This window comes from Ptychodera flava, chromosome 8, assembly GCF_041260155.1.
Source record: "Ptychodera flava strain L36383 chromosome 8, AS_Pfla_20210202, whole genome shotgun sequence".
NCBI classification, from domain to species: Eukaryota; Metazoa; Hemichordata; class Enteropneusta; family Ptychoderidae; genus Ptychodera; species Ptychodera flava.
Window position 1 is genome coordinate 33,942,070 of NC_091935.1, and position 72,089 is coordinate 34,014,158.

The following is a 72,089-nucleotide window of genomic DNA, read 5'->3' on the forward strand; positions in this document are numbered from 1 at the left end:
TTAATGAAGGAAGAATTCTTGTGTGTATCTAGCCATTAGACAAAGTGTTACCACACAATACAAAAGCCCTTTAGGCTTCAACACGAATATTTCAGTCTTTATGAGAAAGTCTAGGTAGTTGTGACCGTCCCAGTGTACATGCTTATTGGTTGGGCATCTAAGTTTACGCAAAGTCTCGACATTGAGAGAATTTTATTTACATTGTGTTAAGATATATCAGTGCCCTTGATGTAGTAGTGGGAACTCTTTTTCTTTTCTGGTGTTATTGTGCGGATTAAAAGTTGTGTACCCACAACACTTAATATCTCACCGATGACTGTTTTTGATACTTTCGTGCAAGTATGATATGTAAGGATTTACATGTTCTCGTTGTTTGTTTGGTCGGTTGTTTTGTTGCAGGTAGTACATCCTCCAACACTCCCGCTCTAACAAGATCAGATGGAGGTGAATATGTCCCCTCAGATAACCAGAAAAGATGGCTGGTGTTCGGCATACATGCGGAAGAACTGACTCTTGTGATCGCGAAGAAACTGAATGACCTTTTTGAAAGATATTACGCTTATTTAAATCAAAATCACTCAATTCATGACCAACGTTATTCATATTTTCAGAGTGACCGATTGAATTACAGAAATATCAATGACAACAAAAATTCAAACGGTAAATACAATAACGATGTCAATAATCATATCGACCTGGCTAAATTGTACTTCCGTAAGTTGAATTCAGATTTTAGTAACTTATCTGAAGTTGATCTACTTAACCTTTGCCGAGTATTGACCGACCTGTGTAATGAGGAACTCGTACAAGAACATATCTGTTCTACTTCAGTAGAAATACAAAGAGTGGTAAGTGAGGCACTTGTGTCCATAGAAAAATGGATCGACTGTGACTTCAAGGACTGGGAGGAAACAACATACATAAAGGATACGGATAACCTTATCCATGTTGTTGAGTCATTAGACGGGAATGGAACGAAAGATGCACTGCTGTCGAGACTCGAGCAGGGAAAATCAAAAGGTACGTAATTAGTAGAAATGCCATAAGTTAAAAAAGTTATCGATCACACTGTCTAGCTTTGAACAATCAAACACTTTTTGTTAGACTAATATTGGGTTGTTTGTTACATTGTCATGCTGTTGAACCGATCGATAGTGACGGACGGGAGTAGTTTATAGAAGTATAATATGACAGATACGACATTCAATGTGTTTGGAGTTTGAAAGCTATGAGAAAGGAAACGGATTATATCGTAGACGTTTCGAGTGACGAGGGGAGTAATAGCTGCAAGCAGCAATGCTAAGACTCAAACACGTTCGAAAGAAAAGTCAATTTATCCTAAAGTGTGAGCAAATGAGTAAGAACAAATCTTTATTTCATATTGCATTCTTTTAGTTAATGAAAAAATGTCATAGAAGAAACAGTGCCCAAAAGATATCAGTTTTCCTTAAACCTATATTTGCCTCTTATAGGTTAAAGTGAGATACCAAACATTATGTCAAAGGCAATCCAAAACAATTAAAATTTAGGATCAGACTTTGCTCGACCTTGTCAGTGCCCTAAAATCTAGTCTTCTACCCCTAACGGTTAACCTAGAATTAGATTTGTGTATATTTAGTCATGGTCATTTTAGAGACCACATCGACGATGCCTAAAGTGCTTCTTAATGTCACTGAGAGCTGTACTCATCGTGGGTGGGATATACGTAAAATTAAGTCGGAGGTCATCGAAGGTCATCCCAAAAACTGGTACGACCTTTGGTTTCATATTGATCGCGGTACCTCAGAAAAACAGTTATCTAGGCTTGTTGGTCAATCGATAACTATATGTGCACATAATAAATTAGGTTTGTAGATGTGGTATTGTCATTGACACGTGCTCTAATACTCTTGCGATATTAAATGCTTATCTTGTTTCTATTGGCGTGATTTGTTGCTATATTCCGGTTCATTTTTGTTGTGATATGATCTTGCAGAGCCCAGGGCCGCAAAGCATCCAATTCTTTTTTTTTATATTTAGTGCCATCACCACATCATTTCTGGTACACAGACATAACCCCATGTTATACACATTCATAATGGTTTCTCGTGATATCTAAACACGACCACCAGTAGGCAATTTTTGTTTTGTTACAATCCGTCCATGTAGAGTACCAATTCCTTTAAAAATAGTTGCCAGGACAGTACCTTATTACTGTGCCATACATGTGCATGTAAAGCATTTTCATGACAACTGAATATGGCCAGATTCATTATTGGAGATAAAGTGCCCTGTAATCATTAGGCGTCGTGGGTTACAAGAAGTACATGTAAATTGTTATGGCATTGTTTTGCTGGTAACAATCGGCTATGATAGGCAATAAATAGGGGCTATAGCCTGGAATAAACAAGGTATTTTACCAGGCAGATGGTAAAACATAGAATGGAATGGAACATTTCCATATTGGAATGTTCCAAAACGGAATGGAATGGTTCCAAAACGGAGTGGAATGGTTCCAATTTGGAATTATTCAAAATTGGAATTTGCAAATGGGAAATTCCAAATTGGAGTTTCCAGTACAGGTGTCACAATTGAAAAAGGGGGCTTCTCTAAAATTTGTAAAATTTTGAAAAGAAGTTGTTGTTGCTTCAAAGTTATTGCTCGATCGACATATAAATTTAATTCATGTTGACAAGTTTCTAAGAGACAGAGGGTCATTCGTACTGTTTAGGTGAGAACGATTTGATTTTGGGGTAGGGACTAATTGTACGTGCAATATTTTTCCTTCGTATCTGTTGGCAATCTCTTTTATTTTTCTGTCAAATTTCTGCAGGAATTTTTTTAAAGGCAACCTCTCGGTATAAGATTTCCGAAATCTTCCAAGCCCTTCCCCAGCATATCAAATGGTCTACCCCTAACAAAGATACCACACGCACAAACGGAACTTTTCAAAGGGGAGAAATATGTGATTTGCGGAAGTGGTGGTTATTGTGTGAACAAGTTTTTTCCTATCATGGTAGGATTGTGTTTCAAAAGTCTGAGCCAGCCTGTTTTCTTTATGTAAAATTCAACTGCTGAAACTTTCAGTTTGAGAAAAAGCAAAATTAACAAATCTTTGCTCTTTGAGCGATAAACAAATTTTCATTCTCCGAATCCCTACCCCCATTAAATGGTTCTTACCTAAACAGTACGAAAGACCCCTCTGGCCCTTAGAAAACCTGTCAACATGAATTAAATGTATATGCCGATTGAGGAATAACTTTGCAACAACAACATCTACTTTTCAAAATTCTACAAATTTTGGAGAAGCCCCCTTTTTCAATTGTGACACCTGTACTAGAAATTCCAATTTGGAATTTCCAATTTGCAAATTTCAATTTTGAATCTTTCCAATTTGGAACGATTCTATTCCAATTTGGAACCATTGCAAAATGTGATGGTTCCATTCCATGGTTTATCACATGCCGTTATACAACACTCATACTCACACATACATACTCATGTTTATTTAGTGCTGATATGTTTAATAACGCACTGCAACAAGACAACGTGCCATGTGTACATGGCGAGTTCTCCACGGCGGTCGTAGTATTAGCAGTTTCGCACAAAATATGAAGCGTAACATTATCTTTTATAAAAATGTCATCAATAGTTGCACTTGAATAATCGCAATATCTAATTGCGATAATATAATATTGAATCTTTGTTATTAATTAATTTTCTAAATATCTGTGCAGTTTGAATGACAAATACTTTTTTATATCAAAGGCTTACCATTATGACAACACTGTATTGTTCATAGCTGACGATACTGAGCATGATAACACGACAAGGTAATTTTTCCACTAGCTGTTCCTCCAGGCAAAAAGTCCTAAAATACATTTCAAGCCAGTGGGCACTATGCTTATTATATATATATATATATATATATATATATATATATATATATTATATATATATATATATATATATATATATATATAATATATATATATATATATAATTATATATATATATATATTATATATATATATATATATATATATATATATATATATATATATATATATATATATATATATAAGTATATTCATTGACAAAAGCGTAATATTTCTCATCCGCTTTTCAGAACAAGTCAAGTGCTTGAAGAATGCAACTCCCGATGCTTTAACAACATTGTCAAGCTTTTTAGCTAAAGTTTCAACGACTCGCAAGAGGGGTTCAGAAATTGGGACACAAAATGAAGAAACAGTACAGGCAAGACTGGACTCTGCTTATTCCTTAATCCGTACGTTAACGAGCCACATCGAGAGCAGTGAGTCAAAATCGTCATCGAATTTTGACAAAGTCAATGTTTATTTCTTTCTATGTGCTATCCTTATAGCCCCACTTTTGATACACGTCAACCTTGTTGTCGTTTGGTTGCTACTCTTAGTAATTGTCGACAAAGCTTGTTCTCGAAAGGAAACTGCAACTTGTATTGGCAGAAAACAAGAATTACAAAACCTTAGTAAAATCTTCGATGACGTCTGCAATAATGTAAAGGTTGCGGTTGTAAGTGGCAATGAAGGTATGGGGAAGACCACGTTAGTGAATGAATATGTTAGGGAACATGAAAATAAATATGCTGATGGCGTCTTCCGTATTTCAGCTCGAAATGAGAATACAGTTTACAACTCTCTTATCATGATATCGATCGACAAAAACCTTGGGGGTGTAGATACCAGGGATTGTCTTCGAAAATTGCAGGAATACCTAGAGAGAAGGTCAGCCTGGCTGATTATAGTAGACGACGTGGATACATCTGAGTTGTCTGACAATGTGAACGACATCATTAATGGCCCATGGAAAAAAATGGCTGTAGGTCATATGATCGTGGTGACAAGATGTAGCATGAGGCAAAGTACAGAATTTGTCAAGAATATCGGGCTTTCAAACTGTGTAGAGATTTCTAAAATAGATCCCCAAAATGCTGCAAAGTTTTTCACCAGTGTAAATTCCGCAGATGATGCAGGAAAATTAGCAAATGAGTTCGAACCTATCCCTATTGTCCTGAGCGAAGCAAACAATACTGTGTCACTTTACGAAGGCAAAGTTCAGACGTTCATACAAGACGTTCGACACCGTAAAGAATTAAATAAAAAGGGTATTGAAACTATGAGTGATACCAGAGTGAACTTAGATGCCCTGATGCATGTACAATTTCATGCCATTGACAGCATGTGTACAGGAAAGAAACGACAGGAACTTTTGCTCGCACGTAGATTATTGAAGGATTTTGCAGTAATGGGTGAAGCCAGTGTATCATTTGATCAAATATCTGACGGAATGTCTCTTATTGACGAATACTTACTTCTGCAAAAAAACAGAGAAGATGTTTGGGGGCAGTTGCTGAAAATGACACTTTCACGTAATGAATTAAGCATTCCTCCACATCTAAAGGAGTCAGTCAGAGGTTCCCTATCAGCAGAAGAAAAAATCAATTCATTGATTGACGCCTGCAAAATATTGAAGCCTTGTCTAGATCAAATATTAAAAACCAGCCAAGACGATGTTATCGCAGTTGGTGACCAAAAATTTATGGGAACATGGCAAAATATTTGTGCCATGCAATAGAGGTCTCCAAGTGCACAGTCAATTTCTAAATGAGGAAACTGAGACAAGTTCAGAGCAACGCGAAGTCATGGCAGTGTTTATGTACCTTACTTACATCATCTGTCGCATATCTGAAAAGCATAACGAGGGATTGATATTTAAACGAAACGCAACGAGATTAATGGCAACGATCGATGATCAGCAAAGGGACTCATGTATGACTAAAACCTTGAGAAATGTTGAATACAATAGATGTATGGTTAGTTGTGCATGGAGTGACAGATTTGGCATCGACTGTACAATGCAGGGAATGTATGCAGTTGTAGAAAAGAGTACAAAACCGTCATCCTCAGCTGTGGAAAGTCATGAAAAAACGTTGCATATATCAGTATTTAATTTACTCCGGAATGTTTTGGTTCTTACCATGCGAAAGTTCTCGTTGCAACGGAATGTTGGGAAAGACAACGTGTACAATCGAGCTGGCTCTACAAATCTTTGGGGAAAATTACAAAGTGTAAAAGTTGCAAACTCGACAAGTGTAGGGTCCGGCGAATGTGTGAGTCCATTGAGAATCCGTTAGATGATGACATTACTTTTTATATTCCTGAAGGCTCTATTGATCTGAAAAACCTAAGCATGTCAGTTAATAATAGGTACGTTGCCGAAAATAGAGGAAGGACCAAAATACTTGTATCAGAGGAAAACTCAGAATTGTGCGAGGAAGGCATAATATATCTTGAGGGCTTGACGATTGAAATCAGCCACACCATTGTTATTGGTGGGAAGTGTACACTAATACTCAAAGATTGTGACCTACAATGCTATGCAGAAGCATCATCTCAACAGTCACCAAGTATTGCAGCTTTTCGTAATTTTGTGAGTCACGACATTGCAAAGTGTCCAATCGCAAGACATATTCGTTATGGTATCGGGGATTTCCAAATAAGATCACAAGAATTTATGTCCGGGAAGTGTGTGTGTCCTTGCGAAGGTATTAATCAAACGGAATTATCTTATAATGCTGCCCTGATCCTGAGAGATGATTCAAAATTGCTGATTAAGAACAGTATCTTACATGGTGTTTCAAAGATATCAAACGGTATCTTAGCTACGGAAAACTCAACGTGCATAATTGAAAACTGTGAATTCTCAACACTGGACTCTGCTCTAACAGTTCTCGGGGGCGAAGCGCTTATCGAAAATAGTCGATTGTATAACAACAAGACTGCCATTAAACACTTCCCTTTAACACTTCAAACCAGATTATTATGTATTTCAAACCACGTTTTCAGAAATGAAAACGCAGGGTTTGAAATCAAGTCAAGGTTTTCGATGTTGATGCTGAATGCGAGTTAAATTCAAACTACATTTATCACAATGGAGATGGCTTATACCTCGCGAGTGACGGGAGGACAATCGTAGAAAATAACTCATTTTATGATAATTACAGAGGCGTCGTCATTTCCTGTTGCGAAACCATAAATGTCAAGAACAACAACATATATGACAATAAAAGTGTAGGGATACGACTTACAAATGTCAACGACGAGGTTTACAATTCAGTCGTCGATAAAAGCAACACATTTCGTCAAATGACACCTACGACATTAAGCGTTCAATAGTAGAAGAACAGCAAAGAGATGGTACGCTTCATTACAAATCATTGAAACGTAAAAAATTCAACAAGAAAGAACCTTCTGTTGAGAAACACGACCTGCAACGTTGTTCAATCTGCTTCCAAACTATTCCAAAATCCTCAACAATACTTTCGTGCGCAAACTGCCTTGCTTTGAAATTTTGCTCAGAAAGTTGTCAAACTAAGCACATGAGCGGGCAAGCTAAGTACTGTACAGAGCTTAAAGAAAACTATACAGTACAATTTGAATAAAAGTGCTCAATGAATGCGAATCTCCTACAAAAAGTTTGCGACACTTTTGGGAGTACATGCCTTTTCGAGAATATCTTGGAAACCTTCTACGATAATGTTGGAAATTATGAGCGGACTCACCGAAGTTGCCCACAAAGAAAAAGTACAAGATGTAAAGTTGCTCTTTAGTAAAGTTTACAGCAATCGGGAAAATTAAAAATCATAACTGACCAAAAAGTAGGTAATATGAACATTGGAAGTTATGCCAAAAGTATATACAGTGTTGCGACCATGATCGATACCTCTCAGATTAGGATATCGCTCTTAAATGCCTACAGTTCCGCAGAGGAATTAACATGGAATTTTCAATCGTCGTTTAGAAATATCAAAAGGAAAGTTTAGTTACTCCTCGCCTGCGTTGTGACATCGACATGAAGCTGCTCCTGACCTAATTAAAAAGAAATACAGTCCTATCATTAGCAAATATCTTTAAAGGATCGTTTTAGTAAAGTATCCTTCCTCTTTTAGAGTCACATGACACATCTAGGCCGTACATGAAATACTGTAACAATTGACTCTTTTATCAACTCGAAATGTGTATTCAGTGTTAGTTTAACGATCAGCTATTAATTTATGATTAAAGAATATCAAAATCTATTTCCTAGTGATCGAAACACGATAGCTTTAATATTCCACATTTATTTTAAAGATCGGACGTATCAGTTAGAAATAGGTTAATGTTTTTGTCGCACAATTGCAGTATTGGAGCTGTGCTTAAATGTATGACTTTAGACTGCCGTACTAATAAATATAAGTTTTACTTTTATTTTGCTGATTTATGACCAAAATTTTCTCACTTTATTCATGTATGTTGTTGGAATACTTAATCGATAAAAACAGTGCATTTGATACTTCAAATATAGCCGTCAATTCAAATGCCGTACTACGATATGAATGAAAGTTTCGTTTAATCAAATTCTGAGAAGTTCATTTCACGATTGAAGTTCGCCATGAAGTATTCCTGTCATCATATCTAACGTTATTAGATCTAGATGTGTATTCATAAATGATTGCGCTCGCCACAGGTGTGAATTCAGAAGTTGTAACCACGTGAAGAGTATTTGAGTGATCATCATGATGATAGATCAACCCAGCCAAAACTTAAAATTAAATATATCTAAATTAAAAGTTATCGTTAGAGTTATAGTTATTATTTTTCATGAACTATGTCAAAGTCAATTTCTCAGCACCCTCCTTGCCACTTACAAGTATATTTTTTCGTTAATAATCACGAGGAGAAACTGCAGAGTTTGTAGTCTGTTAACTCTTTGTTTTCAATCATGGGGAAACATTTTAGTTTGCATTTTATTGGTCGTTAAGAAGTTGATCCTTTTGCAACGGGGTTAAAATTCTACTCAGAAAAACCCCTCAATCGACAGTGTTCAGTATATGGTATCATCCTACGTACATGTACCCTCAGTCAGTGCACGGACGAATAAGCATGGGATGAATTCGAAACCATTGTGATTGTTTTAAATAATGAGTTATATCGCAGGCAAGGAATGTCATTTCCATGTGAACCATTTGCGATAAATGGTTGTCTCCTATTGCCAGTGAGTAAGAATAAGGAAGAAAATATCAAGTAGTTGGCATTTCTTTGTAAAGCCAAGTTTGTTTATTTTTAACATCATATTTTTATATTTGTTAGCAATTTGTATATTGTAGTCTTGTGCCAACAAATTCACCTGACCACATCAGAGTCTCAACTCCCTATCTGGTTTTTCAGTCATTGATGAAAAGTTGGCACAGTACTTATGATTTTAGGACTACCTGGCCGATGTTTATCTGGTCTATTGAAATGAGAGTGTCGAAAAGTATGTATCAACCGTGTTTTTTGAGTTTTGTTTTATTGCTGTGATTTGTGATAACAGTTTTTACACGTTACTTATGTAACTTGTTGCAAGGTTAATAAGTTAAAATGATCCTTTTTATCGAATCATGCAGCCTTCGATTAACTGCGATAACCATATATTCTCTGAAAACAAATTTTGAGGTACATATTGTCATTTTGTATGCGGTAAATTGGTGGTCCTTTCAAGAATAGTTGCGCTCTAAAACGTGCCGAATTCTTTCCACCACGAAACTTGTGCCCAATGGAGAGATTGTTGATGTTATTATCGTAGAATCAACGGTACCAAAATGCTTCATATGAATATATCTGTCGCTTCATTGAGTGTTATCTTAGGAATATTCAGTAACTATATGTTGTTGACAATGTTCAAGCTATTTCTATGTGCCCGTATTGTCACTGGCAAGAAACGGCTATATCTTTATATCAATGGTGACGACGTAATCCCTGAGGGATTGCGATCTTTCTGACATGACATAATATTTCACATTGTAATTTCATTGGCTGTATACCTGATATTCCTATTCGGACGAGCTTAGATTTTACTTGGAAAATCCTAAACTTACTGTTAAAAATACATGAGATCATATTCTGAACATATGTACGCATTGAATAATTGTCGATATATGTTATGATCGTTTTGTATGTTTGTTATACATTAAGTCAGGGGACTTAATTTCATCTCTATCATTCGATATAAGTGGTTGTGCTACAATTCACATTTAGTGTGAATTTCGTAAACGGAAGCATAGCTTATTCAAATTGTGGATATTATACCCATTTGTAATTCTGACATATGTAAAATTAGATAACCATTGTACTCAGAGACTATATTGTTAGATCTACATGTATTTGCAATAGGAGTGTTACAGTCTTATACCAAAACCACATGACCAGTTACACCTGTCTCCAGTTGGGTAGATTGTTAGATAAAATGGCTGATGTTTCACATTACGATTGCACTTTTGAAGAATGTTGGAGGTATACTTATGGTTTATGACTGGAAGGCTGATATTCATCCTACCTATTGAAATAAATTTGTAAGCAGCGTAGTGAGAGTTTAAGTAGGCTTTTTTCAGCATTTATTCTTACAGCTTTGATTTGTGATGATAATTTTTACAATTTATTCATCTATGTTGTTACAAGATGTAATCAGTAAGATTTACAGCCTGTTATATTTCAAATACAGACAACGATTCACATTCAAATCCCTATGTACATTACGTTATACTTTTGAACATATTTTAACTCATTTGTCAAATTCGACGAATCAATTTCAGCACGAATTGTTCTTGTCAATATTGTAAACGTCAGTTTCGTTAACAACATTTTCAAGAATAATATTTACATTTGTCTTAATGAACGAATAGTGGCGCTCTACAAAAAAGAACTCCCTGTGATGTCAAATGTGTAACTACGAAAGAATTGTTTGAGTAACTGATCTTATCGTTTAATCATCTAAACAAATGCTGTACATGAATATGCTTAACGATTTTGATTGTCGTTTGGTTTTTATCGTCCTTCGATTAGTAATTATCAGAAATGCTTCAATTTCTCTTCAAACCCTTGCCACATACAAGCACAATTATTTCATTGTGGTTAATACTGATATATCGTATTGTTTTTGTGATTTGTAGGCTTTTGTGATTTGTAGGTTTCTCATTCCCTTTGTATGAGCCCCGATGGAAATTACTGTATAGAAACTCTACCGCTCAATAAAAGTGTAGTAAAATAAAATAAGTAGTACGTCATTTTATTGTCAATGATGTCGGAATTCTCACAGAGTTTTTTATACTTTTGAGTATTTTTCTGCCGTCATGACAAACAATTAGTGTGCAATGGTCGTGAAAATTATTCCTAGCGCGAGTGGATGAGATTCTACTCGTATGTTTCAGCATAGACCCTCGAGAGTTTTGCTCGAGGGTCTATGGTTTCAGTAAACGTCTTGCCCAGATCTCTGCAAGCATTATTAGATCCTATTTTGTAGAAGGAAAGTGAAATATAGACACAAATTAATACTTTGATAGTACACATGATTATCCTCAATATCAAGCGTCACATTAATTTCAAATAAGTGTAGCAAACTAAAAATGAACAAAAAATGTTTCGAAAAGGAAAGTGAAAATAACATTATGTCAATGGTTAATTTTACGGTCAAAATGAGTGCTAGGTGCCTGCTACGTGTTTACCAATAAGTCTCGTCAGATCCGAAAGTTTACCCATAAAATCAACTTTGTCCATCGTCTTCTGAAAGATACACAAAATCTTCATCAGTGAAGACAAGCATATGAACGCAGTATTTCAATTGCTTTATGGTTTTAATCTTCTTTACTCCAGGCTTATTACAAATCCTATTAGGTTCTCTTTTACCCTCTCTTACTTAAGATATGTCGCCCTCAAGCGGCAAACTGAAAATGTTGACAAGGAAGGAGATCTGGCAGTGCGTTTCCTTCGCTCTCTGCAATGCAAAGCTGCGACGAGGATGTCCTTCCTTATAGATTGATAGCAATCGAGTCTATCGTCTTCCTGAACGATTTACTCGCATATTTTGAGGAACAGTGTGAAGATGAATCGAACAAATGCACAGCTTGTGAAGACGGTAAGGTCACAACTGGCTGTATTGAATGACGATTTTATATTTGTAATAATTATATAGCCCATGCACAACGAAATCGCATCGCCTGTTAGAGCTAGATGAATATCACTGGCACACAACAGTTGACTCGGCCTCAGTTCAACCCGTAATCTACTGCAACGCACATCCGGAGAATCAGCTCGAATTTTACTGTAAAGCGTGCGATATGGCAGTCTGTCTGAAGTGTACGCTATTAGATCACCCTCCTACGAAACACCAGACTGAATACAAACATATCAAAGACACAGGGAAGGATTTCGCCGAAAACTTGTCTACCGCCATAAGGAAAATGAAGTGAAAGGGATCGAAGCAAACAACGGCAAAACCACAGCGCAAGGAGTATTACAATCACTCGACAAGTGTTATCGAAGAGAAAAAGAAAACTTCATCAAAGCACACCCGACTAACGATCGGAAAAGTAACACGTTTGAGTTAATAAAATGCAAACAAACTGCTGAGGGAATTGAAGGTGAATATGATAAAAAGCAAAGCTAACATGACTGCACAAAGAAAGGAACTTGTGAAAGTTTGGGAAGTACGGTTCAGTGGTTGGGGACGGTAATCATGAGAAACGACGGTGTTATTTTGTTCTGCGATTATCATAATTCAAGATCACAATCATTTAGTGTTGACGGAAGACAAAAGAGATATTCAACTTTTCAAATATCAATAATGTCCTTCCCTATGACACAGCTATATCAGTGAATGGAAATGTCTTTTGTAACCTAAATAAATTTACTGATTTCCATAAATGTAACATCAACGCGCTACTTTTTCGATTGTTAGTCGGGTTTGTCATACCGTCCATAAATGTAACAAATATTACCATACATTTAATAAAAAAAATGGTAATAAAACAGTAAAAGGTAACAATAAATGTAATAAAAAATACCAATGAGGGCAAAAACGAATAAATAAAATGTTTCTCTTCCTGGGAGGACTCAAAAAAATTCGCTCTTAAGTGTTGCAGAACCCCTCCTGTAAAGTGGAATGGCCCAACAGCGGAATAATATCAACAAGTGATACGGTTGCCAGTATAGCGAGGAGCAAGTAAGGTCGATTTTATCGCTGAAGTCGTAACGTCGATAGGAAAACAGTCACACCCGAAGTATGCATGCATAATAAAGAGATAATTGCACAAAATATTTAGTCAATATCGCGTCGTATTCTCACGATGTGTCCGTATTTTGACGAGTTAACTCGAATATGACACCAACTTTGTTAAGCGTTTTGCAATCCCTTTTGTTGTGTTCTGTATGTTAAGAACGGTCACAAAGGCTGTAATAAATAAATGAACAAATAAATACATAAATAAATCTGGAATCGTCTATTTTGATTTTTTTTGTCCCTGTTTGTGCAATTTGATGAAAGAATCGTCTTCTTTTCAACCACTTTCCCGATAACTTCGAAACTTGAATTTGAAGTAGGCATGTCAAATTTTGTTCAAATCATGGCAAAACCACCCAAAATATATTTGAGAATATTTAAGTCATTTCAAATTTTCATAATCTCTTTGTCCGATTGACTTGCAAGGTCCTTCTCGGAAACCATTGAGCCGATCGGAACACAGAAGTTAGTTGATATTTAACTATGGTATCGAACAAACAATGTTTTACAAAAATTGTACTATAGAAGTATCATACGCTGTGTCTACAAGACGTTTCTGAGGCAAATTTCACGTAAATAACCAGTTGTTCATCATTTATAGGTATATAAGATTACTTAAAAACATTGTATATTCACACAAAGCAAAAACATCATCTCTTAATACAGAAAACTTGCCTCCTTAATCAAGTTGGATCAGGCAACTTGAATGGATTACCAAATCTTTCATTTGAGTTGGTGCAGATATGTCAATTTTGTTTACAAAGAAATTGCTCAGATTGATTTGAAATCAGCTGTAAATTGCAGAGTCTTTGTTATTTTTCGTCATGATAATTGAGTCAATATTGAATGGTATGTCATTGTAGGTGAAATAACATAAGGTTATTCCCAAAATACCGGGATTTATGCCCGAGTACATCGTGCAGCGGAGGTATTGTCCTTGACATTACGCGTCTCGGACAATACCGAAGCGTACGATGTACGAGGATATAAATCCCGGTATTTTGGGAATAACCTCATAAGTATACACCTTTTTAGTTCAACTTTACAAGAAAAAAAGTCTAAATTAAGGCGTCTTTTGGATTCTCGTCGCGCACTGTACAAAGCGATCGCGAGCAGGGACGCGTTGAGCGCGTCCGCTAGGAGTGCAAAACGAGATTTGAACCAGCGCTGCGGCAGTGCACATGGCAGAAATTGTACGTTAGAAGCATAATTTCGCTCGAATTCACAGTTTTGGACTGACCATAATTTGATTTGGGAAGTACTGAATGCTTAGAAGTATATCTCCTTGTAAAAAATGTCAAATTTTTATTCTTTTTCTCCGTGTTGACGTAAAGGTGTTTTGAGGTCAAAGGTCAAATAGCGTCCAATAACACCGAAAGTTTGTACTTCGTGTCAAAGTTATTGGACTCCTCGTCTTCTGATACCAAAACTTACTGTACGACGAAAATCGATAGGTTATAGACGTAGAGTAATGTCCTGTATAATACATATCCCTGGTTTGATTTTGAAGTCTGATTTGCAGGGTCTTCAATACACGTTTACATCTGTTGCTCGAGGATCCTTGGTAGATGTAGGTTTGTGTTGGACATTTGCTGATTTGGGTATGTCACTGTCATCCTTCTATAAAAAGCATGGAGACACTTTGCGCAAAGCATTGTCATGTCGGTGCTGCAGCATAGTTGGTTTCCACAACAACAGCATTACAAGGCTGAACCTGGTCGATCGGTATGAAAGCCCATAAGGGACATGTTTGAAAGCAAAAAATTAAAAAATTATCTTGTGCTCACGAGAAACTATCTCGTGATCACAAGATCTTTTCTTGTGAGCACGAGATCTTTTCTTGTGATCACAAGATCTTTTCTTGTGCTCTCAAGATCTTTTCTTGTGATCACAAGATCTTTTCTTGTGCGCACGAGATCTTTTCTTGTGATCACAAGATCTTTTCTTGTGCGCACAAGATCTTTTCTTGTGATCTCAAGATCTTTTCTTGTGATCACAAGATCTTTCTTGTGATCACAAGATAGTTTCTCGTGATCACAAGATCTTTTCTTGTGCGCACGAGATCTTTCTCGTGAGCACGAGAAACTATCTCGTGAGCACAAGAAAAGATCTTGTGAGCACGAGATAGTTTCTCGTGAGCACAAGATAGTATCTTGCGATCTCGAGAAACTTATCTCGTGAGCACAAGATAGTTTCTTGTGAGCACAAGATAATTATCGTGCTTTTGTGGTTGGCCTAGGGAGTAAAATTCAAGGCCTTGCATTTTGCGGCCATACAGTTTAAAATTTATGTATTGAAGCTCAGAGGCAGTATATGACACTACAATTTCAAATCTCATGCCAACTATATAATAAACGGAATCAGGGATGCTTTAATGATCTAATTTATACTCTCACTTGTCCAAAATTAGGTTTGAATGGCTTCTAAATTCGACTGCAGAGGTCAACTATAATGGTTTATCAATCACACAGTGAAGTACACTGACTGTTATAAGTTAACAGTACTCTATTCTGTAATATAATGTGCTACCAGTATTTGTATATTACTTTTACTTTGATCAATGTCAACTTTAAATTGTATATGTTCATTTTTACACAATGTTAACTGATCTTATCGTATAGTGAACATTGAAAGTGTGATCAAATTTAGCATTTATTTGTAATCCATAACTTTCAGGAAATGAATAATTCAATATTCAAGTTTATAAATGTCAACATTTTCATGGCCTAAGTTTTAACTTATCCAAGATCCATCAACTAAGTGACTAGCTATTTCTTTAAAAGCCAATTTTCATTCTGTAAAATATTACAATAGATTGATACTACAAGATCTTTTCTTGTGCGCACAAGATCTTTTCTTGTGCTCTCAAGATCTTTTCTTGTGCTCTTAAGATCTTTTCTTGTGCGCACAAGATCTTTTCTTGTGATCACAAGATCTTTTCTTGTGCTCTCAAGATCTTTTCTTGTGCTCTCAAGATCTTTTCTTGTGATCACAAGATATTTTCTTGTGCTCTCAAGATCTTTTCTTGTGCTCTCAAGATCTTTTCTTGTGATCACAAGATCTTTTCTTGTGCTCTCAAGATCTTTTCTTGTGCTCTCAAGATCTTTTCTTGTGATCACAAGATCTTTTCTTGTGCTCTCAAGATCTTTTCTTGTGCTCTCAAGATCTTTTCTTGTGCGCACGAGATCTTTTCTTGTGATCACAAGATCTTTTCTTGTGCTCTCAAGATCTTTTCTTGTGCGCACAAGATCTTTTCTTGTGCGCACGAGATCTTTTCTTGTGATCACGAGATATTTTCTTGTGATCACGAGATATTTTCTTGTGCTCTCAAGATCTTTTCTTGTGCTCTCAAGATCTTTTCTTGTGATCACAAGATCTTTTCTTGTGCTCTCAAGATCTTTTCTTGTGCTCTCAAGATCTTTTCTTGTGATCACAAGATCTTTTCTTGTGATCACGAGATCTTTTCTTGTGCTCTCAAGATCTTTTCTTGTGCGCACAAGATCTTTTCTTGTGATCACAAGATCTTTTCTTGTGCTCTCAAGATCTTTTCTTGTGATCACAAGATCTTTTCTTGTGCTCTCAAGTTCTTGTGCTCTCAAGATCTTTTCTTGTGATCACAAGATCTTTTCTTGTGCTCTCAAGATCTTTTCTTGTGATCACAAGATCTTTTCTTGTGCGCACAAGATCTTTTCTTGTGATCACGAGATATTTTCTTGTGCTCTCAAGATCTTTTCTTGTGCTCTCAAGATCTTTTCTTGTGATCACAAGATCTTTTCTTGTGCTCTCAAGATCTTTTCTTGTGATCACAAGATCTTTTCTTGTGCGCACGAGATCTTTTCTTGTGCTCTCAAGATCTTTTCTTGTGATCACAAGATCTTTTCTTGTGCGCACAAGATCTTTTCTTGTGATCACGAGATCTTTTCTTGTGCTCTCAAGATCTTTTCTTGTGCTCTCAAGATCTTTTCTTGTGATCACAAGATCTTTTCTTGTGCTCTCAAGTTCTTGTGCTCTCAAGATCTTTTCTTGTGATCACAAGATCTTTTCTTGTGCTCTCAAGATCTTTTCTTGTGCTCTCAAGATCTTTTCTTGTGATCACAAGATCTTTTCTTGTGATCACGAGATATTTTCTTGTGCTCTCAAGATCTTTTCTTGTGCGCACAAGATCTTTTCTTGTGATCACAAGATCTTTTCTTGTGCTCTCAAGATCTTTTCTTGTGATCACAAGATCTTTTCTTGTGCTCTCAAGTTCTTGTGCTCTCAAGATCTTTTCTTGTGATCACAAGATCTTTTCTTGTGCTCTCAAGATCTTTTCTTGTGCTCTCAAGATCTTTTCTTGTGCGCACGAGATCTTTTCTTGTGATCACAAGATCTTTTCTTGTGCTCTCAAGATCTTTTCTTGTGCGCACAAGATCTTTTCTTGTGCGCACGAGATCTTTTCTTGTGATCACGAGATATTTTCTTGTGCTCTCAAGATCTTTTCTTGTGCTCTCAAGATCTTTTCTTGTGATCACAAGATCTTTTCTTGTGCTCTCAAGATCTTTTCTTGTGCTCTCAAGATCTTTTCTTGTGCGCACGAGATCTTTTCTTGTGATCACAAGATCTTTTCTTGTGCGCACGAGATCTTTTCTTGTGCTCTCAAGATCTTTTCTTGTGCTCTCGAGATCTTTTCTTGTGCTCTCAAGATCTTTTCTTGTGATCACAAGATCTTTTCTTGTGCTCTCAAGATCTTTTCTTGTGCTCTCAAGATCTTTTCTTGTGCGCACGAGATCTTTTCTTGTGATCACAAGATCTTTTCTTGTGCTCTCAAGATCTTTTCTTGTGCTCTCAAGATCTTTTCTTGTGCGCACGAGATCTTTTCTTGTGATCACAAGATCTTTTCTTGTGCTCACGAGAAAACGAAGGTTGTTTCTAACACGTTTTTACTGCTATGATCACGTGTGAACTTGTCTACCGCCATTTTGAGTGACTGCTTTGAGGTGTTCTCCGCCATCCATTCCCTTCTTTAATGTAAGTATGCGTATTTAATGTCACTAAGCAGTTTATTTAGCCATTATATGCTCTGACATATGTAAACTGGATGTTTTGTCATGTAAATTTTCGCCAAGCATCACAGAAACTTGTCTTGGTGCATGTTAGTGTGCGTTAGTAAAGTGACCCTTTTAAATACGACAACAGATTTTATTATTTTTTTCTTAAATAGCATTCTAATATGAGTCATAAAACAGCATTGTGTTAGGTTTTAGCCAGTAAGAAAAGCACCACGACCCGGGGTGATAAATCAGCCTTTGAACGGGAATTTTGTATGTAGGTTTTTTTCAAGTCTCATATGTTCATAGATCGGAAGCCAGAAACCAATCCGGAAAGGCGTTTTTACATTTGGAATTTACGCTTACTCGACAACTTGAAGTATATATTTTCAAGATTTTCAATGTATGCAACCGTAAACACATCTCTGGTGATAGAGCTACAGTATTGCAGCTGGGTAAGCAAAACACCTAAAGACCAGCCGGCTAATTTTAGCATGTACAGTGAATGATTTTGAATATGACACCAGTGACTTGAAACATTAAGGGTACAATAAACTAATCAGTGGCTCAAATTTCATGTATGTTTTTCTCCTTTGGATAAAGTTAACTCCTTTTCTTTTCAGACGTGTAAGTTACTGAACGAGCATCATGGATGACAAATTGATGGAATTTTTGAAATCGCGATGTATTTCCTCAGAAGTCGTGGAAAAGTTGCAAACAGAGAAGGTATGAACTGTTTTTGTGAAAAGTCATGTTACCTCGAAATAGAGTTTCGATTTCATTTTCAAGGACGAAACTGAAATAAGATAAGATATGCAAACTGGCGTGTCTTGAGACCATGTTGAAATAAGGACCAATATTTATAATCAGCAGCTATAATTGGCAATGGATACTGTTACGCTAATTCCAGGTCGGTTTGTTGGGAGTCTGCGAGTATTTTTCGACACCTGCCTAAAGCCATGCATGCAGATTTAAGGATGAGTATCCATGAATTCAAGAACTTTTAGAAATCACATTTAAGGGGGAACACATGAAGGCTGGGTTTGTCATATGTGTTTCCTTCACGTTCGGTTTGCAGTAATAAGTCATTTACCTCCCAAAAAGGGAGGAAGCTTGACAAAATTGCATTTGAGGAGCTTCATCCATAAGGTACTGTTATTTAAAGGGACACTGGACAGGAAATTTCTGCAGTAGGAATCACGTTAGCGTAGGAACAGGCACTGTTTAATCAGTTAACCTTTGAAAGCCGTCTGCATTTGCTTTTATTGCCATTTGTCCAACTAAACTTATGAAATTAAATTTAAAAATACAATTGTTGTTTTGATGATCTGTGTTTTATTTTTGCTGAGTACAACTCAGTATTTTTGACAATTTTAGAATTTTACATCTTATAATTTGACCTAAGGGTCACCATTTTGAGGTGAACTAAACCATTATTATTATTATTACTATTATTATTATTATTATTATTATTATTATTAATACACGGCAATTGTGCATACCCATTCCTAATTGGTGTCTGCCAAATCACATAACCACAACGCGCCAATGTTGGCACTTTTCTAATGATCCAAATTAAAAGTGCCTTTTATATCAAGCCCAAAAGTAAACTTTCTTTGCCAAACAGGTCGGTAAAACGAATTTTCCTGTCTATCTTGTCATAAAGAAATACATGTGACAAAGTCAGCTTTGCTGTGATCAGTGCCCTTTAATGACTTTAAAATGACCAAGTAAGTGTGATATCTCAAATACCATGCGGTTCGTCCGAGAAATTTCGGCTGGGAAAGTTCATGTGAGGTGTAAGTTTGAAAGCAAAAATCCCATTCAATCCCATTCATTTAACAGTTATGTTGTATTTTTGAAAATTACTGGGATACAATGATAACAAGCTTTCTGTATACATAACGAGATTGTTGATCATTACGTTGACAATCTGATGAACAATGAACATAAAGCGGCAATAAAATAATAATTTTCTGCGTGGAGATCATCATGAAAGTGTTAAAGAACAGCAGTATGAAGAATAATGTGGGCGAAGTGGAACTCGCTTGTCGTTTGTGAAAAGTGGTAGCATCACACGAAAAATGAAAGTTGTAAAGTTTTCGTGTTTTTTTTAAATCAAGTCAGAGTGTTTTATATCGAAAATTCCAGCCCAGGCTAAGGTCACATTTTCCTGTTTAGCATACCCCTTATAATAAATAAAATCCCGAGAATGGACTGCTTATTCCTTTGATGTGCTGTTCACATGTGTAAAATATGAATAATGTCCTTCGCCGACATTTGTACCATGTGTTATTTATTTTCTTTCAGATTGACCCTTTGGTAGTGGTATCCATGGATGACATGGCGTTATCCCGATACTTTTCTTCACCTGGTGACCGACTTGCTGTATTTGAATTTTGTCGACGATTGTTGACGCAAGTAGACGCACCGAATAAAGAAAAACAACCAGTACTGGTACAAAAATTTAAGAAAAAAGTGAGACGACTTAATCGAGTAGAACCTCAAGAGTCAGAAATGCCGGACGGTGTTACATCATCTGAAAGAAACAAGCAAAGTCTGATCGATAAAAACACGCACAAAAGGGTTGAGTTTAGATGGTTCAACTATGAATATGACACCAATGCATTCAAGCAAATTCACGCCAAGACGGGCAATAGTGCTGCCATTATGTTTGTAAATAAGTCAATTCAGAAATCAGACCTGTTACACTTAGCAACAGAGTACTTTTTTCCGAACGGTATATCAGCTAAGGGAAAGATTGACGATTTCGATTTTGATATTAGAGACAAGTATGACAATGATATCGATGAAAATGCTACGGTGGGTGAGATGGGTGATAAAAGCCGTTTCAGGGTGCAGCGATTTCGTATGGTAACTACAAAGAAAAAACTTTCGTCTAGTGAGCTGTCTTTAAACAATGAATATGGTATAGTGACTGTACAGTCCAACAACACTGACGAAGCAAACGGAGGATTATCTGCAAATCTTCAAGAAGATCTGATGGAGACACCCATGGAACAGTCACCAATGGAGCAGTCTGGGGAAGGACAAGACATATCTATGGAGCCGTTTATCTGTTCTGATGGCAATGAAGGTCCACCTGGCCAGTCTGATAAAACCGTTAACCCAATCGAAAACGACAGCTATGATTCCAATTCTGCACAGAGAAATTGTTCAACCATGCCTCCACAAGCCTGTAATGATGTTTCAAATATTGAGGAAATTGGTAGCGGGCAAGAGGGTTTTCAAGATGGGTCTGACCCCCGCAGTTTATCTAGTGATCCTTACCAATCGACCCAATGTCAAGATCATAGTGACCTGGATAAAACTCGAAGATTACTGATACATCGAAGCAATATAGTAGATGACATGCTCAATGCATTCTCCGATCCAGACATCATACATGATTATCCTAATTTTAAGTTCATGTTACCGAATGGAGATTTGGAGGAAACAACCGGAATTGGTGTCACACGAGATTGCTACACAGGATTTTGGGAAGAGTTCTACGAAAGATGGACAGTTGGAAACATCTACCGGGTACCGCACTGTAAACTCAACTATTCCAGCTGTATGTGGAAAAGTGTAGGAAGAATATTAGTCAAAGGCTGGGAGCAAGTAAAGTACTTTCCCATTGCGTTCGCTCCGCCTCTTATGCAGGAAGTGCTTTTCGGAACCCAAGACGACTTACTGGAGTCTTTTTTACTGTTTGTGCCAGAAATCGAGCGAGAATTGTTATGCGAAGCTTTGCGAGATTTCCAGTCTGTTGACAAGGAAGAACTGTTAGAAGTTCTCGATGGTCATCAGTGCAAGAAAGATCCGAGCACCGCTAACATTCGTGACATCGTCATTGAAATTGCCCATAAAGAATTAATACAAGAGCCGATGTTCGTGATCGAGTCGTGGAGGGCCATACTTCGACCTGTTGCAAATACCATTGGCAACATGAGTTTACTAGACTTGTACGAGGAGAAAAAACCAACGACAAGAAAGTTGTCAAGATGTTGAGTTTTCCTGATCCTATTAGTGTGGAGGCCACTGCCGTGGCCAACAATCTTCGCAGATACATTCGAGAAGTTGATGGTCCGACCTTGAAACGCTTCCTACGATTTTGTACTGGGTCTGACATCATGCCTGATGATCCTATTAAGATTTTATTTGTAAATCTTGAAGGCATTCAGCGTCGACCAGTTGCATACACTTGTTCAAACTTACTGGAACTACCATTGCATTACGAAAGCTATCCTGACTTTCGCGCCGACTTTAATGCTGAATTGAACAATAGTGAATGGCGGATGGACATAATTTAGAGCGATTTCATAAGTGCTCTGAACAAACGTTACAAAACTTTATAGATGGATTATCCATTTTATTCTGTTGAGACATTGTCATGGATGTTTGGCATATGCTATAACTGCAATCAAAACTCCAAGCTTCGTTATTTGTTGTCCTTCTACTTTACTAGATTTACACCATTTGATGACGATTTCTAGTTGTTACTAATGTTAGATTTTCAGCTTAGTTATTTTGTTAATGTTTAATATTGAAGTATGTTTGAATTTGAAAAATCAGTCATAACAAATTAATCTGAGCATTTTCTAAAATTTGTCATCGTACACACAAAAGATTTACTAGTGATAGTGTTTGCTAGTCTTGTTTGCTTATTTGTTATGCTATCCAAAGAAGTTTGTTTTTGATCACAGTTACCTTTCAAAGGTAAGTATTTAAAAAACGATGACATTTGTTACAGCACATTAGCTTAACTAAGTATATAACTCCAACAATGAAGCCAATAATTTCTCTTTGTTTACCTTCGATTTTACCAGATTTACAGTATTCAGTGACAATGTTCTGGTTGTTGGACTTTGCGATATGATGTTATTGTCCTTAGTATAACATTTAAGTATGTGTGGCATTTTCCCAAAACAAGAAATTAACGCATTTGCTAGAGTGTTTTACTCTTTCGTATCTTACCATGGTGAACAATGTCTAGTGGTTCCCAATGTGAAAGGTTCCAATTTTGACAATGTAATTACGTTTAACATGTGTTTTCCATAAAATAAAGAACGAGTTTTATGTGTTTACGTAGTGGCTCGGAACTAATTTATTTACAATAATTATTGAGAGGATACAGTCTATCAACCGTAAAGAAACCCATGCATTTATTTTTGGTTTGCTCTAAATGGAGGCGACCATAGTAGAAACCTTACTACTGAATTTATTATCATGGCCACGGATTGCTGTAGATTAAAATGGCGGAATATTTGAACAAAAAATCTTGGAAAATTTGGCGATTACTGTTAATGCACGAAATCAAAAATTAAACTGACATCTGCAACAAAATCGGAACTCTAAATTTGTACACTTTTGCCAGTACAGTGTAACGCAAGGTGTGAAACAAAAGCAATTATTGACCGAAATCCCAACAGACATCGCACATTGGAAGCTGTCACTTCTTTTAGAGTTTTCCGCAGTGCTCCGTCCCTTTTGCTTCTCTCTATGACATAATCAACTTAATATAGAAATTAAGGCTGGGCTCATCCACAAGATTTTACACTTGTGTTGGCAAAGATAATAAGCTAACGAGACACTATCTTGAGAGCACACAAAAAAGTCTCCAGCACACATGACAAGATCTCGTGCACACAAGAAAAGATCTTGTGATCATGAGATAGTTTCTTGTGCTAACGAGATCTTTTTTGTGATCACAAGATCTTTTCATGTGCTCAAATGATCTTTTCTTGTGATCACAAGATCTTTTCTTGTGCTCACGAGATCTTTTCTTGTGCTCTCAAGATCTTTTCTTGTGTTCTCAAGATCTTTTCTTGTGCGCACGAGATCTTTTCTTGTGCGCACGAGATCTTTTCTTGTGATCACGAGATATTTTCATGTGATCACGAGATATTTTCTTGTGCTCTCAAGATCTTTTCTTGTGCTCTCAAGATCTTTTCTTGTGATCACGAGATCTTTTCTTGTGCGCACGAGATCTTTTCTTGTGATCACAAGATCTTTTCTCGTGATCTCAAGATCTTTTCTTGTGCTCTCAAGAAACTATCTCGTGAGCACAAGATCTTTTCTTGTGCTCTCAAGATCTTTTCTTGTGCTCTCAAGATCTTTTCTTGTGCTCACAAGAAACTATCTCGTGAGCACAAGATCTTTTCTCGTGATCTCAAGATCTTTTCTTGTGCTCTCAAGATCTTTTCTTGTGCTCTCAGGAAACTATCTCGTGAGCACAAGATCTTTTCTTGTGCTCTCAAGATCTTTTCTTGTGCTCACGAGAAACTATCTCGTGAGCACAAGATCTTTTCTCGTGATCTCAAGATCTTTTCTTGTGCTCTCAAGAAACTATCTCGTGAGCACAAGATCTTTTCTTGTGCTCTCAAGAAACTATCTCGTGAGCACAAGATCTTTTCTTGTGCTCTCAAGATCTTTTCTTGTGCTCTCAAGATCTTTTCTTGTGCTCACGAGAAACTATCTCGTGAGCACAAGATCTTTTCTCGTGATCTCAAGATCTTTTCTTGTGCTCTCAAGAAACTATCTCGTGAGCACAAGATCTTTTCTCGTGAGCACAAGATCTTTTCTTGTGCTCTCAAGAAACTATCTCGTGAGCACAAGATTTTTCTTGTGCTCTCAAGATCTTTTCTTGTGCTCACGAGAAACTATCTCGTGAGCACAAGATCTTTTCTCGTGATCTCAAGATCTTTTCTTGTGCTCTCAAGAAACTATCTCGTGAGCACAAGATCTTTTCTTGTGCTCTCAAGAAACTATCTCGTGAGCACAAGATCTTTTCTTGTGCTCTCAAGATCTTTTCTTGTGCTCTCAAGATCTTTTCTTGTGCTCACGAGAAACTATCTCGTGAGCACAAGATCTTTTCTCGTGATCTCAAGATCTTTTCTTGTGCTCTCAAGAAACTATCTCGTGAGCACAAGATCTTTTCTTGTGCTCTCAAGATCTTTTCTTGTGCTCTCAAGAAACTATCTCGTGAGCACAAGATCTTTTCTTGTGCTCTCAAGATCTTTTCTTGTGCTCTCAAGAAACTATCTCGTGAGCACAAGATCTTTTCTTGTGCTCTCAAGATCTTTTCTTGTGCTCTCAAGAAACTATCTCGTGAGCACAAGATTTTTTCTTGTGAGCACAAGATAATATCATGAGGACAAAGATAGTTCACAACCTTGAAAGCTTTGCTACAATGGATCGACTTGACGCTATTCGTTTGTACTTTTACATGGGGCTAAACTACATTGAAATCTTAGCTTTATTGTCTTCCAACCATGGCATCGTCATAAGCAGTCGTCATTTGAAGCGAATACTGAAGGAGAACCATTTGTTCAGGCGTAAACACTACTCCAACATTGGAGATATCATCTTGTTCTTGACTGATCAAATCGACAGGTCAGGTAGGCTTCACGGATATAGATGGATGCATTTGAAGTGCCTGCAACATGGCCTAAACATAGACAGAGAGACCGTTCGACTGCTTTTACATGTTATTGACCCTCAAGGTGTGGAATCGAGAACACGAGGCCGTCTTCGACGTCGGAAGTATTCGACGCCAGGTCCAAATTTTATGTGGCACCTAGATTCGTACGACAAACTTACTCCTTATGGAATAGCAATAAATGGCTGCATTGATGGTTACTCGCGAAATGTTTTGTGGGCAGAAGCTTATCACAGTAATAGTGATCCGAGAATTATTGCTGGATATTTCATGGATGCTGTGCAAAACTTAGGCCGTTGTCCTAGTAAAGTTCGCGCCGACTTTGGTACTGAAAATGGACATGTTGAACAGATGCAGCGATTTATGAGAAACGATGAAAATTGTTTCTATTATGGAACAAGCCAATTGAACCAACGCATCGAAAGATGGTGGGGCATTTTTCGCTCTCACTGTGGTCAGTATTGGCTTGACATTTTCGAAGGTCTCAAACGTGATGGCCATTTTAGTGGTGATGCACTGGATAAAATTTAGTTCGTTTCTGCTTCATGAAAACAATTCAGGTAATGTCCTCGTACATTTTCTTCAAACCAAATAAATATAATTACATTACCCCAGTAGATTGATATGTAAATACATGCACTGTGCTCAGATTACTCACGACAAAAACATTACAATGCTATTTCGGTTAGAGAGCACACTTTGCATGTCGCCAATTGTTATGGCTGTCATGCTGTCATGAAATTACAAAGTTTTAACAATTCCTTTTTCTCTTCTCTGTACATTTGGAGATTGATGGATTCCTGGACAATGAAATCACAAACGCGAATTAATTAGGCAAAACAGTGGCAAACTCTCTCTTAACTCTCGCTTAATTGTATTTCATGACAGTTGCGATTTTGTAGAGTATAAAAAACGATGCAAGTGTGGAGACAACAATGCCTATAAATCAATCAATCAATCAATCAATCAATCAATCAATCAATCAATCAATCAACCAACCAACCAACCACTCGATGTATCAATCAATATATTGACATTACACGTGTTCCACTGAAGAAAAGGCAACTGACAAAATGAGTTTGAGTAAGTGCATTTTAATGATCATAGCAAGCGTTAGCAATTTGTTTTCGCTGATAATTAGAAAAAAAAGTCATATCAATCTTCCCCATAGAAGACGTTAAAATATTGTAACCATTAAATTGTAAAATATTAATATGGAAATAGCAGTCTATATAGAATGGTAGACGGTGTTTGCTGAAAGAAAAATATTTTTGAGAGCATAACTGTTTTCTTAAGTTCATTGGACGCTCGGGTAGTACGATGTGTGGTCTATTGCTGATAGCTTTAGAAGCTGGAATGTAATGAAATGAAAAGTATGATTTTCCCGACAATTCAACATTTCTATTAATTGTGCAACAATTGCATTTTTTCTTTTTGCGTTTATCTTCCTATTTTAGGAGGATATCGATTCGTCCCTAAATATCATGGCAATAGTAATACTTTTCTGTGTTTTAATATTTCGCACAAACTGTGTGAAGAAACCTTATCATTACGTTTTCTTTTAAATTCGGTTATACGTTTGTAAACCTTATCAAAACATAATAAATCTATCAATCTTTTATTTCTTGAAATGAAAATTTGTAAAAGAAAATCCTGACAGACAAAATATTAGTCCATGTGCCAATAGAAAATATGCGGACACAACAAGAAAACTGCTGTGATAACAAAATAGACAAAGAAATAAGAGTGCCACTTCAATTTTTTTCAGGAAGAACTTGACGATGCCGTGATTGAGTGGAATTGTCACAGAATCAGCAGGTCACGTAATGCTGTTTCGCCAATCGGCAGACCCCATGTAATGTTCACAGTACCACAGATATACGGCAGTCGAGATTGCTCCGTAATTGTCACTCAAGAGGAAATTGATGTTTGCAACGAAGAATGCGTTAAGAAAGGTCAATATCCATGTGATAGGGAAGTCTTTGATTTTTGCTGCATGCATATTCAAGATAATGACATACGTGTACCGACAGAACCTTATGCAGCAGCTGACTTGTATGTCTTGTTAAGAAATACTATCCGGAATGCACCACCCTCGTCCGATAGCGATAGTGAACAATGAAAACAAATCTATGAACTGAAAGGTACAACGTCGCTACAGTATTTTTTTAAATCAACGAATCATTGTTTCATGTTGGAAGGTATATAGAGGCTAACTTACAAAAACAACACATAGAAAGCAGCTCGATTGGGTAAATTCATAGTCTCGTATTTGACCATACCATCAAATCCAATATTGCACTAAATATGTAGACTCCGCGAATAAACACTATTTTCCCGCCTGTCCAATTTTGGAAAGACAAATATAGCTATGTTATGTTTTAACATATAATCTTCTCTTAGAGAAACAGTCTGTTTTTTAACAATGAACATCCCTCAATCACACATGATTTGCAGGGGGGTGACGTGTAACACGTTCATGCATTTTATATGTCAAAGCATATTTTACGAGGCATTTCACAATGCAGTGAAACGTAACAGTTCATATTTTTACAGGAACTCTCCATGCATTATATTGAGCTTTTAATATCAGATGATTTCTGTCTATCGCAATTGGTACCAATACATTCAGATTGTCGTTGTTATGATTTACAGCTAGAGCTTTGTATAGCAGTACTGTATCAAAATAGGTATCACTTTGATTCGTCCATTCACGATTTTTCAAACAATTTAACAGTGCAGCAGATGTCTCACTTGTGTATTTTGTCTCATATTATCGAGACAGAAAGTACAGTTGGACATGTATATGTATGTATGTATGTATGTATGTATGTATGTATGTATGTATGTATGTATGTAAGGGCGCTAGGCAATATGTATGTATGAAGGAAGGTAGGATGTAAGAATGTTAAGAATGTAATTTCACCGTTTCATCGGTACTGACAGGGCATGTTACATCTAAAATTCACCCATTTTTGCCAGATTTCGACCGTTTACAGTGTTTTCATCGAAATTAAACCACACATGGGTTAGAATCATTGCTTGGTCTATCTTATCTTGGTGATTCATTGACTGATTATATCGTTTATAGCCGTTCAAAATGAAAAAGAATGGTCGATTTACAAAACAAGCGTTTTTCTCGCCTAGGCATTTTTCCATCAAATTTTCACATATGCTCGTCAAACATGTGGTCTATAAAACTTTATCTTATTTTTTCATAACTTTTCTCACGCACAAGTTATCGCCAATTAAATTGACGAAGTTGTAAGAATAATGGGGTGCCAAACTTTGATGAATGATTGTGTGAAAACGAAGACATTTTAAAAAAATCTGAGATACGTTTTGTAGACGGCATAGTGAGGTGTAATTACCGTCAATATTTTGACGTTTTTCCCAAGTCTGGCTTGAATTATACTTTTTTAAAGTCACACATTTTGACGTAAAGCGTGAATACTATTCATCGACCACACTTTTGATTGCAATAGCCGTAAACTTTATAAAATACCTTTTAGGTGATATATAATACATGGGTACAACGGTCTGTTTAAGTGCTCAAATTCGCGTCTAAAAATAGGTCATCGCGAACATATAAAGCTACCTTAAGGAAAACAAACAAACTACCCTGGAGGGATTTCCATCATTGACACCATACAGTCGCAAAACCAAGCCATGACTTTAAATTGCGGCAAGTAATATGACGTCATATTACAACCAATTTGAACCATGTGCTGATGTAATATGGCACACTCTGCATACGTTTACTGAGTTTTTTATTGTGTGTTAAATTTTCTGTGTTTTACAATTACTTACCCGCACACTCTTTAGAATGTTGAATGGACACAAAACACAGAATTCCAAAACTTTGGCCTTATCAATTTAACAACTGAGTACAGACAGTATCACACTTTTGATAGGCATCATTATATGATATAAGTTGACCTAACAATAATTTTCATTAACTTCGAAAGTAAGTATTATTTATGCTGTTTGCAATTGTTGCAATTTCGTTGCGACTGTCTGCTATGTCGACTGTTTTCTCATAACATCTTACCACTTAGACACCCGTTTCTTCAATTTTCGTTTTCGCGCGCATTAACAGTAATCGCCAAACTTTCCAAGATTTATAGTTCAAGCCTTCCGCCATTTTAATCTACAGCATACCGTGACTATGATAATAAATTCAGTACAAAGGTTTCTACTATGGTCGGCTAAAATTATAGCAAGCCAAAAATAAATGCACGGGTTTCTTCCCGATCAGTTGATAAACTGTATCCTCTCAATAATTATTGCAAATGAATTAGTTCTGAGCCACTACGTAAATAAAAAACTCGTTCTTTATTTTAAAGCAAACACAATGTTAAACGTAAGATTACATCATCAGATATGGAACCTTTCACGTGGGAACCACTAAACATTGTTCACCTTGGTAAGATAGGAAAGAGTAAAAACGTTCACTCTAGCAAATGCGTTAATTTCTTGTTTTGGGAAAATGCAACAACAAACTCAAATGTTATACTGAGGAAAATAACATCAAATCGCAAAGTCCAACAACAATAACATTGTCACTAAATACTGTAAAGCTGGTTAAACAAAGAGAAATTATTGGCTTCATTGTTGGAGTTATCGACTAAGAAAAAGCTAATGTGCTGAACATATGTCATCGTTTTTAAATACTAACCTTTGAAAGGTAACTGTGATCAAAAACAAACTTCTTTGGCTAGCATAACAAATAAGCAAACAAGACTAGCAAACACTATCACTAGTACTCTTTTGTGTGTAAAATGACAAATTTTAGAAAATGCTCAGATTAATTTGTTATGACTGATTTTTCAAATTCAAACATACTTCAATATTAAACATTAACAAAATAACTAAGCTGAAAATCTAACATCAGTAACAACTAGAAATCGTCATCAAATGGTGTAAATCTAGTAAAGTAAAAGGACAACAAAGAACGAAGCTTGGAGTTTTGATTGCAGTTATAGCATATGCCAAACATCAATGACAATGTCTCAACAGTATAAAATGGATTGTCCATCTATAAAATTTTGTAACGTTTGTTCAGAGCTCTTATGAAATCGCTCTAAACTATGTCCATCAGCCATACACCACTGTTCAATACAGCATTAAAGTCGGCGCGAAAGTCAGGATAGCTTTCGTAGTGTAATGGTAATTCCAGTAAGTTTGAACAAGTGTGTGCAACTGGTCGACGCTGAATGCCTTCAAGATTTACAAATAAAATCTTAATAGGATCATCAGGCATGATGTCAGACCCAGTACAAAATCGTAGGAAGCGTTTCAAGGTCGGACCATCAACTTCTCGAATGTATCTGCGAAGATTGTTGGCCATGGTAGTGGCCTCCACACTAATAGGATCAGAAAACTCAACATCTTGACAACTTTTCTTGTCGTTGGTTTCTTCTCCTCGTACAGGTCTAGTAAACTCATGTTGCCAATGGTATTTGCAACAGATCGAAGTATGGCCCTCCACGACTCGATCACGAACATCGGCTCTTGAATTAATTCTTTATGGGCAATTTCAATGACGATGTCACGAATGTTAGCGGTGCTCGGATCTTTCTTGCACTGATGACCATCGAGAACTTCTAACAGTTCTTCCTTGTCAACAGACTGGAATCTCGCAAAGCTTCGCGAAACAAGTCCCCTTCGGTTTCAGACACGAATAAAAGATAGGACTCCAGTAAGTTGTCTTGCATTCCAAACAATACCTCCTGCATAAAGGGCGGAGCTAATCCAATAGGAAGGTAATTGCCCTGCTCCCAGCCTTTGGAGATGATTCTTCCTACAGCCTCCCATTTAGCTCGTGTGAAGTCGTGTCGTAAATACGGTACCCGGTAAGTATTTCCGATCGTGCACCTTTCGTAGAAATCTGCCCAAAACCCTGTAAAACAATCTCGAAACACACCAGTACCGCTTGCTGCTTCCGCGTCTCCGTTTGGCAACACTAACTTGACCTCAATGTAATCATTCAGCACACCTGGATCGGAGAATGCATTCAGCATGTCCTCCAGCATTTTGGATCGGTGTATCACTAGCACCCGAGTGCCGCATTGTAGACTAATAGCAGGAAATTCCATCGGTGAGTACAAGTCGACAGGTAGCGATAAAGTGTCATCTAATCTAAATCTTCGAAACTATTTCCAATGCTACCCAACTCGACAATACCAGAACCACTATCATGTTCCTGGGTATTTGCGGTTAACATTGTTACATCATCTGAATCTGAATCTCTGGTCAAATCTTCAACATCATCTGTCTCCGCTGGAGCATCAATGGTTACTTGCTCATCCGTCAATAATGGGACTTCCGCGACAATGTGTGTGTCATCTAAGGTTACTTCGCTGTTGCAGGAGATTCATTAAGGGGCTGCTGTGAAGAACCATTATTGTCATTTGTGGAAGCTCCTGGATCAGCGATGTCTGCCACATCTGCATCGCCAAGAACATGTCGTCTGGTAGTTGCCATGTAAAATCTTAAAATTCGAAACCCAGTTCTGTCATATATTTGGCCCACTGTGCTCTCATCATCGAGTGAGTTTTCTGAAATATCTTTGATATCAAAGACGAAATCTTCGACCTTTCCTTTGGGAGAAATACCATTAGGGAAAAAATATCGTTTTCCAAACTCTATTAGGTCGCTCTTTCGACTTGTCTTTTTCACAGTTATGCTTCTTGTTCCGCCACCCTTTCTACTGCGGACTTGCTTGAAAGACTTAAGTGCGAAGTCATAGTCCAGCCATCCGATTTCAACTTTTCTCTCCACTTTAGCCGCGTATTTATTTCCAAATGGCCTTGGGCGGCAACGTCGGCCTTGACTGCCTGATTCATCTGATTTAGTTTCATCGTCAGATGACTCTGAGTCTGCCTTGTTACGATTTCGGAGACCAAATTTTTTCCGAATCTTATTCAAGAGTGCTGATTTTTTTTTTCGTTTCGTGGAGCACCTTGCAAAAATCTTCGGCAAAAATCAACTGTTGCGAGGCGATCACCATATAATGGAAGGTACTTGGCCAACATCTCATCGTCCATCACTACAATAACTGATGCGTCGATCTGAAATGTAAGGATAACTTAAAGTCACAGCGTTTTTTAATACTAACCGTAATAAAATAACACACACACACACACACACACACACACACACACACACACACACACACACTTTACTTTATCTGAGCCTTCAGTTAAAATAAAGTTCGTTGTAATCCATTTGTGAGTGGCTAGTCTGTCTGCTAGTCTGAGGTTTGCATTGTAAAACAAATTAAGAAAAATACCGTCAATGACAAGGTGTCAGCTCACATTTATCCAAGGGTTTGAATACAATATCTGTAACTTTGAAACTTCTTGGAGACACAAAATCCAGATGTTTCTAAATGACAAATTTGATCACTACTTTAAAAGATGTACACATACAATATTCCTAAGTTGCAGTCAATTTTGCTTGGTGTCAACTGACCTGTGTCAGCTAATGACTGCATATTGCACCAAACTTACATAAACTCCGTGTACTTTTCAAGTAAAGAAATCACAAAATCTTGCAAGATTTTCTTCAGCGAAAATAAATCTTTAATCTATGTTTGCATTTTCTCCCAGGCCACTGTGGAGGAATTTTGTGTAAACAAAGTTCACAGCTGGCCACCCGGATAAATAGTAACTATTTTTAACTGCATTAACATTACCAAAATTATGTAAGTTCATCCCATAAATACATTTTTGATGTTTTCAAAGGTAATCAGATCAGTATATGTTGTAAAACAAAATTTTGGACAAAGAATGACGAAAATTGCCCCTAAAATACATTATTAGTATTTTCAACATAATATTAGTATGATACAATGGCAATATCTATAAGATCCAAAAATCAAATTTCAAAGCATTTTGACCATCGACAGTAGAAAATAAATTTTTGACCAAAAATTACCTCCAAAATGTAATTACTAATTTTGTCATAATTTAAACAAATTAGAAAGATAACACCTTTGCAAACATACAACCCAAATCTGAAAGCAACTGGGCGAGCGGTTTCAGAGAAGAACACTTTTGACCAAAAATGAAGAAATCACCAAAAAATTCAGTAAAAATAGAAAATTCAAGATATCTTCAAGATGTGCAGACAACTGTATGAGGTCTATCTAAGGTACTTGCATGCTATAATTCAAGGCAATCCGAACTGCGGTTCTTGAGTTATTATGATTTTTTACCATTTTCTTATTTTAACCTCATTTGCATAATTTGGGCGAGGTCATCTTCATTTGAACTAAATCCCAGGATGCACCTACACACCAAATGCCAAGCTGAAATATGCAGCGGTTTTCAAGTTTTGCAGTGGACGGACTGACGGACGGACGTATACATACGTACGTACGAACATACCTATAAACCGTTTTAGATATTTACAGTGTTGTTTGTTTTATTGATGTTTACCTGACTGGAGGCAGTGGGAAATGTGAGGACAGCAAAAAATAATAATAAAGGTGCACTGCCCCATTCTTTCACATATTCCTTCTTGAGTGCTATCACCATGTTTTGAGTAGTCTTAAGCTTGCAAATACAAGAAAAATGAATAAAATCTTGCCGTATTCTTTTACTTACACTACACGTATTGCTCACATACATTTTTTCCAAAAGTAATTAAGTAAATACGTTTAAAAGTGTGCAGAAAGTAATTATTTACGTCTGTCTGTGCTGATATGTATCAAAATAATGAGGGCAATGCGTTACAAAAAACGAAAATTTCTCGGACTGAAAGGTCACTGAAGAATTATAAGAAGTATGGTTCCGATATCATCGCTTTGTAACCACAATAATAATAACCAGACATCATAAATAGCATTGCAACTTGATTTTCACTGCAGTTGATAAAAATAGACGAATAAATTAATAAACCAATTTAATAAATAAAAATACTGAGCATGCCCCTTGCACTGTTTCACACACAAAAAAAATAAAGTCCAAGATTTTTGCTTTGGCCTTACACACAGCTACATTGTTTTGCTTTTAGTATATTAAAAGGTTTAGGAACTACCTTTCTTTTTCTAACGTGTCAATGACATGTGATGGTACCCGTCTGCGCTCAAGAAAGTCATATAACTGTTCAGCCATATCGACGTAAATGTTGCATTCGTGTCTGAAATACAGAAGAACGATAATAGTGAATGATAGTGAATGACACAGGCACAGTTTCTTATCTGTACACTGACTAATATGTTATGTTTACTTCAGATTCTTGTTCAACTCTCTAAAACACATTGAAATGTCGAGCATTCAGCTTATCGACGATTTGCATATGCATAATGAACAGTATAATGTTTGATAAATAAATTTTAGCCCGGACTAAAATTCAAATGTAAACAGTAACAGTACGCTTTACCCACATACACTCTGAATTCATGAAGTGATTACTATGCATTTCAATATGATGATTTAGGTGTTGATAATGAAGTAAATACTGAGCAAAAAATTGTAAAGCAACAATGACGTTCCCGAACAAAAATTAAAGCAACGCAAAGTAGCAGTTTGTGAACCGTCCTGAAAGTTGCAGTTTTTGGGGATCAGTTTACCAGTACTCGTGACAGCCAATACAATCTTCTAGATATATTGCGCCTACTTCTCGGCAATTCATTCGCCAATCTGCATTAAAATCAGATGTAGAGAACGGCGACGTCTTTACTTAGGCGGTAGGCGGTATTCTGCTGCTCAGGTGACGGCATCAGAATAAGGCCTAATTACAGACGTCGCCTTACTCTACATCTGATTTTAATCAGATTGTTCATTCGCTAAATGCAAATGAAGGAATCAAGGTCACTCGATCGCTAAATGCGAGTGTCTTCATATTTCCACTCGCATCAATGTCGTTGACAATAATTGAAATCTGCTAATGTACGGGCTGCGAGTTTCAGAAATATGGCCAGATGTTTAATATAGAAGCGAATTTTTTATTATTATTATTATTGTACTTGGGCCTCAGCCCAAGTACATTTGTTTTCATTCCGTGGGAAAAAACTCTGTAAGGTATAACCATTCCTGGCTGAGACCAGGGAGGGCAAAATGTCTTGGCTTCATCTTTCTTGGCATAATAAATGGCGTAATGATGTTAACTGAATGGAAGTGCTGCTCTCAGCCAGTCATGAATAAGTGAGATGTGAATATTAATGCTTCTCTATCTGAGTTTTTGCCACAAAATCTTCTGAATATAATCAAAATGTGCATCGAAATGCAACAATTAATGCACCCTCCGTTTCCTAGGCGATGGCACGACCCTTGCTACACCCACTGGACGAGCCAAAGTGGGAGGGGTAATTTCAGTTTGGTCGAACAAGAGGGCTCGAGACCAGAATTTAACATTTAAACTTGAAACATGTTTAATCGCTGACAAGATGTGGACTAGTGTTAACCGAAGTAAAATTGTGAAAAGGAAAGGTTTTATATCCCGGACACAATGAAAAACATTACGACTGGAAACTGTACCCCCAGTTGAGAATAGTAATGCCCACAGCGATGGAGAACACTTATCCTTGAGCTGAGAAAACCAGACCATCATTTCGAAATAGAGCTGCAGATTCGAGAAGCTCGTTCAAAATAGCTAGGTACACCCCAAAGGGGTGGTTTCGAGTTTTGAGGGCAAATTTCGCCTCCTTCATATAGAAATCGTACGTTTGTTTTTCCAGGAGAACACACCATTTGACACAAAATTTGCATGTAAAGGGGTCGCCAGTAAGCACGTGGTCAAATCTGGCATAAGAAACAATATGAAATGTTGGGTAAAGCCAGTCCAAGATAAACTGATTTGAACTTTTGTGTTTTGTAATTTATACCACTGCAGTAACATTACCTTTTTATGACAACATCACACAATGTAATACGTTTTGAAACTGAATACTCCGACGTATTCTGTGTCTCCTTTGCTAAAAATACGGTATGCCGATTACCATGTAAGGAGATGATGACGTCAAGACAGATTTGTAGTGTGTTTGGTCCTGGATGGTGCACGAAGTTTTGTCAAGGTAGCTTGTGTATTTATTTCCTAAATGGGAGAGATTAGGGTCGATCTAAACGAAGGCCGAAGAATGTTATGATCCTCTAAGCGAGCTGAACTCTAACGCGAATGGTTGGATAATTTGGAGGATGTCTAGAATGATTAGTCTCATTAAGATTATTTGGCGGTCAGTATTGAATTTCAACTGCGTCACAAGTTTGCGAAATGAGTATTCCGTCGAACGGTCAACGAACGATATTTTAGAAATCTGGAGACATGGCACATCGCATTTTTATATTAATATTTTATATTTTACAAAAGATGTAAGAAGCAATGATTTTGTCGAAAATTCTGAAAAAAATATAGGAAGATTTGATCGCGAACACATTTTCACTTGGGGTCAACTAGCTCTGCGTACGATGCTGTGTGTTCCGCTACAGCTAATCGCCCCGCTCACCACAGCCCTGCAAAGACCCGTACGCGTACGTAGGGTCGGTGACTTCAAATCCATTTTGGGACTTGACGTAAAAAGCCAAATTACTGCCGAAATTCAGCGTTCTTGGGCCCAAGTCGTATCCCAGCCTACCTCAGCTACTCGATCGCTTCCAAAAATGACAGTCTTTTATTCACTTCTCGTAAATAACCGTCGATGTCGGCAACTCTCTCGCCAGCCCTGCGTACGATGCTGTGTGTTAGCTGTACCACATAGCATCGTACGCAGGGCTAGGGGTCAACGGTATCTGCTAAAGTGCGGGCTGCGGGTTGCGGGCTGCGGGCTTTTAGAATTATGGCTAGATTTCTAATATATGTAATATGGCATTTAGTATATACGAAATAAAACCTTTAGAAGGTGTCTATTATCAATAATCATGATCAGGTCTATCGTACAGTATCCCTTTTCCTGCCAAGTCCATATTTCACCATCAGGTCAAGATGGTTAAAATTAATGAAACACAACATATTCCATATGATGTATTTTAACATAATACTGTACATTTGAAGGCTGTTGAAAACATAAATGCTGTAAACTTGATTTTTGGACTAAATATGCTATAACAGACCAAACCAAGTGGGTGAAAATACGTCAAGTTTCTGAAAAAAAAATCAAAATCTGCTAAATTAAAAGCGGCGATTCCGAGGACCACTTTATTTATTCCGACCTGCCTGGCCATTACAAATAATTTCGGATCTGAATCACTTTTCTTTCTTGCCATGGATGTCAGTGAGAAATAATACCAGACTGACAAAAAAAAATTCGCGCCTCGGAAATGTCGCCACTTATCGCGGAATGAAAATTGTTACATTTCTAGTATAAGGCCATAGGAAGTAAATTCTTTGTAATGCATCCATTCACAATTCGGTTCCAGGGCAACACATACAGACAATTAAACAATGCCTACTTAAATGCAATGTGTAAGTTATAGAAAGATTTGACTTCAAAAAACGTAGAAGTGATGTGTATTTAAATGCCTTGTATTTTCATGAAATCTTTAAAAGAAAAAGACGTACAACAAAGGACTTAGTTTACTTTGCCGTTTCGGTTCAACCGAGGTCGCGACCGCAGAGAACGACATTCCGCTAACATTTACGCGAGAATTTCAGCGGGAAAAACACACCGGTGCGTTGACTTATTTTCAGGAATCGATCTAATAGGAATATTTTTGAATGAGTTTGTGTTCTGTAGCTCTCAATAATTGTGTATCTCTTAATATCATGAACGTGGTATGACTTGCACCTGCAGTATGATAGTCGCTCCATGCATTTGATCTAGCGTGACTATGAAAAGTTTCCTAGGACTATTATCGTGTTCACCACAATAGAATAATTTTAAACGGCATTGAAAACGATTTTGAATATTGTGCTTTTATCGGCGGTTGAACTAATCTGAAGTGTGAGAAGGGCATGGCATTCTATGAAAAAGTAACAAATTATTAGGCGTGTCCAGTTTCAACGAACTGAAGTTCATCTCCCAGTTCATCTGTGCTGTCAACGATCCGAAACTTACTTTTAAACTATCCATCCTAATCATAACATAAAAAGTTAATATAGCGAGTTGTTGTGAAATCTGTCTTGTGCTCATATTGTTACTCATCCGTGTTCAGTCATATCATTTCGAAAGCTTCGATCGGCAGTGCGCTGTGCAACGGCGAATGTTGGATGGGAAATGGACTGTTCTGACGTTGGTGGCGCTTTACCAGATGTAAGCTGAAATAACGGCATTATTCAAGAAGTTCACGGCTTTTATTCCATAAACAAATACATCTAGATACTATTTTGGCATTTATTCTAACTACTAGCGAAAATGATACCGAAAATCACGCATTTTTTTATGCCCGCAACCCGCAACCCGCAAAATAGCGCATCCAGGGTCAACATGGGGTCGCAGCCATGTTGCCTCAAAACTTATTTCTGTCTGCACTCAAAACTCAAAATGTCGGATATGAACCTGAAAAATCGATGCAATTTTGTCAAACTTCGGCGAAATTTCAGCATATAGACAAAATTTCATCTAGGTAAGGTAAATTTACTGAAATTTGATCGACAAATAATCCTGAGCTTGAACGTGACAGCTCGCCTTCTCCGGGAAGTCAAGTATCCAGCTGCTCACACACAGTTGCCCATATGGCCAGGTTTATGAGATTGTTTTCAAGCGACGGCGGCAGACCGTACGGGGCTCTGGATATGAACCTACCGCCGGTGTAGCTGTAATAACTGTTGCGTTGTTTTTAGTGCCCACGGACGAAGTCCTGGGGGAGTTATAGGTTTGGTCATGTCAGTCCGTCCGTCCGTCCGTTCACGCAGATATCTCAGACATGCCCTGGTCAATTTCTTTCAAACTTTGCACAAGAATAGTACCCAACCCCATACAGATGCACGTCGATTTGTTTCACAATGCGATCGAATTTGGCCGTGTTAGAGGACTTTTTAGTTTACACCTCCATAGACTCCCATGTATAAGGCAGTTCTCCATAGACTTTCATTTATAAGGCCAAGAAAAATAAAATTTAGTTTCTCATCGTATTCATATTGCCTAAAGGATGCAGTGACACAGTTTTTTGTCCCCACGGATAAAGTCCAGGGGGCTTATAGATTGGGTCATATCCGTCCGTGAGTCCATCAGTGAGTCCATCGGTTCACGCAGATATCTCAGACATTTTGACAAAATATCATGTGACCTTGGTGACCTTTGACCTGAAATATACATTATTGTCCATAACTCAGTAACCACAAGTGCTAAACCTTTCATATTTGGTATGATGGGACACCTTATGACGCCACATATTGTACCTCATTAATTATGCGCATATCTAATTTTGAGCGAGCCAATAGAGCTAGAGGTCTGATTTTTGGTATATAGGGATAAGTTAACAATATAATTTGTTTGACAAAACGTCACGTGACCTCAATGACCTTTGACATCAAATATATATTTGTCCACAACTCAGTAACCACAAGTGCTACACCCTTCATATTTGGTATGATAGGACACCTTATGACAGCATATATTGTACCTCATTAATTATGCGCATATCTTTTGTGAGCGAGCCAATAGAGCTAGAGGTCTGATTTTTGGTATATAGGAATAACTTAGCAATACAATTATTATGACAAAATGTGACGTGACCTCAATGACCTTTGACATCAAATATATATATTTGTCCACAACTCAGTAACCACAAGTGCTACATCCTTCATATTTGGTATGATAAGACACCTAACGACACCACATATTGTACCTTATTAATTATGCACATATCTAATTTTGAGCGAGCCAATAGAGCTAGAGGTCTGATTTTTGGTATATAGGAATAACTTAGCAATACAATTATTTTGACAAAATGTCACGTGACCTCAATGACCTTTGACATCAAATATATATATTTGTCCACAACTCAGTAACCACAAGTGCTACACCCTTCATATTTGGTATGATGGGACACCTTATGACACCACATATTTTACCTCATTAATTATTCGCATATCTAATTCTGAGCAAGCCAATAGAGCTGGATGTCCGATTTTTGGTATATAGGGATAACTATAGGGTAGAAATCTAAATATGCCCATCTAAATATTAGACATCTACCATCGAGAACAAAAGAAATTTGCTGTAATTTGAATATTTAAGGAGTTTAAGCAATTTTCACTATAAATAAAGAACCCCTGCCTCAAACTCCACAAAAGTTGCTAGACATATTTTGCCGTTGTCATGCCATTGCTTCGTTTAATAACCAGTTAATCAAATGCCTAATTGACAGGAGGAAATTCAAGACCATATTTGAATAGTAGTATATATTGTCCTCAAAATTACTCTATCACGGCCCAAGTACTCATTGCCTTCAGCAATACTGCCTTGTTATTATTATTATTATTATTATTATTATTTCACAATCCAGTAAAACTGGGGTACATGTATTAACTGCTGAAAAGTCGACGGACGTTGTAAACGTGTCCATACTATCGGTAGTGGTAGTCGTCAGAGCCAACCAGCGGTAAAAAAATTGTCATTCAAAGTCCCGCAGGCGTGAAAACCTGAGAAACTTTTTAGCGCCATCACAAAACATTCCAAAAAATGCAATGCGGGAGTAGTTCTTGCCGCATTGCCGAAAAAATAAAAATCGGCTAGACTAGTAGCGGCGATTCCGAAGACCGATTTTTTTTCGACCTGCCTGGCCTTATTCAGTATTACAACTAATTGGGGAATCTGAAGTCACTTTTCTTTTTTCTTGCCATGGATATGAGTGGGCAATAATACCGGATCGACAAAACGATTTGCGCCTCGGAAACACTCTTTGAAATGTCGCCAGATATCGCGGAATGAAAATTCTGACATATCTAGTATCAGGCCAAAAGAAGTAAATTCTTTGTAATGCATCCATCCACAATCGGTTCTAGGGCAACACATCAAGAAAATTCAATAATGTCTATTTTATAGAAAAATACAATGTGTAAGAAAAATTTCGATATTAAAAAGCGTTGAAGTGATATCATATTAAAATGCCGTGTATTTTTCATGAAAATATAAAAAAAACTCTACGTGCGAAAAGACTTACAACAAAGGACTTAGTTCACTTTGCTCTTTCGGTTCACCCAAGGTCACAACCGCAGAGAGCGACATCCCGCTAACATTGTACACGATTATTCCGCGAGAAAAACACGCCGGTGCGTTGACTTAGATTCAGATTATTTTTAGGAATCGATCTAATAGGAATATTATGAATTTGTGTTCTGCAGTTCTTGATAGTTGTGTATCCAGGGATGTAGAAAATGTTCGTTACAGGTGGCAAAAATTAAAGTACAGGCGGTTACAAGTGATACATCTGCACGCAAACTTTGTGCAAAATGTCCTGATTTTTTACTGACACCAAATTTTCACAGTCGGCAAATTTTAGCTGACAGCCGGCTGATTTTGCCGGCTGCTGGCTATTTTCTCTATCCCTAGCATCTCCTAATACCATATCATGAACTAATTCTTTTTATCACTTGCACCTGCTGTATGATAGCCACTCCATGCATTTGATCCAGCGTGACGATGAAAAGTTTCCGAGGATATAGCCGTGTTTACCACTCGATCGGCATGCAATCAACGACGAATGTTGGATGGGAAATGCCCGCAACCCGCACAATAGCCCATCCGATAACAATATAGCCGCCTTTGAACGACTATATGAATGCATATGTATCATTGTTGGGACTCGGTATGTACGGTTAATTGTATACCGCGGTACATTGCAGCGAGAAGAATGTTTACATTCGGAAAATGCCGGACGTAATAATAGCAGCGGAAGCATTCTGAAACGCCAATGTAACAAGTTCATGGTACACTGAAAACTCAATGTTCTATATAACATTTCCCCGTATTGCTATATTTTGTTGCGTTTCTACAACTGTTGTACTTCAACGCAAAGAATAGTAATATTTTCAGAAGTGACTGACATCATGGATATCTTAAACCTACAAACTGATACCGAGTTTAGATGATCAATTATCACACATTTCGTGTCACAACATAAAACCAATCTTCCATAAACAACTTCCGTTTCGAAATTCTAAAGCTGGCCTCATATATTTCATTGATAAACATAATACTTGTCTAACCTCTCGATTCTACCCTTCAATTCACTTAACAGGCAACTTCACATAAACTATTATACTTACAAAATAGAAAGAGATGGCTCACATAAACGGCAAGTCCCTCGTTCACATCAATTTGACCTCAAAAGGTTCCTTAATTCACAGCAAGTGCATTCCGCTATGAAATACCATGCGGTTAACATAGACATCAACGCTCATCGACCACTCAAATACACAACAGACTGTCACCTAAACTAGAATACGAACTTAAAGAAATTTGAAGGTCTCGGAACTAAACGTCATGTCTGTTACTTCAATTTGAAGTCAAAAGGTCACTAATTCACAGACAGTGCATTCAGCCTTGTATATCAAGGCCTGCTCGTCACGTACTCCTCTTCATTGAACGCCCAAAACTCCAAAATCGATACTGTACCAGTCATATACACGTAAACAGAAACTAAAACTCATACTTACAGAAATTTAAAAGCTGGTTGACAAAGAAGTAAGTAACTTGACGATATCTTGAGAGCACAAGGAAAGATATTGAGAGCACAAGAAAAGATCTTGCTTGAGAGCACGAGAAAAGATCTTGTGCTCACGAGATAGTTTCTCGTGAGCACAAGAAAAGATCTTGAGAGCACAAGAAAAGATCTTGTGCTCACGAGATAGTTTCTCGTGAGCACAAGAAAAGATCTTGAGAGCACAAGAAAAGATCTTGTGAGCACGAGATAGTTTCTCGTGAGCACAAGAAAAGATCTTGAGAGCACAAGAAAAGATCTTGTGCTCTCAAGATAGTTTCTCGAGAGCACAAGAAAAGATCTTGAGAGCACAAGATAGTTTCTCGTGAGCACAAGAAAAGATCTTGTGCTCTCAAGATAGTTTCTCGAGAGCACAAGAAAGATCTTGAGAGCACAACAAAAGATCTTGTGCTCACGAGATAGTTTCTCGTGAGCACAAGAAAAGATCTTGAGAGCACAAGAAAAGATCTTGTGCTCTCAAGATAGTTTCTCGTGAGCACAAGAAAAGATCTTGAGAGCACAAGAAAAGATCTTGTGCTCTCAAGATAGTTTCTCGTGAGCACAAGAAAAGATCTTGAGAGCACAAGAAAAGATCTTGTGCTCACGAGATAGTTTCTCGTGAGCACAAGAAAAGATCTTGAGAGCACAAGATAGTTTCTCGTGAGCACAAGAAAAGATCTTGTGCTCTCAAGATAGTTTCTCGAGAGCACAAGAAAGATCTTGAGAGCACAAGAAAAGATCTTGTGCTCACGAGATAGTTTCTCGTGAGCACAAGAAAAGATCTTGAGAGCACAAGAAAAGATCTTGTGCTCACGAGATAGTTTCTCGTGAGCACAAGAAAAGATCTTGAGAGCACAAGAAAAGATCTTGTGCTCTCAAGATAGTTTCTCGAGAGCACAAGAAAAGATCTTGAGAGCACAAGAAAAGATCTTGTGCTCACGAGATAGTTTCTCGTGAGCACAAGTAAAGATCTTGAGAGCACAAGATAGTTTCTCGTGAGCACAAGAAAAGATCTTGTGCTCTCAAATAGTTTCTCGAGAGCAAAAGAAAGATCTTGAGAGCACAAGAAAAGATCTTGTGCTCACGAGATAGTTTCTCGTGAGCACAAGAAAAGATCTTGAGAGCACAAGAAAAGATCTTGTGCTCACGAGATAGTTTCTCGTGAGCACAAGAAAAGATCTTGAGAGCACAAGAAAAGATCTTGTGCTCACGAGATAGTTTCTCGTGAGCACAAGAAAAGATCTTGAGAGCACAAGAAAGGATCTTGTGCTCACGAGATAATTTTATCTTTTCTTCATGTAAATTGAAAATCGACAAATAACCATAATGGAGATTAAATTTGTTTGAGAGACAATTTTTACCAAAATGTATCCTTCTCACAGCAGTATCAACCTATTCTAATATTTTACTGAAATTTGAAAGTTTGATTTTACATACAAAAAGCTAATCATCAAGTTGATGGATTAGTGATGAAGTAAAACTTAGGCTACGAAAATTTTGACCTTTATTTATTATAATTTATTATTTGTTTATTTCGGACAGCATTCGTCCGTATAAATTACACAAAGGAAATACAGATACTGTGATAAAAAAAAATGGTGTTGCATATACTATCCATACATAAATTCATTCACTAACCATGAAAGATGGACTTTCTCCACAGGTTACGCAAGTCACAACTGTAAAACAGTACATCATTAACCATTCTTACAATTGTATTTTCACTGTAAGATATACTGAATATTGAATAATTAATTTGCTGAAAGTTATACATTGCCAATAAATTTGATCACACTTTCAATGTTAACTATATGATAAGATCAGTTAACGTGTAAAAATGAATGTATACAATTTAAAATTGACATTGATCAAAGTAAGAGGAATAATATACAAAGACTGGTAGCACATTATATTACTGATAGAGTAATTGTACGTGACTGTTTGATTGATAAACCATTATTGTTGATCTCGGCAGTCGAGTTTAAAAGCCATTCAAACCTAATTTTTGACAAGTGGGAGTATAAATCAGATCACTAAAACATCGCTGATTCCGTTTATTATATAATTGGCACGAGAATTAAAATTATAGTGTCATATATTGCCTCTGAGCCTTAGATACGTAAATTTTAAACTGTATGGCCGAAAAATGCAAGGCCGGGAATTTTACTCCCTAGGCCAACCAAAAAAGCACGATAAATTATCTTGTGCTCACAAGAAACTATCTTGTGCTCACGAGATAAGTTTTTCGTGATCACGAGATATTATCTTGTGCTCACGAGAAACTATCTCGTGATCACAAGATATTTTCTTGTGCTCACGAGATAGTTTCTCGTGCTCACGAGAAAGATCTCGTGCGCACAAGAAAAGATCTTGTGATCACGAGAAACTATCTCGTGATCACAAGAAAAGATCTTGTGATCACAAGAAAAGATCTTGTGCGCACAAGAAAAGATCTTGTGATCACAAGAAAAGATCTCGTGCGCACAAGAAAAGATCTTGTGATCACAAGAAAAGATCTTGTGCGCACAAGAAAAGATCTTGTGAGCACAAGAAAAGATCTTGTGATCACAAGAAAAGATCTCGTGAGCACAAGATATTTTTTTTATTTTTTTGCTTTCAAACATGTCCCTTACGGGCTTTCATAGATCGGCAATTCAATCATACTTAATTAAAATGACGATAAATAAAAAAAGCCCTTATAATTCTCTATATTTTCCTTTCCCAATATGAAGTTATTAGTGTATGAAATTCACAGGAAATGTAATTATAAGGCGTATGTAAGTTCCACCAGGGCCGGGCCTTGCGATGCTTGTCGATGATATGTACTATCAACAGAGCAATGATAGCAACAATCATTGCAAGGGCTCACTCCTATACATTATTGCATTTATAGTCATTCAACCAGATTAACTAACTATGTATGACAAAGTAGACAAAAGTTTCACATATTCAAACTTCAATATTTTTATATTTTTCAATTAAATTGAGAATAGTATTTTTAATGGAGTGTCATGGACGCCCGGGTGATGTAGACACTATTGACACTCTCAACCCCTATTTCAATCCTTCAACAACAGAAGTAAACCATTATCTTTGTTTCTAAAAATTCAACGCTAACTTATTTTGCTTCGGATCAAGCTCTTATGTTATAAAAATACATCCCAAGCTGACAGCTTATGGTCGATGGTAAATGACAATTTTTGTTCACGGGCAAAGGGATGAAACATTGACCTGAGTTATGGATCCTCTGACTTATGATATCAGTAGACTGGTACGTAGACTGTGACACGTAGATTGTCAAATTTCGTCATTATGCGAAATTAAACATGTTATTCGGTAAGCGCAGGCGGCATGCTCAGAAGACCATGTGATCTGTCTTGTGGCGATCATTAAGTAGTTTTAATTGAAGGAAATATTGACACCTGATTCACACTTGGCGAGTCATCAATCAAAAATACTTGTTATGATTCTATTTATACTTTTATGTTTGTTCAGAGTAACTGAACTAAGTTTTGGTAGATTTCCAGGTATCACGCAAAAAAGATGGAAAATACAAGGTATGCAGGCTATTGAAAACCCGTGTTGGGGTACTACGATATACTTCATTGCAAATATTTATCATTTTATTAAAACAATTTACGTTGTTTAGGATTTAAATGGACTGAGTATGGGATAATTTTGAGGACAACTAGAGAAAACATGGGTGAAGTGGCAATGACCATACATAGGGCCTGTTTGTTATTGACACCAATTACAAAGTAGGCTATCCACAGTTGCACTGTCAGACTAAAATGTGATAAATTTTGTGAACAACGAAAGGGTATCTTTCAACAAACATGAAAACTGGAGCTAGGGGTGTCAATAGCCATATGCAGGGCCTGTTGGCTATAGACATCTATTAGTAGGATTGTGGCGCAGAACAATATGATTAGGTTAATGGCCAATAACAAAGAATTTTTTCGATTTTTCAAAAAACAAATATTGTATGTTGTTTAAAATAACTGAACTAAGTTTGGGTAAATTTTCGGTTCAACTACAGTAAGCGACGGGAGTGTATGAGCCTATTAGCTACACTGTAAAGTTAAGAGTTCAAGGATAGAACACCAATTAAACGCCTTTTTGTAACACTTTTTGAACGCGTCTAGACGTTCAGAAATTTAACACTACGTGTTCAACCAACGTTCAATTTTTGAACACGTGTGCAGAATTTGAACGCTACGTGTTCATCAGACATTATATTGAACACCATGATGTTCCATATCTGAACACACGTTACACGTGAAATGTGTTAAAAAAATTTAACGCACGTACGCGTTCAAAGGGCTGTAACACTTTTTGAACGCATGGACGCCGTTCAACGATAAGTGTGTTAAAGGCTAGAACACATGATGCGCGCTTATTGAACACCGTTAATTTTGAGCGTTCAAGGGGATGTTCAAGCCTTGAAATAACAATACAGACCACTGATATTCAGTAAAATTATTTTATTCTAAAAATACACAAAGCCAATTTGTATGTAAAGTTTGTTAGGAAAATACCAACGGTGTTAACACCCTTCTATCAAAACCTTAAAAAATATGAACAAAGTAATGACAAAACAGATTTTACTTAAATATTGTGGATTACTTGTTTAAAATGTACAAAAATCATCTGAAAAAGCTCAAAATTTGGCTTACTTATTGTGTTGAAAACACGTATATGTACGGAATGCATACTTCATTGTTGTAAGATAGTTTCTTAAAGACATTTCCTCTTGTATAGACAATTGTAAATTTTGAAGAAAAAAAGTTAGTCAAGGCTTCTCTAGTGCACATGGTATATAGTTGTCCACATTAAAGTAAACACAACATGTCAAGTTGTCAAAGTGTCACAGTAAGGCACAACATGCAGAAAGTGGTGAAAGTGGGTCGTTGGCAGGGTAAAACCTATTTCCTTGTCCAACAAAGTCCTTCATGAACAAAAAAGCTTTGTTTGTTTGTAATATCTTTAAATAAACAATGGAATAAATCGTGACATTTCAAAAATCTACTTCTCAGAAATTAAAAACATATTTCGTAAAGACCTTTCAAATTCTGGTGTACCTTGCTATTAATTTTTATACAAATGTTTTTTTACCAAAAGTGGTAAAAATCACCCTTAAAATAAAAATTTGTAGATTTCATTATAATGTGAATATATCACATTTTGGTAATCCCTCATATCTTAAAAATGTCTGAAATGTCTTTACTGTCTTAAAAATACAAAGTTTCGAATTTCTGCATAATTTCAACAATCTGAAAAAGGCTATTAATAGAGATCTATGTCCTCAATATCAAAGCTGTTCAATTAGCAGTTTTGAAGATTTTTAAAGGTTTTTTTGACCAAAAATGACAAAAATTGCAATGAAATATAAAAAATTTAATATTTCAACACAACTAGCACAAACTTAACTAGGGTAATTCTTAGGGACATGTTTACCAAATATTGCAGACGTCTGTAAAAGAGATGAAGACGTTTGCCAAAAATAGCAAAATTAGCCTCAAAATATAAATTTGCATAGTTCATCACAATTTGAACATATGTGATTTGGGTAATCCCTGGGTACCTGTTATCCAAATATAAAAGGATTCGTACAGGCTGTTTTGAAGAAAAACCTTTGGATGTACAAAGTTGAGGACAATACTACACATCCATCTATTTAGCTGACGGCAAAGCTAAAAACCAGTTGCTAAGGAGAAGAGACGTGTTGAGCTACAATACAAAATTCTCTAAGGTTTGGTAGCATGCTATGATCAACTAAATTTTATAAGGGCATAAGCTTCCAAAGACGTTAAGTCTCCTTTATCAGATGCAAGGGGGAATGACAAATTGAAGAAGAACGAAAGTGACAGAAAATTCAGAGTGAAAATTTCAGAAAATTCAGTAATTCAGAGTGGACATTTTTACTCTGAATTTTCTGTCGCTTTCAGCTTTAATTTTTCATTCCACCCTTGCATCTGATAAAGGAGACTACACGGCTGTGAAAGCTTATTCTCCGGCATAGCATGCTACCAAAGCTTAGATTAACTCACACAAAAAATACAGAAACTTATCAAAATTCAGTTACTGACCCTTGGAAGTTTAAATCTACATTAGAGATGAACTGAGGTTCTCAAGCTTGTTTCCAGACAGCTACCTGTACACTCATCTTCTTCATTATCTGTACAACCAGCTTCTGTAACAACGCTTCGATTTTTCGGTAAAATCCAACTTTTTACATCCTGAAAATAATGCTACAATAGGTAATATGGCGAGATGAGACTTTAAAATGAAAGACAAGTGGCTGATTAGGTTAAGGAAAAGGGAGACTTTTATATACAGTGCCTCTTTTCAATACTGTTACAAAATATAGGCTTCTTCTTGTCATCAACTGATTAAAATAAACCAGATATGAACTGAATATGCTCACGTGTTTTACACCAGGTTCATTAATAGTAGTACGCTTCACAGAACAATGAGATATATGTTATCACTATATGTAGCAGGTTTTTTAAACTTCGCACAGTACTCTCAGAGTTTAATCACTAATTACAAAACTTTATTTAATATGCAAATGAGCTGTTAATTAACTTGACACTGCTCAATGCTTTATGGGACAATTAGATATCCATCAAATCAACATTTGTAGCACGTTTTATTTAATTTAATGCTGTAATTTTAGGGTAATGTCACTAATTACAAAGTTCATAAAATATGCAAATAAACCCCAAATTAACTTGACACTGTTCAATGATTCATAGCACAATTAAATATTTATCAAATCAATATCTGTAGCACGTTTCACAAAATTTTGGTGTCGAAATTTCAGAGTTATATACCTAATTACAAAGTTTATTAAATATGCAAATGAACCCTTCATTAACTTTACGCTAGTAAATGCTTTACAACAAAGTTAGATATCTGTCGTATCAGTATGTGCAGCATTTTTCATCACATTTGATGCAGTTATTTCGGAGTTATATGACTAATTATATGACTTCATGAAATATGCAAATGAGCTAATTATTAACTTGACACTGCTCAATGCTTCTCAGTATTGGATCAGATCAACATCTGTAGCAAGTTTCATCAAGTTTAACGCTGTAATTTTGGAGTAATATCACTAATTACAAAGTTCATTAAATATACAAATAAACCCTTAATTAACTTCACTAATTAAATGCGCTACACCACTATTAGATATCTTTCGGATCAGTATCTGCATCACAGATCAGTATCTGCACCAGATTTCATCACATTTGGTGCAGTTATTTTGGAGTTATATCAGTAATTTCTAAACTTCATAAAATATGCAAATGACCTATTTTTTAACTTGACACTGCCAAATGCTCCTCAGTACAATTAGATATTTATGAAAACAATATCTGTACCCAATTTCACTGACTTTGGTGCCGTAATTTCAGAGTTATATACCTAATTACAAAGTTCATTAAATATGCAAATGAGCCCTTAATTAATTTCACACTTCATAGCTCATTTGCATATTTTATGAAGGTTTGTAATTAGTCATATAACTCCGATATAACTTCACCAAATGTGATGAAATCTGCTGCAGATACTGATCCGACTGCAAGATATAAGTCGGATCAGTATCTGCAGCAGATTTCATCACATTTGGTGAAGTTATATCGGAGTTATATGACTAATAACAAACCTTCATAAAATATGCAAATGAACTATTTATTAACTTGACACTGCCTAATGCTTCTGAGTATATTTAGATATATCAAGTTTGTTCATAGAGAAAGATAGATAGAGTGGCAACGGGTATTGTTTAAGGCGTGAAGCGGTTACGTAACCCATCCATGTTCGCCTCGCCTCAGGTTGCTCTCGCCTCTCTTTTCCGAAGAGTGCCGACCATGAATCCTTCGGTAATTTTCGGATTTTCGCCAATTGTAAAGCAAAAGTATGTTCGGCAAAGTTTGTGTTATTGTTGTCGTGTGGTGCTGAGCAGAATTGACGTGCTGGCGAAAACGGGAGTGTTTTGAGCTTCAGGAAAATGAGTTTTACCGTTTTAAAAATTCCTCTCATATTTTTATGAATATATAATGAGTGTATTTGAACCAAATTTGAAAGTCTTTTATCGATACTCTCTGGTTTTACTCAATGGTTTACGGTCAGTCATACCGTCTTTTATACGTGCGTCAAGGAAGGACATGTTTATGAAACTGCTGGCGTGTTATGTTTTGATTGGCGTGAAGCTGTGTTTCTGGCCTGAGAGCTCACAAAGTAACTATGGTTGCTACGCGACTGGCAGTACGATGCCATCTCGTCGTATTTTTCGCATAATCTCGTGTAATTATCAACCACAAACAAAGCCTCCAAAAGTTTAACACCTTTGAAGCTCATTTTAATATGAAAAGCCAATAGTCTACCGAGACGACCATGGAACAAAAGGCATGCAAGTGTTGCCACTCTGTCTATATGTTTCTCTGTGGTTTGGTGCAGGAATTTCATAGTTATGACACTAATAACAAAAGTTCATTACATATGCAAATGAGAAGATAATTGACATGACACTCACAGTATCATCATAATGTTCTTAGATTGTCAACTTTGAAAAGTTTCATGAAATTTTGTGCAGTATTTCTTGATATATGCCTTCACTGTTATTACCGTCTCCATAGGGAAACCATTGTACGGAAAAAACGATATTGCATAACTTCATTAAAAGCAAGCCACACTAATCAAAATCTAATCAGTTCTTGCAAGTAGCATATTGTACCTGTGTATCAAATCTGATCTGAATCCGTTCAGGCGTTTTTCAGTTATCGTGTAAACAGACAGACAGAGAGACAGACAGACAGACAGACAGACAGACAGACACACACACACACACACACACACACACACACAACACACACACACGGACAGACAGACAGACATCACTATGACATTAGCCAACGTGTTTACACGCGTGAGCTAAAAAGCCAAACTCTCATATGCTGAAACAATACATTGTATACTCTACAATGTTTAATTGATTTTTTACATGCGATTGTCTCTACTAAAAGACATGTGTCAGCTGTGATTACGCAGCGGTACTGTACAAGGCGTATCGATCGCGCTTAGGTCAAGGGTTATCGCTACAGTTGTGTTGCGATGACCCTTAACCTGAGTGAGATCGATCAATAGGTCATGGCCAAAAGTACCACCGCGTATTCACAGCTTGTTGTTTGTATAGTAGCCACTGAAAGAAAAAAAGGTTTCTTCACGTAGTTAAGCTATTTCAAAGTACAATACGATTAATTTCGAAGGATATTAATACAGATGCTTCAAAATCTAATACCTCTTACTATTTTGGAGAGCAAACTTACCCTTTCTGGTCTTGCTTCCGCACGATCACGACTTCAGGGTGCGCTTCCAAGAAAAATGTCGCAACTTTCGTTTTGATGCATCATGGGATAAGAAAAAGCACCAAACTTGAACACCGAGTGTTTAGAAGTAGAACGCCTCTTGCACGCCGATGTTAAAATTAAAACGTTCATGGTGATTTTCTGATTTTCTTTTCAAATTTTCAAAATTTCAACACGTAATAAACGTGTATGAGACTTTAAAATGAAAGACAAGTGGCTGATTAGGTTAAGGAAAAGGGAGACTTTCATATACAGTGCCTCTTTTCAATACTGTTACAAAATATTATACTTGTATACTTTCTGTTTTAGAAAAAACATGCTTTCAGCAATTGTAGACCGAAAACATTTTTCACTGAGTGGGAAATTCGTTACACCAAAGTCCGTGTACGTTTGCCAGACAGCGAGGCAGTAGTAAATTGAATATAGCCATTGTAAGTAAAATAAACAAAAGATTGTTAATTGTTTCACGGTATTATAAAATTTCTGTGATGCTGAGTTTTTGAACACTTGAAGGAGATGGTTGTTAACACTACCTGTTCAGGTTTTGAACATCATTTTTAACAATATGAACGCTAGTGTTAACAATATGAACACTAGCCGTCAAATTTGAACACCGACACGTACATTTTGAACGCGTAAAGACGCGTCTAGCGTCCGCTATTTTTTCAGTGTATTGACACGCATTATTAGGTGGCCTCCCTTTCAGGTGGGACTGTTTATGAAGAACCTTGCGAATAACTAGAGAGAAAAATCTTTCCTCTTCTAAAACGGAATTATATTGATAAGAATACGTAAACCCAGTTTGACTACATTTTTAGGTCAACTAACGAAAAAACCGAAAAGAACCCTGAGGGCAGTCGTTGGCCGATTATAGGGCCTCTTCGCTGCTGACATCCGGGTAAAAATAGACTCTACCAACCTTAAGCTTAGAAAATGATTATCCCGTCTGACATCTATGACCTGCTATGTATGTGCTTATCCTAATCCTTATATGGGCACGTCGTTGTGGTCCAGCTTTGTGACGAAAGAAGATGTTCTCTTTTACAATTAACATTTTCATGCAGTACGTGCAAGCCGCCGTATCCGTAATGGAGTAGTCTTCAGAAGCAGTAAAACAGCTCCTTCTATAGGTAAGCGTGTTGTGTATAATTTGTTTCGCTGCGTTGTTAAGAGAAAATTGAAATTACATTCAACGTCGGAGAAATGCTTTACATCACAAATGTGAAACAGTCTTTATCTACCGCAGGCAGCATATATATATCAGGTAGTGTCATCTTTTGTTCATATATGCGTGGAACTAGGCTACGTCGATCGATCTGTATATCAGAGTATTCGATGCGTGTCGGTCAACTCAAGGTTTTTGGACAAAGAAATATTCTTTTGGTCGGCATGCAAGCAAAGAACATGCTAAAGGGAGCCAATAGTATTGTATTTTTCGCCTGATTTAAAACCACGTCGCGTAGTTGACACCCTTCAGCCATTTGCATTGACGTAAACACATACTCAATCGACGACGACAATTCAAGCATATTTGATCCTTGCAATAATCTGCAGTACCAAACTTAATTAAATATGTGGGGGTCGGGGTTGTCACTTATGGGGCTAATTTTTGACCCTACATGTATGGGGTAAATTAACCTTTGAGTGGCTTAATTTTGTAAAACTCGAAAATTGGTGATGGCAGCCATTTTGAAATTGAGTAACAAGAGTAAGTAAATATTAGGTAATTTTCTTCTTTCGCGCCATACGTTCAAGTTGTACTGTGACCCTCCTCCTAAATTTGTATTCTCGATTTCAAAAACGAATGATTTTAGCATAGGTGAAAATGTTTCAATTTCAAGGTACTTTGTACATACGATTTGTTTAAAAACGTTTGTTCGTTAATTATAAGATCATAGCGACAGAGAACTGGCTTTCATCCAAGATTATGTCGCGGTATTGAATAAAAAAGATGGACGACCTCGTTCAATCGCAGAAAATGTTTTGCCAACACACTCGCTATCACGCATCACTCAAACCTTTATCAAAACGATGAATACATCGCTTTACAGGGCAAAAGACTTGGGACAATGCTATCCATCAGCATACCTTTCAACGCAGAGTAGAAAATGCGGTAAATTCTCGATGGGATTCGAACTCGCAACGTACTGCACCCAGTCATCTAGCGGCGTACTTGAAGTTGGCGGGCAATGTTGCGTACAGCGTCCGTGTTTTCTCGGCGTTACACTGGCTAGTTGTGATTAAATATAGTGAATAAGTCAGCATATCAAAATTAGATTACAATACATCAAAATTGGACCACATATATATCTTACATGGATATACTAGGCCTACATTTGATAAAAAATAAAAACAGTTAATGACCGCCGGCTACGTACAAAGCTGGGATCGAGGTACGGGCCGGGGTACGGGCTGAGCGAATCCTTGTCCCTGGGAGCGCTAGCGCTTACAAACAGTCGAAGTCGGTCAATTTTTGTTGTAGTGTCATGTCCCATGCCATGTTCTGCGCCTGTGAATGCCGGACCCTTGTCCATAACAACGGAGAAAACGTCGGTTTTAATTGCAGTCTTTTAAGTAACTTGGACTGGACCATTGATGCATGTCATACCGTCGTACCGATCGACACGATCGTGAGCGTAACACTCGTCGGTGATGTGTAATGCATACTATGTGCTTAGAGCGTATGGACGTACGTGGCCGTGCCCGAAATTATCGTGTGTCGCAACGCATTTCTTTTCATTTTTGACCAAAAATGGTGACTTGGGTATTTTACAAAATGGCATGCATATGTTACAACATAACTTAGCTTGCTTGTATCCGTCTCAACTCGATGGACAAAGGGACACATCTTAAAGTGTCGCCGTTCTGAAACTACCGAAAATTCAGTCGTTGTGGACTGACAAGGTAATAGTGCAGAGAAAATACTTAGAAGAGCCACGTGTTGAATTTGGTTTTAAGTGGAGATAATTTTTTTTGCATTCCTACCAACCCGATCCGACGCATTCTTTGAAGTTTTATCGCCCTCGTTCACCCTAAACATTCATAGACGTGGTAGCTATCCGGTTCTCGGGGCCTGAACCGGATAGCCACCAAGTCAAAATTTGTATCATGCTTTCATTACAAAGTTGAATTTTTGAAACCTTGGGGACCACCACAAAATTATGCCCTGTGTGCATGGGTTGTAGTAATTATTTGCTGTTTAAATATTTATTTCTTGTCATCTGGAAAGATGAACCTCTAATGATAAATAGTGAACTGAATCAGACGTCATGCATGAAAATTAATACCGGTGTCATAACATATGTAAGATGGCTGAAATTAAAAACATCTAATGGACCAACACTTCAGTAATTGATGAAGTCGTCATCCGTAAAAACGCCGATGGGCAGTTGGATTAAAATTCTCCAGGCAATATTACACTGTTATCGAAAAGAAAACAAGACAAATGCATTTCAACACTTCTACATTCAAAATAACATATTAACTTTAAATACTAAATTCTTCGAGGATCTAAAATGGTTGCAAGCATGTTTAACAGCTTGTTTCAAAATTGCTGTCACAGAATTTTTTTATCTCCCTTCACAAGCGTATGCGATCCCAATTGCTTAGTTTAGACAATGACAACAATAAACAACAACAACAACAACAACACAAACTCTGTCTCTGTCTCTGTCTCTCATTCATAGAGACATACATATTATGTATGTGCATGCGTGTAATATCTAATTTAGTCTTAACTATTTCTATATTAACTCGAATTTAAACATCGTGTGTACAAAGCAAAAAGTAATGGATACCCAAGTATTGGAGCCCTTGTTCTTGTCAGTCTTCCTTCAAAGGGACAATTAGGATGTATTTTGTTTCATATTAAGCTTACTTTTTACAAATCGGGTGCTTCCTAGCGCAATTTAGCGCCTCAACGATCAACTGGGCATTGAATCGACACGCATTTGCGATAAAGACTAATGCAGACGAGCAACCTTAAATCCATACGCTGTGAAAATACAATTCCACGAAAAAAATGTATTGTAATGTCGAGTAATGTTCCATAGGGGGCTAGGAGGGCGGAGGTGGGGGTTGGTACTTGACATTTGAGAATTTCTAGACTTTCATATTGACACTCCGGCGATCATGAAGACACACATTAATATCATAAACAGGCATATATTATGTTGGTGAGACAAACCACGAGCAACTGATGCATCAACTATTCTGCTTCATTGAAAATTCAACACAAATACAGTGTCCATATGTACAGGCCTTAAGTTACCTTATCCATATGTACATGCCCTACCATTGAGGCCGAATTCTCTTCGGGAACACATATTCGTACTTTCGATTTTTTTTCCATAGTTTTTCTGGCCTACCAATTGTGTTGGGTCATGTTGAAGCCCTTGGAATAAATAAGATTTTCACAGTGATTATTTTCGTAAAATTGATAATATAATTCTTTAAAGTTTACACGGGGATGGCTGATATTTTGAATTTCAAATGTCTGAAGATTGTCTGCTATCAAAGTTTGCACGGTTACCCTGTTTTTTTATGCTTGATTTTGAAAGAAAGCTGTTGAAGGTTTCTTGGGGGACATTTAAAACAAAAGTTTAAGTATTTTACTTTAGAGTCGCGTGCTTCCTTAAGATTTCACACCAGTAAACTGACAATTGATCCACTTTTTCTCCGATGTATAATCACCGTGAACGTTCATCGACAGAGCTAATTACATAGTTATAGCAATCGCGTTCATTTCGAAAGAAGTTCTAAAAAACACTCGAAACGATGCAATGAAATATTTCATTGTGTTTCATCTTGAATTATGTAGACATAAGATTATGTTCTTATTTTTAGTGAAAAAAGACAAAATCGAACAGGGCTTTCGTATTTTTCATCGAAATACTCTGTACATAGTCTGAATAGAGACACACAGACACAGTCTACGTTTATACCATGGAGCTAAAAAGGAGGGAGCCTTCAGTTATTACAGGGGGTGAGACGAGGTGATTTATTGCACATCTGTTCTGTAAAATGTGACCCTACCGTATCCCTGTGTAAGGTGTGACTCTTCCCCTTGTCCAACATTCTAAAACTTGATCCTCCCCATCCACTGCAGTATTCCCCCCACGAATTTCTGAACAGTATCAGCTTATTTACAGAACAATGGGTATAATTGTTATGTAAGTTAGGGACAGAAATTACAGGGTCGCCATTTATCATGCAAGCATTTTGAAGGGACATGAAATTTCATGTTTTGGGAGGGTAACCATATTATGCGCAACTATATGGTGGCTGATATAGTGCTTCACCCGAAAATATCAAATCGTAATACATTGGAGTCTCTATCAGGCAAAGTATTGACAATTTCCCCAACAAAACAAGCGACATCTCTGTACATTTATATATGTTTGATAATATATGTAAATGTACTTTGCTTGATGAAGTGGGAAGTAAAACGTGCATGTGTGTACAAGATATTGGCTTTTTGGATTTCATCGAACATGTCGATTCACTATACATGGTAGTCTATATATGACAGAACTATGAACGATTTTTTTTTCAAAATATAAAACTAGCAATATCTGTGTATTTATAAATTTATAATTTATAATTGATAATGATTAAATTTATAATTGATATACACTTTGCCGCCTGTTCCATATGTTTCTGTTTCTTATTTTCCATCAGTATTAACTGTTCAAGATATTCAATGTAGGATACCACTGCATCTTCTTTGCTTGTGAAGCTTGTGGACAATGTGTATGTATTTAAAAGAATCGGCGTATTTCGTCGATGATATCGTATTCAGTTAACATCACATGGACAATCGAAGGTTTTGCTTAAAAAAATCAGCTTTGTTAAAAGTAATCCTCCCTCCAAGATCTCTTTATAAAAGTGACCCTGCCCCCTGGACTGTTTTCTGAAAAGTTACCCTCCCCATTCCACCGACCAATCCCCTGTATTTACTAAAGGCTCCCTAAAACATCAACTTTGTGGTAGAATTGATGTTAAAAATTATTACGTTTTATAAGACATTAACGTTATTAAGACATTAACGTCAATATGTCAACTGACTAATTGTCCGCTAGAAACATTTGGAATGTGTCTTTCCACATGCATGACTAAACTAAAATTTTTCAGTTGCGCTTCGCCGGGCCCTGACTAACGAGCACCAAGAAAATTTCGGCGAACGTGGTATAATTTTGTTTACCTTTGTGTTTTACACGATGCATGTGTAATTTTGGTGTGTTTTTCATTATTTTATTGCGTTTCTCAAATGAGATTCTGATTCGAGTCCTAAAACGGAGCCAAATTGCCAGGGTTTCCAGCTTGTCAACACGGCTTTTATGCGGCGGATAACGACCAATTATCGCTGAACCGCGGAATTTAATTTTTCGTCCTGACAACAATTCTTTTTTGGCAATAATTGCATATTGATGACACGCAGTACGTTGTAATTGCAAGACCAGTGCCTGTGTATATGGAATGAAGATAAGAAACTATATTATCACCCACAATGCATTGCCCGTTTAATTTAGGTTCGTTCCATTTAAGTTAATCTACGTGTATGACGGCTGTGGTGTTACTTAATCAATTAATCCGCTGACACGGACAGCGGATTAGCAAATTAGGAGATAGGACTTGTAGTAATAAAGAAAGCAGTCAGACGGTTTGGAGTTGAACTCTTTATTTTAAATATCACAGTCAAAATTAATACAATCAAATAAAGTAAACCGTTGCACAAAAAACCCGTCCCTCCCCACTCCAGGGGACTAATTTCTTTCCCCTGTGGTTTTGATGTATATTGGTTAACCTTTTGAAAAAGACCTGGTGCTTTAAATGTCTTCAATACGCCACACGTCCCAGTGTATATCTCCTTTCTCCTTGGATTTCAATCATAAGTCATGCCAGTTCTCGAGTCGCTTTTTGTCCTCTTAGTGAGTTTTAGGTTTGCTCTTGTACCATGTGCTAGGGGGTTGGGTTGTTTGGTTGCGTCTTCACGAATTCCGCGAATCGATTTGCTTCCTTTAATGAAGAGTGAAGCGCTTGCCCTGGAAGGGGGCGAACTTTCCCTATATCGAACGCTTTTGTTGAATTGACAGGCGACGATCACCAAGTTGTTTGAAAAAACTATACTTGTTAAAGGACATGGCTCAAATAAGAAGATAACGATTCATTAGGGTACATGTAAAGAAAACGTGCCCAGATGAAATGTGGTGTCAAGCCATCGTGAACATGGTATTTCGTATGGGTTAAATATCTGTGAAATTAACAAAATAGTCAACTGATGCGATCTAGGACACATTTCCACATTTGTGTGACGTTTGAATTGAGTTTTGTCTCGGCGGCTGAAAATATCTCCTGTAAGTTCTTATGAGAAAAGAATGACTCTGGTGGACCTATAGGGAGAACAATTATACCAATCGTATAAATTAGATTTAGGATTAGTGAGAACAGCTGAGAACTTGTAATTAGCAAAAATGGTTATACTTTTTTGACAATAACTGTGAACACTTATCACTTTTGTTCATGTTTTCAATGTCTTAGTTTGAGAAAGCAAGTTAAGGTTCATATTTCTCTACCTGCAGTATGTCCGAATAAGAATTAACTTTTGTAGACACGGCTTATTGTTCACGATATCCAATGTCACTGATGACTGATGAATTATTGTCCCGCGGCTACAATGATTACATTGTCATATAATTTGGGCACGGCAAACATTAGGGTTGTGTTATAGAGTTCAACGTCAAGCGTTTCTATACAGTGTTAGTAATTGCATTTGAAACTGTTTTGATGAATAGAACAAAATTGAGACCAAATCATAACCACTGTAGCTTTAAATGTTGACGGAGCGCGCTAATGAGATACAAATTGCGTGATTATTGTGCACACAATGTACTGTGACATAAAATCCAACATTAAACTTGAGTGCACCTCTAAGGTAGCATGCGCCTCGAAAGTTAAAACTAAAACTTGGCTCAAAACTGTCCTCAATGAAATTTTCAACCATTCTCTAACCAGACCGAGAATAGAAATCAAGGATCACCATGCAAAGTTTAGTACTAGAGAAATGGATATGTACCTAACATTCACCGATATTTGAAATTAAAATTTGGTGCCATCACCCCGTTAACGTAATGGGGATAAATAAAATATTTCATTTTTAAAGAGACTAAGACAGTGAATTTTTTTCTTACTCTACATCGTAAAAAGTAACCCAAATAAGTGATAGATCAGAAAACAAATCACACTGAACCGTAATTAGATTCGTAAGTGCAATAAAAAGAACGCAAAGTTTCTTTCATAACACCTTCTTTGGTAGTCTAGCGAACGTGCCTATGGTCTGAGTGTCCCTGTAACCACTTAGCGTTAAAATTAATCATAGCTGGCTTGCTTCCAATCAGTAATTGGTTATTAATTACAAAATTGTTTCTGCCCTGGCACGATGTTGCCACAAAGCGACAGTGACATATCACGTATATAGATGCTTATGAAGTGTGTCTCTAGAGTATAATCATCCATCTTTATGAACGCCCGGAAATTAAATGAGAGTGGCGGCGTAGTAGTATTCCCAATGTCGGTTGCAGCGGGCCAGCAAGACCATCTGTTGTTTTCAAAGTACCACTCTGTCATGAAATCAACAATGGGTTACCTACTGGAAGCAATCAATCATATTTTTAGGATCATGTCACATGATACTGTATAACCCAATGTAGAACAGACTTACTGTGAAAGCAACTCAAGAAGGTAAATATACAGGGTTATCACTAGGACAAATGACAAAGGGGAATTTCAAAGTAAATAGAACGCATGAGAAGCCGAGGGAATAGAGCGCAAGAGGGGGTGTCCCTCTCGCGCGTCAAAAATTGTGAGAAATTGTTGTTGACAATTTTGCAATCTGAGAGGTGTTTTCAATTTTTTTTTTCTGCACTAAGTGAAATTTTTGAAAATCGAACAGAACACGACCAAGATGCCGTCTCGCATCGAAAATTTTAGAGAATTGACGTGTTAACGATGCAATGGTGCAGTCTGGTGCAATCTGAGAGGTGATTCAGTTTATTTTGCATTTGGTAAAACTGTCTAAAACAGACTTTTGAACAATGATAATTTTTGGTATAAGTTTAGCATGATCAGTGTTTGGTTCACAATATTCATCAATCCAACAATGATCATACTACAGTTGTACCTGGTACTAAAATGTGAAAGAGGCTCCCAACCTTACTATCCAAAAGTTAGTATTGCGTTCGTGTTTGTTTCGTTTCGGACATGGGATCCCTACATTACTATCCGATTGTTCGTGTTACAATTGTGTTTGTTTCGTTTCTGATTTGTGCAGGAAGTTTAGATTATTGTGTACGATAATGTTTTTTGTTCGGGGAAAGCTTGTTGCTTATGCATGCTATGGCCCAGTTAGCAAGAGATTGCAAAGACTTTGCAGGAGGACATGCGAAATAAAAAAGAAACCGGTAAAACCTGCACTCAATTAGCCAGAGACTGCAGATCACAGACTTTGCAGGAGTAATTTCAAAAATCAATCAGCAAAATGACCATAATTATATCCTTATTTTAATTCTGATTCACTTCATAGAAAGCACTTATGACTCTACCTCTCGAACTCATTCAGGCTAAATGATATGACATTAAACTGGTCCAATAATCGTTTCCATTCAAGGTAATATATTACCAGGTCCGTGGGACAATAGTGATTTACAAATTTAAGTAGGACCATCCTGAACCACTGATAATTAGTGGTGGTACCAGGTGTCCGGAATGGGTAAGCGTACCCTGCTAGCATGCTACACCCGTCAGAATTGGTCCCACAATTGTCTAAATATTGCATGAAATGATACAGGATATGAATCACTGTAATAAGTCAAAGCCGGGAATGCTGTCGTTAATCATTTGTGTGACCGAGGTGTCATATTTGGCCACAATGTCGTCATATCGACCGTAGAACTTTTTGAAAGTCCTAACGAGTCTTTTTGATGTAGTCTCAGTAATTTTTATGCCAATGAGCTGTGTCTCAGTTGAAAATCAGCGTAGGAATCACAAGCCCTACAATACCTGAGAAGTTGAGACACGTACACACCATAAGCAGGTGCAGATGAATATTACTTGACAAGTGGGGATAATTTATGATTTCAAAATCGAAATCATCCCTTTTGTCATACAGCTTAGTGTGTAGCCCATTAGTACCCACTTGTAGGAACAGATCAAGATATGAAGCAGAGTTCCTACCCTCTGTTGTTTCTTTGATATCCAACTCATCAGGGTAAATATGATGTAAGTAATTTGATATGTCTGGATTGTCTAGACTAATCAGATCATCGATATATCTGTGCGTGTTGTTAAAACGCCTTGCAAGTTTTTTTTATCCTGCTTTGTAGAAAGAATGTAGGAACTCTGCTTCATATGAGTACAGAAATAAGTCTGCAAGAAGGGGTGCACAATTTGTACCCATTGGTATGCCGATAGATTATTATTATTATTATTATTATTATTATTATTATTGTACTTGGGCCTCAGCCCAAGTACATTTGTTTTCATTCCGTGGGAAAAAACTGTAAGGTATAACCATTTCTGGCTGAGACCAGGGAGGGCAAATATATTGGCTTCATCTTTCTTGGCATAATAAATGGCGTAATGATGTTAACTGAATGGAAGTGCTGCTCTCAGCCAGTCTTGAATAAGTGAGATGTGAATATAAATGCTTCTCTATCTGAGTTTTTGCCACAAAATCTTCTGAATATAATCAAAATGTGCATCGAAATGCAACAATTAATGCACCCTCCGTTTCCTAGGCGATGGCACGACCCTTGCTACACCCACTGGACGGGCCAAAGTGGGAGGGGTAATTTCGGTTTGGTCGAACAGGAGGGCTCGAGACCAGAATTTAACATTTAAACTTGAAACATGTTTAATCACTGACAAGATGTGGATTAGTGTTAATCAAAGAGAAAGTTTGAAAAGGAAAGGTTTTATATCCCGGACACAATGAAAAACATTACGACTGGAAACTGTACCCCCGGTTGAGAATAGTAATGCCCACAGCGATGGAGAACACTTATCCTTGAGGCTGAGAAAACCAGACCATCATTTCGAAATAGAGCTGCAGATTCGAGAAGCTAGTTAAAAATAGCTAGGTACACCCCAAAGGGGTGGTTTCGAGTCTTGAGGGCAAATTTCGCCTCCTTCATTTAGAAATCGTACGTTTGTTTTTCCAGGGGAACACATCATTTGACACAAAATTTGCATGAAAGGGGTCGCCAGTAGGCACGTGGTCAAATCTGGCATAAGAAACAATATGAAATGTTGGGTAAAGCCAGTCCAAAATAAACTGATTTGAACTTTTGTGTTTTGTAATTTATACCACTGCAGTAACATGACTTTTTTTTGACAACATCACACAATGTAATACGTTTTGAAACTGAATACTCCGACGTATTCTGTGTCCCCTTTGCTAAAAAATACGGTATGCCGATTACCATGTAAGGAGATGATGACGTCAAGACAGATTTGTAGTGCGTTTGGTCTTGGATGGTGCACGAAGTTTTGTCGAGGTAGCTTGTGTATTTATTTCCTAAATGGGAGATATTAGGGTCGATCTAAAAGAAGCCGAAAAATGTTATGATACTCTAAGCGAGCTGAACTCCAATGCGAATGGTTGGATAATTTGGAGGATGTCTAGACTGATCTCGTCTCATTAAGATTATTTGGCGGTCAGTATTGAATTTCAACTGCGTCACAAGTTTGCGTCCGAACGGTCAACGAACGATATTTTAGAAATCTGGAGACATGGCACATCGCAGTTTTATTTTAATATTTTATATTTTACAAAAGATGTAAGAAGCAATGATTTTGTTGAAAATTCTGAAAAAAATATAGGAAGATTTGATCGCGAACACATTTTCACTTGGGGGTCAACTAGCCCTGCGTACGATGCTGTGTGTTCCGCTACAGCTAACCGCCCCGCTCACCACAGCCCTGCAAAGACCCGTACGTTGGGTCAGTGACTTCAAATCCATTTTGGGACTTGACGTAAAAAGCCAAATTACTGCCGAAATTCAGCGTTCTTGGGCCAAGTCGTATCCCAGCCTACCTCAGCTACTCGATCGCTTCCAAAAATGACAGTCTTTTATTCACTTCTCGTAAATAACCGTCGATGTCGGCAACTCTCTCGCTGGCCCTGCGTACGATGCTGTGTGTTAGCTGTAGCACATAGCATCGTACGCAGGGCTAGGGGTCAACATGGGGTCGCAGCCATGTTGCCTCAAAACTTATTTCTGTCTGCACTCAAAACTCAAAAATGTCGCATATGAACCTGAAAAATCGATGTAATTTTGTCAAACTTCGGCGAAATTTCAGCCTATAGACAAAATTTCATCTAGGTAAGGTAAATTTATTGAAATTTGATCGACAAATAATCCTGAGCTTGAACGTGACAACTCGCCTTCTCCGGGAAGTCATGCATCCGGCCAGCTGCCCATATGGCCGGGTGCATGAGATTGTTTTCAAGCGACGGCGGCAGACCGTACGGGGCTCTGGATATGAACCTACCGCCGGTGTAGCTGTAATAACTGTTGCGTTGTTTTTAATCACCATGGACGAAGTCCGAGGGGACTTATAGGTTTGGTCATGTCCGTGCGTCCGTCCGTCCGTTCACGCCTAGTACCCAACCCCATACAGATGCACGTCGATTTGTTTCACAATGCTATCAAATTTGGCCGTGTTAGAGGACTTTTTAGTTTACACCTCCATAGACTCGCATGTATGATGCCAAGAAAAATAAAAATTTAGTTTCTCATCGTATTCATATTGCCTAAAGGATGCAGTGACACAGTTTTTTTGTCCCCACGGATAAAGTCCAGGGGCTTATAGATTGGCTCATATCCGTCCGTGAGTCCATCAGTGAGTCCATCGGTTCACGCAGATATCTCAGACATTTTGACAAAATATCATGTAACCTTGGTGACCTTTGACCTGAAATATACATTATTGTCCATAACTCAATAACCACAAGTGCTAAACCTTTCATATTTGGTATGATGGGACACCTTATGACGCCACATATTGTACTCCATTAATTATGTGCATATCTAATTATGAGCGAGCCAATAGAGCAAGAGGTCTGATTTCTGGTACTAGTATATAGGGATAAGTTAACAATATAATTTGTTTGACAAAACTTCACGTGACCTCAATGACCTTTGACCTCAAATATACATATTTGTCCATAACTCAGTAACCACAAGTGCTACACACCCTTCATATTTGGTATGAAAGGACACCTTATGACACCATATATTGTACCTCATTAATTATGTGCATATCTTATTTTGAGCGAGCCATAGAGCTAGAGGTCTGATTTTTGGTATATAGGAATAACTTAGCAATACAATTATTATGACAAAATGTGACGTGACCTCAATGACCTTTGACCACAAATATATATATTTGTCCACAACTCAGTAACCACAAGTGCTACATCCTTCATATTTGGTATGATAAGACACCTTATGACACCACATATTGTACCTCATTAATTATGCGCATATATAATTTTGAGCGCGCCAATAGAGCTGGAGGTCTGATTTTTGTATATATGAATAACTTAGCGATACAATTATTTTGACAAAATGTCACGTGACCTCGATGACCTTTGACCTCAAATATATATATTTGTCCACAACTCAGTAACCACAAGTGCTACACCCTTCATAAATGGTCTGATGGGACACCTTATGACACCACATATTGTACCTCATTAATTATGCGCATATCTAATTCTGAGCAAGCCAATAGAGCTGGATGTCCGATTTTTGGTATATAGGGATAACTATAGGGTAGAAATCTAAATATTAGACATCTACCATCGAGAACAAAAGAAATTTGCTGTAATTTGAATATTTAAGGAGTTTAAGCAATTCCCGCTATAAATAAAGAACCCCTGCCTCAAACTCCACAAAAGTTGCTAGACATATTTTGCCGTTGTCATGCCATTGCTTCGTTTAATAACCAGTTAATCAAATGCCTCATTGACAGGAGGAAATTCAAGACCATATTTGAATAGTAGTATATATTGTCCTCAAAATTACTCTATCACGGCCCAAGTACTCATTGCCTTCAGCAATACTGCCTTGTTATTATTATTATTATTATTACAATGTACATGTAGCTTTCATATATACATTACGAACAATGTTTATCTAATAACACGATCTGAAATTTGAAAATTCGTTCACTCTTTGTTGACGTATGTCGTTCAAACTTCATAAATTCATAAACGTTTATTCTGTTCCGACTGAGAAATCGGATGATCGGATGACTTGTGATGTTTCCATAGACGTCACGAATCCGTCACAAGTTGCAGTACGGGGCTGACGCACACACAATTTGGTTTAAAGCGGCTTTTTTGATGTAAAACTAATGGCAACTTTGAAAATGCGATAATCTAAAGACATTGACACAATTTGTTCGTTTAAAATAATTTTAGAAAACAGTAATGACCGATCAATATGTTCACATTTCAGACCGTCCCTAAACACATGGCAAAGAGAATGTGGAGAATCACGTGGTACAGTGTATAAAAATCTGGCGATGTTCGTTTTTAGCTGTATCCAAATCCACATGAGTACACATTGCCCTTTTACAGCACCCAGATTTTCATCGTTTAAATGTTATTCCCAAACAGAGTGGTATCTTTGTTTTTCCCGAAATCAAACAAAAATTAGCCGACACATACTGCACGAGAGATTGCTCTACACAATTGCATGCGAATTCTACCGAAGGTCAACCATTCTTAGTGATGCCAGGAAACGCTTGATCTGATTGGTTAAAAGTAGCGATGTCATTTGCGTACGACAGTCTCATCGGCTTGAAAGTGCCTCCCTCTGTATCTGCATATCATAACCTATAGCAGCTGTGTGTTCGTAATCAGAGCCACGACGCATAGCATCTCGTACAATGCATTACCGCAGAATTTCCCTAAATGACGGGGAAATTTCTTATGCCAGTATGTTATCGACCAATGTTTAGGGGTTGGTATGAAAAGTTGACCCATATTTAGGGATTTTTTTCCGTGAAAAATATACTCTATCCGCACGGCACATACCTGGCGTATACCTTTCTCATGGAAGTACCCCCGGGGTATCAACGGGGCTTAAATTTTGCTGAGTCATACAGGGCCCCTGTTGTGTTGTATGTTCAACATTTAGATGGATTTTAACCCACGTACGTTAGGTTTGGTCTGCCACAAATAGTTTGTTTTTCATTGCCATGGGCATGCACGATCACGGTTGCACGGTCAGAGCACGACCGTTACAATTATTATCCTGGCAAATGCTTGAAATATATCAACAGGATTAGTGGAGGTGTCAAATGGTTGTGATAAATTGTAAGTAAGACGTTAGAGCAACTTATCCAAAACCATATGACAATAGTATGGTTTTCAAGGACGTTGCCCTGGTATGTCTACCTAAATCATCAAGCTTAAGCAGACGCAACGTTTTAAGGTTGTTACGAATATTGGCAGCCGACCATATTTATATAGCTTCAGTAGTTGTACTGGTGGGTAATCCTATACATACGTACCATTTTCTTGGAACCCTTTCAAGATCATCGAAAAACTGAATACCCCATATTTCAGCACCATAATATGAAGTGCGAAGAATCATAATCAAACACTTTAAAGTGACAGTTCAAATTCCTTGGAAGATTATCAACTCTAGACTTAGCTACCAAAATAATTTTCATAGCTTTTGTGCCCTGATCTGCAAGGTTTGATACTGCTGTTGACCATTTGTAATATGAGACAACTTATAATTTTGAATTACCAAGTACAAGTTTTCTAAACGAGACTTGTGACCTCCTTTACGAGAGATAACATTTTTGTTTTGTCTAAATTCACTTTCATGTGCCACTTTTTTACAAAATTGGGAAAGAACTTCTATAAGATTTTGCAAGGTTCTGACTGAGTCGACAAACAGAACAATGTTATCTGCATGAAGTAGACAAACAATATCAGAAAATTCTTGTGTTAACTGTACAACCATTTGACCCACATTCATCAACATACAATTCAATTCTTTAAATAAAGAAAGAAAACAGAAGCGGACTTAAAATATAGCCCTGTCGAACGCCATTGGACAATCAAAATATTCTGACTGAATGTCCAGTTCTTACACAAGCCTTAACACTATTATACATAGAATAAAGAATATTGTACATTTGCCTTTAACACCCAACGACTGTTACTGTAACAGTCAACTGTACATCAACAAAGTGTGTTTTATACGATCAAAAGCTTCAGGAAAGTTTTTTAACACTAAAGTATTTTTGGATTATGGCGTGTAATACAAAAACGTTGTTGGCAGTACTATTTACGGTATTCAGCTTGACAATCGGATAAGATATTCCTTGATTCTGACCACTTGTTAAGTTTTTCACTCAGTATAGAGGTGAAAACTTTGCCAAGCACATTTAACAAAGACTGCCATACAACTCAGTGTGTTTTTGGCCTTGCCTGCTCCCCTATCTATCAAAGTGGTGGGCAGCGCACTCTTCAACTTTCCCAGTGGTTTCATTAACTCCAAAGATCAACTTCTCACCTCTTTCATCTTTACACACTAATTTGTCGTATAGAGCAGAAGCTTTTAACTTATTATTTTCTGCAATGATGGATTTCCCATGTCCAAGAGCATCGAATGACACGGATTATCTCCGAGAAGTCCTCACCAATTCTCACACCTGTACCTTTGAGTTTGGTGGCTCATTCTAGAACATTGCTGCGGTCCTTGAATTTCGAGAATATCACGATGGTACAATGGGGGCTTTATCGACGTACTGAGGGACCCGGTGCGTTTGCAATTCTATGGACGCGTTCAAGCTCATCAACATCTTGTAGAATCCCTAAATTTGTTATCGGAATTCCTCTCACCTTCTGCTCCAATGAATTTCTGAACTTTCAACATCGTCATACTATTTTATCCCATGGAATTTTAAAGAAGATTGTTTCTTTCTTTCTGATCTCAAGATCGTCCTTCTGTTGTTTTAGTTTCTCGTTTCCTGCTCAAGACTGTTTAACTACAGATTAAGCTCCTGTTGTGTTTCCCCTACAGCATTTATATTTTTGCTGTTTTCGTCGTTGTTCTCGAAGATCATCCTCCATGCTATCAATTCTTGACTTCAGCTGGTCAAGTTTGTTACTCATTTGCTTTGTGTCGTTGATATGAGTTTCGATTAAAGGATAATTGATACGTTCTCTTTTGTGTCTTCATGTTCTCCTTCCTCTTCGTAGTTTTAGAGGCCCTGAATTCTGTTCTACATCTCCACTGACGATAAGTAACATTATGAAACACATTTTAAAGGCAAGTTACACCTGGCTGGAGAGCCACGCTGGCATATCAATGGTTGCCATGTCAGATGGTTTCTTCTGACGATTCGGGTTGCCTCCAGCAAAGTACCTAATTCTTGTCCTCCGTTGATGATTGACATCGATTCCCATGGTCACCAAGTGGCGGTTGGGTAATTAGCCAAACTTCTCCGCGCAGTTGGAATGCACTCTGTGCGGGTAACATTCGAAAATTTGATATGAGTTGGAGAGCGTGGTCCTCCTCGCACTACCAACATGACTTTGCATCACTTCCAATTAGCAACAACTAATGAGGTTATTAGGCAGATGCTATGTGTAAAATTTGAAGTGGATTAGCTCTATGGTTTGCCAGTCCATGATGTTACCAATAAAAAAATGCTGGGTCAGGTGCACGACTTTTCATAGTCATGGGTCACTCTGGCAAGTTTGAGGGGTGTATGTGCTACGAGTTTATTTGCTATGGTTTTCTTTATATGACTTGAGTAAACCCATAAAGTATCCAAGCCTTGGGGTTTGGGTTCCAAATAATTTAACCTGTATTCCGAACGAGTGTGGCTGCGTCGCGGACGAGTGTTTGCCGCAGGCGAGGGGGAATACGGCTGCAACACGGAGGAATCAAGCAATGTATTCATTTGGCACGTATGTGAGTGAAAATTCATTCATCGAAAGACTGGGTCGTTCAGGCGGGACGTCGTGACATGTTACACTCAGCCGCATGTTACTATTTGTTTTTCTTTGGTTTGTTCAGGGTTGTTATTTTGTTCTAGGGCTCGTCTTTGCCTGCTTAGAGGTATTGGGAATCTTCAAAGTATGGACTACACGAGACGTTCAGAGTTAGTTGGAAGTACATAGACTTTATTTCCCAATAGACAAGCTTGACAAGTGCCATCGCCTAAGATACGCTTCTCCCATGCACTGTCAACGAAAATAGGATCAGGCATATGTTTCAGTCAGGATTTTGATCAAATTTTAATGAGCACAGTCACCTGACAAGAAATGTGATCAGAATATCTATACAGTGGCAAGCTCGGAAATTGGAACGTTAACGTTGTTTGCACGGCTTCACTTTTAAGTCGCCGACTCTGTTCTTCTATGATGGTATTCAGTGGTAAAATGACGACTATCGTCTACGATTTATTTCTCAGACGCGACCTGGTGACCATTGGCATTTACAGCAATGACTAAAAAACAAATGATTTTTCGTTTTTTTCATTCAATGTCTATATATGATGTTTGGTTGGGGAAAACAATGGAGGTAAAATTACTCCATGGGGAAACGAAATATAAATTCTAAGGAAGCCCCGGCCAAGTTGGAAATAAATAAAAAGCAATCACTGCACTCAGTCTGGTACTATTGACCAAGGATAGCCTTGCTTACGATAGCCCATACCTGACCCTATTGTCATTAGCAGCGCAACCAGCAAGAGAAATGGGTCAAGGAACCAGACTGCTCCCATTGTCTAAATTTCTTGGGCTCGCTGTATTCCTCCCTCTTATTCTCTTCAAAAATGGGATTTTAAACGTTATCATTAAGGCGTGGCTTTGATCATATAATAGACATGAATTGAAGATAAAATGGTACATCCAATCATAAACATCCATCCAGCTCTTTGATCTTAATTTACATGTTACAAATAATATTTAAACGCCACTGTGACACGTAAACACATCGGGTGAAATTCGTACGTTCATTTATTAAGTATCAACTATTTTCATTACTTTAATATCATTCAAACAGATGTTGGAATTATTTGTTGTTTTAGTTAATAATTTTCTTTGTGTCGATGACCATCTTGTACATGACGCTTCAAGTTCATAACACGCGGCTAGCAACGACGGGTTGTTGTTTTTGTCGTTGTTTGTAATTTGTTGAAGGAATAATGCTTTTCAAACCTTGTAAGAAATTTTTAAACTGTCAATCATTATGTTTGTGAAACAATGAATTTTATGTTTATTATTTTAAGAATGAAATTAGCTTCTTTATTTAAAAATCGGTACGGCCACAAGAGCAATGAGTGTCTCGAAGGTCAGGCGACGGATATTCAACGACAAGGTACAATTCAGATAGCGTGATGCATATTATGCAAGGACATCTATGCTTATGTTGATGTTGGTCATCGACAGAGGCTCTTTTGACGATTTAGACAATAAATGTCGGGGAAACATTGCAGCGTCACTTATTAAAACGTCAGCGGTGAAGTAATC

At 37.3% G+C, this 72,089-nt stretch overlaps 2 protein-coding genes across 2 annotated transcripts; both read left to right on the forward strand.

The window, feature by feature from the left end:
- Nucleotides 1–322: 322 nt before the first annotated feature.
- LOC139139137 (uncharacterized) lies at nucleotides 323–11,072 on the forward strand. The gene is made up of 2 exons (XM_070707941.1): nucleotides 323–1,020; nucleotides 4,109–11,072. Exons 1-2 carry the CDS (start codon nucleotides 342–344, stop codon nucleotides 5,593–5,595), a joined length of 2,166 nt encoding a protein of 721 aa, XP_070564042.1. The 5' UTR covers nucleotides 323–341; the 3' UTR covers nucleotides 5,596–11,072.
- A 7,695-nt stretch (nucleotides 11,073–18,767) lies between these two features.
- LOC139138078 (uncharacterized) lies at nucleotides 18,768–22,130 on the forward strand. Its single transcript, XM_070706301.1, has 2 exons — nucleotides 18,768–18,845; nucleotides 20,430–22,130. The coding sequence occupies exons 1-2, from the start codon at nucleotides 18,768–18,770 to the stop codon at nucleotides 22,128–22,130; spliced, it is 1,779 nt and encodes a 592-aa protein (XP_070562402.1).
- Nucleotides 22,131–72,089: the final 49,959 nt, after the last annotated feature.

Coding starts and splice junctions, on each gene's coding strand:
- LOC139139137 (XM_070707941.1), top strand. CDS start 342: ATGATATGTAAGGATTTACATGTTCTCGTTGTTTGTTTGGTCGGTTGT. Junction 1,021..4,108: donor CGAGCAGGGAAAATCAAAAG/GTACGTAATTAG, acceptor TCCGCTTTTCAG/AACAAGTCAAGTGCTTGAAG.
- LOC139138078 (XM_070706301.1), top strand. CDS start 18,768: ATGGATGACAAATTGATGGAATTTTTGAAATCGCGATGTATTTCCTCA. Junction 18,846..20,429: donor AAAAGTTGCAAACAGAGAAG/GTATGAACTGTT, acceptor ATTTTCTTTCAG/ATTGACCCTTTGGTAGTGGT.